At 49.9% G+C, this 68667-nt stretch overlaps 4 protein-coding genes across 11 annotated transcripts in view; 1 reads left to right on the top strand and 3 right to left on the bottom strand.

Annotated features, from left to right (window-relative positions):
* SPAG4 (sperm associated antigen 4) overlaps window positions 1-2902 on the bottom strand; it is a 6368-nt gene extending 3466 nt beyond the window's left edge. The window contains exons 1-8 of one of the 2 annotated variants that reach the window (XM_027977134.3): window positions 2425-2902; window positions 1806-1889; window positions 1414-1480; window positions 1168-1229; window positions 903-946; window positions 557-582; window positions 320-428; window positions 19-94 (exon numbers count right to left, since the gene is read on the bottom strand). In XM_027977134.3, the coding sequence (XP_027832935.1) occupies window positions 19-94; window positions 320-428; window positions 557-582; window positions 903-946; window positions 1168-1229; window positions 1414-1480; window positions 1806-1889; window positions 2425-2734 (778 nt within the window). In that variant the 5' untranslated portion in view covers window positions 2735-2902. Of the gene's footprint in view, window positions 1-18; window positions 95-319; window positions 429-556; window positions 583-902; window positions 947-1167; window positions 1230-1413; window positions 1481-1805; window positions 1911-2424 lie in introns of both variants that reach the window. The other variant, XM_027977135.2, reaches the window with a different exon arrangement.
* Window positions 2903-8449: 5547 nt separating this feature from the next.
* Window positions 8450-48961, top strand: LOC101120595 (fer-1-like protein 4). Of its 7 annotated transcripts, XM_027977131.2 has the most exons (45): window positions 8450-8543; window positions 8818-8873; window positions 9240-9328; window positions 9425-9524; window positions 11115-11206; window positions 11375-11416; window positions 11680-11838; window positions 12782-12842; window positions 12959-13090; window positions 13379-13441; window positions 13520-13604; window positions 13864-14023; window positions 14144-14327; window positions 14413-14599; window positions 15453-15814; window positions 16196-16304; window positions 16491-16665; window positions 16761-16881; window positions 17266-17366; window positions 22916-23003; window positions 23077-23193; window positions 25002-25154; window positions 26325-26478; window positions 26581-26705; window positions 26929-27063; window positions 27189-27362; window positions 27802-27918; window positions 28008-28169; window positions 30194-30389; window positions 30535-30590; window positions 30681-30812; window positions 31460-31502; window positions 31966-32066; window positions 32143-32280; window positions 32385-32501; window positions 42006-42133; window positions 42314-42484; window positions 42910-43064; window positions 43630-43790; window positions 44288-44373; window positions 46785-46883; window positions 47125-47366; window positions 48025-48302; window positions 48394-48494; window positions 48608-48961. In XM_027977131.2, the coding sequence occupies exons 1-45, from the start codon at window positions 8465-8467 to the stop codon at window positions 48798-48800; spliced, it is 5979 nt and encodes a 1992-aa protein (XP_027832932.1). In that variant the 5' UTR covers window positions 8450-8464; the 3' UTR covers window positions 48801-48961. The 7 variants fall into 7 exon arrangements, 6 of the variants coding, with proteins under 6 accessions (XP_027832932.1, XP_027832931.1, XP_027832933.1 ...); XM_027977130.2 differs by having other exon boundaries at window positions 30535-30812; XM_027977132.2 differs by lacking the exon at window positions 32385-32501 and having other exon boundaries at window positions 30535-30812.
* LOC101117181 (cytochrome c oxidase copper chaperone) lies at window positions 12301-12655 on the bottom strand. Its single transcript, XM_012189124.4, has one exon. The coding sequence runs from the start codon at window positions 12586-12588 to the stop codon at window positions 12397-12399; it is 192 nt and encodes a 63-aa protein (XP_012044514.1). The 5' UTR covers window positions 12589-12655; the 3' UTR covers window positions 12301-12396.
* A 1619-nt stretch (window positions 48962-50580) lies between the features above and the next one.
* ERGIC3 (ERGIC and golgi 3) lies at window positions 50581-63789 on the bottom strand. Its single transcript, XM_004014525.5, has 13 exons — window positions 63668-63789; window positions 63454-63524; window positions 63253-63340; window positions 62929-63048; window positions 58435-58528; window positions 57413-57578; window positions 57215-57272; window positions 52993-53024; window positions 52116-52212; window positions 51975-52039; window positions 51148-51284; window positions 51016-51071; window positions 50581-50820 (listed from the first exon to the last, which is right to left on the bottom strand). Exons 1-13 carry the CDS (start codon window positions 63753-63755, stop codon window positions 50741-50743), a joined length of 1152 nt encoding a protein of 383 aa, XP_004014574.1. The 5' UTR covers window positions 63756-63789; the 3' UTR covers window positions 50581-50740.
* Window positions 63790-68667: the final 4878 nt, after the last annotated feature.

The raw sequence follows: 68667 nt of genomic DNA, 5'->3' as shown, positions 1-68667 counted from the left end.
TCTCTCCCTGGGTCTTACCGACAGAACTCAGCGCATAGTCGGGTTTCCGCACAAAGTCCTCACTCAGCCTCTGGAATACTAGCTGGGCCACCCTCTGAAAAGAGAGAGGGCGGAGCCTGGAGGGGCGGGGCTTGCGGGCAGGTTTTATACTGGGGCGGAGTCCTCGGGGGCTCTGCTCCGGGCCTTAGGACTCAGGGCGGAGGGAGCATGGCTCCAAGGTGGGCGGGGAGTGCACAGCGGCCGGAGACACGGGGCCAGGCTCCCAGCGGCCAAACTCCTGGACCGGGTTCTGAGAGCAGGCTGCGTCTGCGGGACTCACCTCGCTGTTGGCGGCGCGAACGCTGGACATCTCCTTGTGGAGTTTAACCAGTTCAGCCTGGAGCTGCTGCAGCTGCTGCCCCTGGGAGCGCACGCGCTCGTGGTATTCGCTGCAGGCAGAAGGTTGGCACGCTGCAGTTGGCTCCCTGTCCCCCTGGCCACTTCCCGTAGGATCTCCCCACCCCCAACAGAAGCACCTTTGAGGCCCCCAATTCCCCACCCCAGTGCCCTCTTTCACCTTAGAGTCAGCATCTCCTTAGGTTCCTATTGGAGGGGGGAAGGAGGGACAAAAAACAGCGCTGCTTACTTAGCTCCCACCTCAGTGTGGGAGTGGCCAGATACAAAGGGCCTTCTCTCTGAGGACTGCCTATCCCTTTTTCCTGACCGTCCAAGCATCTCTCCAAGACAGACCCTCAAGCACCTCTGGGCACAATCCCCCAGAAATCTCCTGTTTATAGCCAGCCTTTCCTTAGGGTGATAGCCTCCGGCACTGTCCCTTTCCCCAGTGGCCCAGGGGACTCCCCACAACCTCCAGGTTTATAGCCTGCCAACCACCCAACCCCAGGACAGTCTCCCCGACTCACATGTTCCAAAGGAGGGGCGAGGTACAGGAGTCCCCACCAGAGTGCTGGAGAAAGAAGGAGTGGTCTCAGGGGAAGGGAAGGGAGGAGGTTTCTCAGGCGTAAAAGGGACAGTCGGGGCAAAGTGGAGGGAAGGCTCTGAAGGGGACTGTGAGGAACTGTGAGCTTCTGAAGGGACTGAGTGGGCTGAAGGATATCAGAGAAAGTGTACCAGGTTTGGCTTCAAAGCTTCCAGGGCTGGGGCCCCGGGAACTGGGCCCCCTCTCACCTGCCAGAAAGAGGCTCAGCAGTGATACAGCCGTGAGCAGGAAGCGGATGGAACAGACCTCCCTGAGGAACCGAAGGGGGGCTGAGGCCGGGAGACCCCAGAGAATCCCCAGCCCCCACCCCAGGGTCCTAGACCCAGCTCCTGTGAACACAGGTATGAACCGGCTCAAGCCTCAGCCGGGTCTGGCCCAGCTCCCCACCCCCTCCATAGAGCAGCCCCTGGGGCTCCCCCTTCCCTCCCTCTGACCTGTACACACTGACCAGCACGTCTCCAACCAGGGATAACAACACGCTCAGCACCTGGAAGAGGAGGCCTGAGAAGAAGAAAGGGGCTCAGAGAAGGGACTAGGCTTAGGGAGGGAAAGAGATGGTGGGGGAGGGGCTCACAGAGTGGTGTTGGAGGTTCAGAAAAACCTAGGAAGGGGACTCAGGAAGAGAGGGGTGGGCTAGGAGACTTAGATGGGGACAAGGAGAATGGATTCTCATTCTTAGAGAAGGTGGGTCGGGTTCAGGGAAGGGGCTAGACAATCAGACCTGGGCCGGGGGCTCAGAACTGAAAACGGCCTCAGAGGTGAGAAATGGAGTTCGGAGAGGGGAGCCAGAGGGGTCAGAGGGGATCTGGGCTGGCTTGGACCGTACTCAGGAAGCTCTTGGACACTTGCGGGGAAGGCATCTCCTGCCTCAGATCCAGAATGGGGAGAAGGTCGAGCTGCTCCTCAGAGACTGCGGAAGAGCCAGCTGGTTCTGCGGGAGCCCAAGGGCTCCACTGGGGCCTTGTGCACCGCAGGCCCACTGTTTCCCCAGGACCTGGCTGCAGGTTCCCTTAGCTCAGAAGCAGGGCAGCCTCACAGGTTTTGGTCGCACAGAATCCACAACCCTCGGCTCCTGCAGCACTCTGAGGCCACCTCCCCACCCCCACCCCCACGCCGGGAAGCTCAGTCTAATCGTTGTCCCACCCCCAAACGGTGGTGCCGCCCCCAGCTTTAGGTCTTGATGCTGCCCTGTTTGCCTGGTAGCCGCCGGTGCTAACAACCGAGGCCACGCCTCCTCAGCGGTGCCCAATCACAAGCTTTTCTACGCCCCTTCCCAGGACCATCTACCTCACGGAGACCCTCTTATTTATTGCCTACTCTTTTTTCCCCTCCAGGCCCCGCCCCCTAGGAGGTGCCCAGATAGTTTTATCCCACTTCCGCGCCAAACCCCACCCTCTAAACCCCACCCCTTCCCTCCGCTCACCCGGGATCGACCCCGCCCGCACCCGAGGCCCCGCCCCTCACGGTTGCCGCGCCACAGGCGGTCTGCCCATTGTGGCTCCGAGGCGCCTGCTTCTGCCGAGAGCTTCCAGCCCATGTGGTTCCTCCGGGCACTCCAGCGCTCAAGGCGGGCTCACCGCAGCTCGAGCCCCGGGCTCGTCTGCCCTCGGGCTCCCCGGGCCCCGGCCCAGCTGACCGGTGCCCGCAGCTGTCCCCGGAGGTGACGCTCATAGAGCTGTTGCTGTTGTCGCTGTAGAAGTTGGGCGTGTGCTTGTGCTGGGACGCGGCTGAACCCGGGCGGGGGCTTCGCCGCATCCTGACCCGGGGCTGTGGCCTTCCGATGCCAAAGGCACCGTCGCGGCCTCCAAGGCCCTCGGCCCTCCTTCAGCTGGTGCGCGCCGCCCGGACCCCTCGACCCTGCGTGCAGCCGGCGGGGCCCGTGGCTTGCCGCAACCCTCTCCTCTGTAACTAGGTCTGGCTGCTGACTTCATAGAGGGGACCGCCGTCTCCGAGGAACGCCCTGGCCGGCGTCACAGAGCCAGTCGTGACGTCCCTGGGAGCCTTGGCAGTCTCCCTTATTCTTTCCCAAGTTAAAGCAAGCAGTGACATTACAGCATTTCCCAAAACACCCTGTCTAAAACTACTGCTTACCAGGAAGGAATTTCGGTCCCCCTTCCTGCTTTGTTTTTCCCCTTAGCACTTATGTGTTTTATTTCATTCTTCATTACGTGTCACTCCCAGTAAAGCGATAAGTTTATGAAGGCAGAGATTTTTTTGTGTTCGCTACTGTATCTTTCAGCACCTCGATAGATAGTTTCTAGCTCGCATGTACTGTCGTTCAGTCGATGAGGTCGCTCAGTCGTGTCTGACTCTTTGTGACCCCATGGAATGTAGCATGTGGTAGGTGCTCATGTATCTATGAAGGAATAGATGTTTAGAAGGGGCAAGGGATCACCCCCATGTGGCACTTCTCAATACAGCCTTTTTAGTCTCTTTTGCTCTAAAAACCCTTCAGGCTCCTCCTCCTCTCATCCTAGTCATCAGGCTAACTCTGACCTCAGGGATCTGTGATCTCTTCTGGACCCGTATTCACCAGGGGTCTTTGGGGAATTCAGTACCCCTCAGTCACCATATCTTTTTGTTCTTTTATACAATTGATGCCTTCAAACTGTGGTGCTAAAGACTCCTGAAAGTCCCTAGGAAAGCAAGGAGATCAAACCAGTCAATCTTAAGGGAAATCAACCTAAATACTTGTTGGAAAAACTGATGCTGAAGCTGAAGCTCCAGTATTTTGGTCATCGGATTCGAACAGCCATCTCATTGGTAAAGTCCCTGATGCTGGGAAAGATTGAGGGCAGAAGGAGAAGAGGGGGTCAGAGGATGAGATGGCTGGATGGCATCACTGATGCAATGGACAAGAACTTGGCAAACTTCGGGAGATGGTGAGGGACATGGAGGTCTGGCGTGCTGCAGTCCATGGGGTTGCAGAGAGTCGGACACGAGTGAGTGACTAAGACGGACACTCAGACCATCTGAGTCACCTAGAACAGAAAGGAATCACACTTAGTCAAGAGACCAGATGTTCCCAAATTCCTGCTGTGCAACAGAATAGTACCAAAGTGGCTTCTGGAAATTCAGGTCCCAGCCACACCTTAAGATATTACGTTAGCATTTCTAGAGTGGGAGCAAGAATGTGCATTTTTAACAACCACGTGTGATTCTGATTAAAGACCACACTTTGAAAAGCAGTGCAGTTCATCCCGTGCATATTACACAGTGGACAACCAGGCCCAGAGAGGAGAAAGGATTTTCCGGAAACCACACAATAAGTGACAGCAGTTGGAATTCCAAAACCTTGCCCTGGAGTTTAGTATTCTTTCCACCACATCCTACTTTTGTTGGAATGTTAGGACGTGGATGTAGGAGTTCTTAAAGGTTCAAGGCCCAGGGAACCTGCCAGGGTGTGTTTCAACCCAAAGAGGAGTCACCTGTGTTACCTTCCAGAGGCATCAATAACTCACTTGAGGGAGGCCCAGTGGTTAAGAATTGCCTTCCAATGCAGGGGAGATGGGTTCAATCTCTGGTCATGGAACTAAGATCCCACATGCCTTGGGGCAACTAAACCTACACTCTGCAACTATAGAGCCCGCTCATCCCAACTAGAGAGAAGCCCACATACTGCAGTGAAAGATCTGGTGTGCTGCAACTAAGACTCCATCCAGCCAAAAAATAATAATAAAATAAATTTTTAAAAAGAACAAAAACAAAGCAAAAATACCTTGCTTGACTAGATCCCACAGAGCTCAAGGGAGGGAAGGAAGAGAAGGCCAAAGCAGTGACACCTAATAATTCTGGTCCCCTCTCCACCCTTCTTTGGGTCCCAGTGTCTCCATCTGTCAAATGGGAAGATGAAGCCCTCTCTTAAAGTCTGGGAGCTTTGAGGTGTAACCTTGTTCAGGAATAGACTCACCCGTGCCTCTTGTCTGGTATTGTATAGGCCCAAAAACTCATTTGAGCATGTTACACCTGGGGAATAGGAAGAATGAGGCTCTCCAACCTCAGTAGAGTTCACTTCAGTCACTCAGTCGTGTCCGACTCTTTACGACCCCATGAATCGCAGCACGCCAGGCCTCCCTGTCCATCACCAACTCCCGGAGTTCACTCAGACTCACGTCCGTCGAGTCGGTGATGCCATCCAGCCATCTCATCCTCTGTCATCCCCTTTTCCTCCTGCCCTCAATCCCTCCCAGCATCAGAGTCTTTTCCAATGAGTCAACTCTTCACATGAGGTGGCCAAAGTACTGGAGTTTCAGCTTTAGCATCATTCCTTCCAAAGAAATCCCAGGGCTGATTTCCTTTAGGATGGACTGGTTGGATCTCCTTGCAGTCCAAGGGACTCTCAAGAGTCTTCTCCAACACCACATTCAAAAGCATCAATTCTTCAGCACTCAGCTTTCTCACATCCATACATGACCACTGGAAAAACCATAGCCTTGACTAGACGGACCTTTGTTGGCAAAGAAATGTCTCTGCTTTTGAATATGCCATCTAGGTTGGTCATAACTTTCCTTCCAAGGAGTAAGCGTCTTTTAATTTCATGGCTGCAATCACCATCTGCAGTGATTTTGGAGCCCAGAAAAATAAAGTCTGCCACTGTTTCCACTGTTTCCCATCTTTTTCCCATGAAGTGATGGGACCAGAGGCCATGATCTTCGTTTTCTGAATGTTGGGCTTTAAGCCAACTTTTTCACTCTCTTCTTTCACTTTCATCAAGAGGCTTTTAGTTCCTCTTCACTCTCTGCCATAAGGGTGGTGTCATCTGCATATCTGAGGTTATTGATATTTCTCCCGGCAATCTTAATTCCAGCTTGTGCTTGCTCCCACCCAGCGTTTCTCATGATGTACTCTGCATATAAGTTAAATAAGCAGGGTGACAATATACAGCCTTGATGTACTCCTTTTCCTATTTGGAACCAGTCTGTTGGTCCATGTCCAGTTCTAACTCTTGCTTCCTGATCTGCATACAGATTTCTCAAGAGGCAGGTCAGGTGGTCTGGTATTCCCATCTCTTTCAGAATTTTCCACAGTTGATTGTGATCCACACAGTCAAAGGCTTTGGTATAGTCAATAAAGTAGAAATAGATGTTTTTCTGGAACTCTCTTGCTTTTCCATGATCCAGTGGATGTTGGCAATTTGATCTCTGGTTCCTCTGCCCTTTCTAAACCCAGCTTGAACATCTGGAAGTTCACGGTTCACGTATTGCTGAAGCCTGGCTTGCAGAATTTGGAGCATTACTTTACTAGAGTGTGAGATGAGTGCAACTGTGTGGTAGTGTGAGCATTCTTTGGCATTGCCTTTCTTTGGGACTGGAATGAAAACTGACCTTTTCCAGTCCTGTGGTCACTGCTGAGTTTTCCAAATTTGCTGGCATATGGCATGCAGCACTTTCACAGGAGCATCTTTCAGGATTTGAAACAGCTCAACTGGAATTCCATCACCACCACTAGCTTTGTTTGTAGTGATGCTTTCTAAGGCCCACTTGACTTCACATTCCAGGATGTCTGGCTCTAGGTGAGTGATCACACCATCATGATTATCTTGGTCATGAAGATCTTTTTTGTACAGTTTTTCTGTGTATTCTTCCCACCTCTTCTTATCTTCTGCTTCTGTTGGGTCTATACCATTTCTGTCCTTTATCGAGCCCATCTTTACATGAAATGTTCCCTTGATATCTCTAATGTTCTTGAAGAGATCTCTAGTCTTTCCCATTCTGTTGTTTTCCTCAGTACAGTTATCCCTTGCTTTTTACAAAAGACCTATTTTAGTACTGGTTTTTGCTGACCAAAAGAAACCCGAAGATTTTAACTCTCACAAAAAAGGCAAAAAGCAAAACCAGCATTCCCAGTGAGCTGTTACAAAGGCAGCTTGCACCCAGAGCTGCAAGACTGGCACCGCCAAGCTCCTTCCCCAAGAACTACAAACTCAGCATATCAGCATAAAGCCTCCATAGCCTTAAACTGTGAACATCTGTGCTTCATTCAGATTTATTTTGAACATCCAATAGCAAGATATATCCTAGGGCAACTGCTTTTTCATTTTCTGCCCCTTTGCCTTAGGACAGCAGGGGAAATCTGTGCTGAGATGGAGCAGCCGAAGCACAGGAAGTGACCATGTCTGGTTCAAGGAACCAGCAAGACCCGGCTCCTCTGACTGCCTCCTCTTATCTGCTGCTGCCGCCTGATACATTCCTTGTACTCTGGCCAAACTGAACAAATCGTAGGTCCTGGAACATGCCCTGCATTTCTTCCCACTTCCTGGATGCCCTTCTCTGCTGAACTCCTGTCCTCAAAGCCCAATTTAAGCAGTCGCTCCTCAAGGAAGCCCCTCTGGCCTCCCTCCCCTGAGCAGTGTAGCCCTGACCCTCTCCTGCTCCGGTGGGGATCTAGGCTTTGTTTGGTGTTGGAGTCCGCGAAGCGATTTGGAAGAAATGCTTGAATCACCTCTGTGGTGGCACCTCCTCCCCGCCTCCGCTGAGGGTGACGCAGCATGCGTTCTATATCCAGGCAGTGTCACTGATGGCCCTGAGATGCACTCAACACAGACTTACCGTCACTCATGGGTTCAGACTGTGAGACACAGTCATTCCTTCCTTCATTCAAAGTACTTCACATCTGTTTCAGGATGAATAACCTAAGCTAGGAGGACTATGTCCAGAAAAATGCACACATGCTCAAAATTTTAGACAATTTCAAGGGTTTGCACACTCCCTGGAGACCATCTATGGTCCCACCAGTAAACCCAAAGATTTTGGTTAAGAAATGTTCTGGGACTTCCCCGGCGGTCCAGTGGCTAATCTGCCTTGCAATGCAGGGGACATGTGCTCTATCCCTGGTTGGGGAAGATCCCACATGCTGTGGAGCAACTAAGCCCAGGTGCCACAACTACTTTGCTGCCTGCAGCAGCAAAGACCCGCGACAGCCGAAAAATAAAAATAAATAGCCAGATAAATCTTTAAAAAAAGAAGAAACGTTTTGAATACCTGCTATATGCAAGCTAGGGACACACGTTCACTCATTAATTCAAAAAATATGTTGAGTCCCTACATGCTAATGTTGGGGGCTAGGGGATTCACTTTTCTTTTCTTTTTTTAATGTTGTTTTAATTTGCTTGACTGAGAGGTAAACAGGGAACAACATGAGGCCCCATGTCCTTGAGTCCTCAGGCTAGCAGAGGCCAGACTGGGTCCAGCCCTCTCCCCTTGCCTCCATCCCCACCTGGTCGCATCTGCCCCCGCCAATAAGGATGCAGGACAGAGGCTGAAGCTGGGGCAGGCAAAGAGGACTAAACTGACCACAGGGACCTGACTTACCCCTATCTTTCTGTCCTTTCACTGCCTCCCTACCCATGACCCCCAGGCCTGCTGATTTTGTGTTTGACTAAAGGGCAGGGATTGCTGAACCTGCTAAGTGAGTTCAGTGAGTCAGAGGCGATTCAGGTGGGCAGGAGGGCAGGCGGGCAGAGGCAGAGCCAGTGGCCCTGGGACAATGGCTCTGACTGTGTGTGTGCGGCGACTAACAGGGCTGCCAGGCACCCATGACCGGCAAGTGAGGCTCAGCTTTCGAGGTGAGGTCTGCAGGGATTCTCTGAGAACTTTTAGATATCGGGAGCTCTGGCCCCTCCTCTCTGCAGGTCCCCCGCTTCATCTCTGGGCATCTCTACAGTTTGTCTCCTTTGTCCTTGAGCCCAATGTCTCCATCTCTCTGCCTCCCTCCGTCCGTATCTTCTATGGCTCTTTGAGGGTGAGTCCAGGGAGGGTGAGGCCAAGACTGGATGGAGAGATGATCTGTGTGTGTGTAGGGGGAGGAGATGATAAATGACTAGATTCAATTCTGAGTAGGTTTTACCCAGAAAACGAGGAGAATTCACTGTGGGCGAGAAGCAGATATAGGTGAGGTGAGTGGGGTTGGGTTCTGGATGGGGAGAAGCTGATCTGTACCCCATCTGAGTCCATCCTGGGGCTGGGAGGCTTATTCCTGAATTTGGGGAGATGGTACAGTCTCAGGAGGTGGGGTTGTCTAATGCTCGAGAGGTTAGTCTCAGTACGGGACAAGTCAGGATCAAGACTGGGGAGATTAGTTCTTGATTGATAGTTAGCCCCAGATCAGCCCTAATTGGGGAGGACTGGCTCCTGGTTTAGGAGATCAGCCGTGGAGTTAGCTCTCAATTTGTTGGCTCCTATTTCAGGTTTGGGAATAGGCTATAGATTGGGGGTCAGTGTCAGCCCAGCATTGGGTGTCACAAGGTTCTTCCTATTCCCAGCTCTTCCGTTGGCCACACTATGGAGCTCCTCTGGCTGGGGAGTGTCTGTCTGTTCAGGTGGTCAACTGCAGCCGTGTGTTCAGCCCCAGGTGAGTAGGCCTGGGGAACCAAAGATGCAAAGGGTGTAGAGAGGGCCTTGGGGCCATTCTCCTGGGTCATTTTTTCGTTTCATGCCGCACCCCCAGGTCTCTGGGGACACTTGTGATCTCCCTGCAGCATCTACAGACTGCCGGGCATTTGGTGCTGCGGGAGGCCTTAGTGGACAAGAATCTGCGTGTGTCTCCAGTGAGTTCCACCAGCCCCCTAGCCTGCCACCCTCAAGCCTGAGGGTCTCTCTAGAAGTGGGTTCCATTTCTCAGAGGGGAAAACTCAGACCCAGATAGGAGTAGTAACATGGCCCCCGAGTCAGGGTGTCTTGGATAACAGCTCCCAGGGCCAAGAATCAGGTTTAGCTCTGAGGGCCAGGGATATGGCAAGGGGAGAAGATAAGAAGTTCTGGCCCCATGACCCTGCACCAGGTGCAATTCTTGTGGGAGACAAAGATGAGCCTGGATGGATTTTCCTGGTGTTTCATGGGGAGTCAGCATAGCCTCATAGAAGTAAACTTGGGTTCAAATCTCAAGTCCTCCACTTCCCACCTGAGACCTTGGCCAAATTATTCAGCTTCTCTAGGCCATTTCCTCACTTACCTTATATGGAATCCTACAAAATGTCGAGCTTTTCACTCAGCCTGCCATCATTTGTTATGCCCTGATTACAAGCAAGTGCAGTTCTAAGCAATGAGGATTGAGTGGTGAGCAAAACCAGATAAGGACTTGCCCTCTTAGAACTCCATATCTACAGAGAGAGACAAACATTAAACAAATATTCAGCAACTTCTCTGGTAGTCCCATGGCTAAGATTCCATGCTCCCAATGCAGGGGGCTGGAGTTTGATCCCTGGTCAGGGAACAAGATCCCACAAGCTATAACGAAAAGTTCAGATGCTGCAACTAAAGATCCTGTGAGCTGCAATGAAGACCTGGCACAGTTAAAAAAAAAAAAAGTTAAAAAAGAATATTCACAAAAATGAATGCAAAAATGCCTGTGAAGGATGTTACAAAATAGCAGGTAGGGGGATGGAAGAATGTATAACGGAGAGATGTGACCTATATAGGGTTCAGAAAAGGTTCCCTGAGGAAGTAGTGTTTGAGCTTAGAATTGAAAGATATGATAGGAGTTAAATAAGTGGGAGGAGAGACTGTTCTAGGTGGAAGAACCAGCATATTCAAAAGCCCAGCACCCTGAGATAGCATACCTGGGGTGCAGGGCAAAGCAGATCCCCTAACAGATGCAGCTGGAAAGTTTGGCAAGGCCCAGATCATGCAGAGCTGTGAAGGCACATTAGTGTATTTCCAAGAGCAACGAGATTATTTTGGAGTTGTGTTGGGCCCCTTCAAGAGGTTACTTGCACTTAGTAAGTTCTTAATAGCTTAAGAGTAGTCACTATCATTTGGGGCTTCCCTCGTGACTCAGATGCTAAAGAATCTGCCTGCAGTGTGGGAGACCTGGGCTTTGCCCCTGGGTCAAGAAGACCCTGGGAGAAGAGAATGGCTACTCACTCCAATATTCTTGCCTGGGAAATCCCATGGACAGAGGAGCATGGCAAGCTACAGTCCATGCGTCCATGGGGTCACAAAGAGTCAGACACAACTGAGTGACTAACACTTTCACACTTTCAGCCACTACTATTAATGATCAGAGAGGAACCAAAGTCACCACAGATGGGGCCAGGAGGGTCTCTGTTTATAGATGAAGAAAAAGGCACTGTCTTTGGGGTTTTCCTAGCCTCAGGGTAGCCTCAGTAGCCTGAGGCCCACTGCAGATCTGGTTTTAGGTCCAGGTGGAACTTGACCTGAAGTACCAGCCTCCAGAGGTTGCAACTGGAGTCTGGGCACAAGAGGACTTTGGAGCACCCATTCGGGACAGGTAAACCTCCCACCCACCTAAGCAAGACCCAGGCAGGCCTCGGTAAAGGAGAATGGTAACCAGTTCCCCTGTGGATCTGCTGGATGTGATGACTCATGGACCCATGCTGCCCAGTTTGTAACTCTGTAGTCAGACCTGGCCCTCTCCTGTCATTTCTCTTTCTCCCAGCTCAGAGCTGATCATCCCCAATGTGGGCTTCCAGGAGCTGGAGTAAGTATGTGGGAATGAGCTGGGTTACAGGGTCAGTCTTGGGATTGGGACCCAGTAATATGAGGTCAGTTCCTGGGTCTGGGATCAGTACTGGACCAATTCCAGGGTGAGAAGTCAGTCCTAGAATAAGGGGTCAATTCTGGAATTAGAGGGCTCTCCGGTTCAGAGTCAGGGATGGGTCCTAGAGTCAGGGACGTCAGAGATGGGTGTCCAGAGACGGGTGAGAGGTCCCAGACATGTTCCTGGAGGGCCTTTCCTGTCAGGCCTGGGGAGGCCCGGCTGGAGCGGCGGGCAGTGGCACTGGGCCGCAGGCTAGCTCAAGGAGCAGGTCAGCAGGACGATGAGGACGATGAGCTGGCGCTGGAGCTGGATGATGAGCCTGATGTGGAGCTTTCTGGCGTCGTGTTCAGCCCACTCAAAAGGTAACTTGTAGCCCTGCACACCTGCTCCCATAGCCTACCAGTGTGTCTGTCAACCTCACCTGCTCATACCTGCAGGCCTATGCTTGTCCACCCTCACAAACACAGGGTTCCAAGGGTATGGGTGGGGAGTGGATATCCTGGGGTCAAGGGTCATTCACTCTTCTGCATAGACACTGCCACATTCACACAGTTACACTGACTCATACATGGCTTCTGGAACCAATGAAGGTGATGCCAGCTTGATGAGGGCAAGGAATTTAACCTCTTTTTTTCTCTGCAGCGTTCCAGTGCCTAGAACAGAGTTGGTGCATATAGCAGGCGCTCCATCAGTCTTTGCTGAATGAACGAATGGTTTTAGGGCTCCAGAAATGAGTCGAATTCTGAGTGTAGAGTTGAGATGGAGGCCAGACAATACTGGAAGGACTTATTATTATTATTTTTTTTAACCAGGGATTTTTTAAAAATAAATTATAAATAATTTTTTATTTTGGAACTCCCAAAGTTACTGAATCTTCTTCATTCTTCAGGAACTATTCACTCCCAGAGCAGACCACCATTTCATATCTTAAATCCCAGGGCTCTCATGCACTCCTTGTGGGCTTCAATTAGGTGTCCACATTGCTCTTCTCCTTTCTCAATTATGCACGCATCGCGTGCCTTCTTGGTCTCCGGGCAGGCGCAGCAGGGCTTCAGCGGCTTCTTCTCCTGCGACTCAGATGGGGCAGGGCTTGCGGCCGCCAGACCTGGCATTTTTCGTGCCCCAAAACAGCAACTAGCACAGACAGCCTAAACTCTCCAGACTTGGCAAAGCCGATTTACGCGCTGGAAGGACTTAGAAACCAAAAGTTTAGGGGGAGAAATCTCAGCACCAGCACCAAGCCAGAGTGTGTGTACAGAGGGGGAGGAAATGAAGTGAGAGCTGACCGTAATCCCCTCTCTGCAGCCGAGCTCGGGGCCTGGCCCGCGGGGATCCTTTCCAGGTGTCCAGGTCCCAGGACTTCCAGGTACCGCTCTCCCACCAGGCCCAAACCCTTGGGGAGTACCATCAGCTCTCCACACACGTTCTTCCCTCAAACCATGGCAGGTTGGCTTCCTTTCCTCCTCCTTCCTTACCCTTCAGGTCGGGGTCACGGTGCTGGAGGCCCAGAAGCTGGTGGGAGTCAACATTAACCCTTACGTGGCCGTGCGCGTTGGAGAGCAACGCCGAGTGACCGCCACGCAGCGCGGCACCAATTGCCCCTTCTACAATGAGGTGGGCGCAACCAGGGAAGGAGGAGCCTGAGAGAATGGGCGGGACCCAGGAGAAGACCTGTGCGTGGAGGGGGCTTGGCCTGGGGCGGGGCGGAATGAGCCTATTGGCTGGCCTGGGGCCAAGCGCTGGGTGCTGGAAACGGTGCAAAAGGGGTATGGTCACCGAATTGGGGTAGAGTGGGGAAGGGAGGAAAGAGGGCGTTCTCTTTACAAGGGCTAGGGGCCAGAGGGTGAGAACCCTCCACATATAACCTGCTGTCAATTCTCTTGCTTCCCCACTTCGACCCAGTACTTCTTGTTTGAATTTCACGAGACCCGGCTTCACCTCCAGAACTTGCTGCTGGAGATTACGGTGAGAGGGTTGGGATGAGAGGTTGCCGTCAGAGAAGGAGAGATGCCGAAGATCCAGACTAACACCACCTTTCCCTAGGCTTTCCATTCGCAGACCCTTCCCTTTATGGCCACTCGGATCGGTACCTTCAGGATGGACCTGGGCATGATCTTCGAACAGCCAGGTACTGAACACTCCCCGCCTGCGTCATTGAGACTCCTCTGCGTGGACAGGGGAAGCAGACCCGCTGGGCACCGAGCCCAGTGTACTAACTTGTAAGACAGCTGTCTCTTTCGACGGCTGACTGGCCCGTTCTCCTGCTCCTCCCTACTGAGCCGGACTTGAACCCCGGCTATTGTCCAGCATTCTAATCCCAGCCTCCACAACCACCCTGAGCATCCCGACGGGCCCCCTGACCCCTGGGCCCACTCCTCTTTCCCCAGATGGCCACTTCTATCAGAAATGGGCCCCACTGCGCGACCCCCGGGACACCCGCGCCGGGACCAAAGGCTTCGTCAAGGTCACTTTGTCCGTGAGGGCTCGCGGGGACCTGCCCCCTCCACTGCCACCCCCGGACCCGGGCCACAGTTCAAACATCGAGAAGTGAGCTGGTGTGGAGAGTGGGGAGGGGGAAGAGTAGGACCGGGCGAGGCTTCCTGGATGCGGAGAAGGCAAGGGGCCGAGCCTAGGGCTTCTGGGTCCCTCAGCGCCCGGCTCCCCTAGGAACCTGTTGCTGCCACGTCGGGTGCCAGCGGAGAGGCCGTGGGCGCGGCTGCGAGTGCGCGTGTACCGCGCGGAGGGGCTTCCGGCGCTGCGCCCCGGGCTGCTGGGCAGCCTGGCCCATGCCCTGCTGGACCAGCGCGTCCCCGTGGACCCGTACGTGAGGGTGTCTTTCCTGGGGCAGCAGGTAAGTCCCTCCTGTCTCCACTCAGCGGAGGCCCAGGCCGGGATCCGCACTGACCGCTCTCCGCCTGTCTTCACCGCGCGCTCAGGGCGAGACGTCGGTACGCAGTGAGACCACCGCGCCCGAATGGAACGAGCAGCTGAGCTTTGTGGAGCTCTTCCCGCCGCTAACGCGCGGCCTTCGTCTGCAGCTACGGGACGACGCGCCGCTCGTCGATGCGGCCCTCGCCACGCACGTGCTGGACCTGACGCAGATCTCGCATTCCGGCCGCGCAGGTAAGTGCATCCTGCCGTGCCTCCTCCCTGTCCCTGTGTACCCAGGGTCCCGCCCCCGACAGCAAACCCCATCCTCCCGACCCAACTCCGCTTAGAAAGTCTGGTCTATGCCAAGTGACTATTTCGCTCCAAGCCGACCCCTCCCTTCACAGTCCCACTTGTCGCCCGCAGACTACAGACCCTACCCTTGGTTTGGTTCTGTTGACAAGAATCCTAATTACAGCTGAATATCCAGTAATCCCTGCAGCCCAGTTCTTCTTACAGATTGACCTGCAGGAAAACAAGCCCTGACCGCATTAACCTTTTCCTCCGGACCCTCACCGGGCCTGCTGTAGCTCCACCCCAATGCTGACTCCACCTCCAGGCCTCTGGCTCCGCCCCCGGGGCGTCTTTCCTGTCGAGCTGCTCCCTGGGCACGTCCCTGGTGGTCCAGTGGTTGGGAATCCCCCTGCCAATGCAGGGGACACGGGTTCAGTCCCTGGTCCAGGAAGACTCCGCGTACCGCGGGGCAACTAAGCCGGTGCACCACAACTACTGAAGCCCACGCCCCAGAGCCTGTGCTCCCAAGAGAAGCCACTCTAATGAGAAGCCCGAGCACCGCAATTACAGAAAGGCTGTAGGCAGCAACAAAGATCCAGTGCAGCCCAAAGCAAACAACTAAATAATAGTTGTTTTTAAAAAATAGTTCTCCCAGGTCTTGGTCCTTAGCTCTCAGGCCCTAGCTGTTCGAAGGCTTTCCTTCCAGAGGTCCAGAGGTTCAATCTGACACCCCTCTTCCTCAGCATAAACTAGTACCTACCTGCTCCACGCTTCCCTCCAAAACACTGTTTTTGTCCCCTTCACCTCCCCACAGCGGGGTTTAACCCCACCTTTGGCCCGGCCTGGATACCTCTCTATGGCTCACCCCCCAGTACGGGTCTCCGGGACGGTCTTCAGAATCTCAATGAAGGCGTTGGCCAAGGCATTTGTTTCCGAGGCCGACTGCTGGTGGCTGTGTCCATGGAAGTGTTGGAAGGGAGAGCTGAACCCTATCCTCCCCAGGCCCCACAGGGGTCCAGGTTGTCTCGGCTCACAGGAAAGAAGAAGAAGAAAGCCAGGCGTGGCCAGATTCCTGCAGGGATACAGCAGCACCCAGATACCAGCTCCAGTGTTGATGCGCCTGAGATTCCTAGTGCCATGGAGGTGGAAGTGGAGGAATTGCTGCCGCTGCCAGAGGTGAGGCTGAAGTTTAGTAAGGGGGCCGGGTACACATTCTCAGCTCTGGAGTGTGTACCCAGATCCCAGGCCTTAAACACCAGGGCAGGTGGGGTGTCTCAACTTGGTGACCTGGGTGAAGACTGCACGGTGTGTACACATGTGCTCCTATGTATATTATAATCATGGAAAGAGGAGGGTGACAACTCAGAGATGAACCAGAGAGGACCAAGTCCCGGGTCCGAAGAACTGGGACAACAAGGGGCAGAGGGAGGCAGGACACCAGCAGCGAATCTTCTAGGCCTTCATTGCATGTCCTTCTGTGGGCATTGTGACCAAGCATAGTCCAGGCTGCAAACTGGGAGGGTGGCGGCTGACTCCATCCTGACCCGCCTTTTCCAGAATGCCCTGGCGCCCTGTGAAGATTTCTTGCTCTTCGCTGTGCTCTTCGAGGCCACCATGATCGACCCGGCCATGGCTGCCCAGCCCATCAGCTTTGAGATCTCCATCGGTGTGAGACCTAACCAAAGCCCTAAGGGCAGTGGGTTTGAGGGTGGTCACTCTTGTTCCAGACTTAGACCACTGGAAGGAACAGTTGACCTTCAGTAAGGGGTGGGCTCTGACTTAACTATTGAGACACAGGTTGAGGGAGGGACCCCTCAGGCTGGTACCCACTGACCCTTGTGGCTCCCGGCAGGTGATGCAGGTCGCAGAAAGGAGCAGTTGAGCCAAGGGTCCAGGGTGGGGGCGGAAGCAGAGGACACAGAAGGGGAGGAACAGCTCCTGCTGGAGTCAGACATGGGAGTCGGGCCAGCGGAGGAGGAGGAGCTGGGAACCCCAGCTCAGCGGCCTGAGCCCATGGATGGCAGTGGGTGAGTGCTCCCGGTGGCTGGAAGGAAGGTGTTGGGGGATTCCCAGTGGCCCAGGACTGCCCCTTGCAGACTCTGCTCCTCTGCATCCTGCCCAGGCCTTACTTCTGCTTGCCCCTACGTCACCGCAAGCCCTGTGTATGTGTGTGGAGCCGCTGGAAGAATCATTTGTGGCGCCTGCAGAGCAGTAACTGTGTGCGGAGAGTGGCCGAGAGGCTGGTGAGAGCAAGGCGGGTGCTCACAGGGCGAGGCCGGGATAGAGGGGCATTCCGGACACCCTGACCTGTGAAGTGGGGGCTAATGAGTAAAGCACCAGGGTTACCCAACACCCCATCAGATGAAAGCTTCCGGGAGAGCTGAGAAGACCAGAAATTGTGGGAGGGCTGGAATTCAGAACTGTTGGACCCAGGAAGAACAAGAGTAGAGCTCCCGGGGGCCTGGACTCATAGCCATGCAGCCAGCGGAGGGCTTGAGAAACCGAACCCAGAATTACTTGAAGTCAAAGAAGGGTGGGGCCAAGAGGAACTGTCGTGAGTGGGCGGGGCCTTGGGATGAGGGTGTGGTCTAAAGGAGGTGGAGTCTGACCCTCTCCCTTTGGCCCAGGACCAGGGGTTGCAGGAGGTTGAGACTCTGCAGCGCCGTCCAGGACTTGGGGCCTGCACACGGCTGAAGCAGGCACTGGAAGAGCTGGTGGCAGGCAGCAGGTGAGCGGAGAGCCTCTCCTTCCTTGCTGCAGACTCTGGGGTAAGGGAAACCCATGATAGCTGTCTGGACCCTGGATGCTACAGTCTGATCGGCACTTTACAGGAGAGTGAGGAGATGATTGTGGAGGGAACTTGATGGAAATTATTGGATGTTAGGCCACTCCCCTTCAAGAAACTCTTTCCCCCTCTCCTCTAATCTCCACACACCTTCCAGTTCCTCAGATGAGGAGCCACTGAAGATTTTGAAAAGAAAAGGGATATACCTTAACCTATCCCTTTAAATGATCAGTAGGGGAGGGATGATATGAGAGGAAGCAGAGGGCCTTGTAATAACTGAGGTGATGGTTGAATTGAATCTAGGATGGACACAGAGTGACTGGATTCAAAGGCAGTATGAGTCTGTGAAAGTGACATCTCAAGACCCACTAATGAATAGTCTTAGGGGACTTGGGAAATGTGCAGAGAAGAGTTATGAATGACTCCTACAATTTTGACTTGAATAACTATGTAGATGGTGCCCTTTACTGAGCTATGGAAAATGAGAGGAGGAGAAGTTCTGGTGGGAGGGGAGGGAATATCAAAAGCTCATTTTATGGAAACAACCTAGATGTCCATCAGCAGATGAATGGATAAGAAAGCTGTGGTACATATACACAATGGAGTATTACTCAGCCATTAAAAAGAATTCATTTGAATCAGTTCTGATGAGATGGATGAAACTGGAGCCGATTATACAGAGTGAAGTCAGCCAGAAAGAAAAACACCAATACAGTATACTAACACATATATATGGAATTTAGGAAGATGGCAATGACGACCCTGTATGCAAGACAGGGAAAGAGACACAGATGTGTATAACGGACTTTTGGACTCAGAGGGAGAGGGAGAGGGTGGGATGATTTGGGAGAATGACATTCTAACATGTATACTATCATGTGAATTGAATCGCCAGTCTATGTCTGCCGCAGGATGCAGCATGCTTGGGGCTGGTGCATGGGGATGACCCAGAAAGTTGTTATGGGGAGGGAGGTGGGAGGGGGGTTCATGTTTGGGAATGCATGTAAGAATTAAAGATTTTAAAATTTAAAAAATAAAAAACTAAAATTTAAAAAAAAAAAATTGGAACAGTAAAAAAAAAAAAAAGCTCATTTTGGGTCTTGTTAACTCTGACTTCTGTTTTGAAAATATTATTTATTTGGCTACTTTAGTTGCATGTGGGATGTTTAGTTGTGGAATGTGAATTCTTTAGCTGTGGCATGTGGGCTCTAGTTCCCTGACCAGGGATCAAACTCTGGTCCCCTGCATTGGGAGTGCCGAGTCTTAGCCACTGGACCACCAAGGAAGTCCCTGAAATAGACTTCTGTTAGACTTCTAAACGAATATATCTGCTAGGCTATTAGCTATGAGTTGAGCTCTAGGGAGAGTTCAAAGCTTAAAATGTAAAATTGGGAGGTGTTAATACAGAGATGGGACTGGATTAGATCATCTAGAGAGCAGAAAAAGGAAAAAAGAAAATTCCAGGGACCTGGCAAGCTCCAACATTTAGAGGGAGGGAGGAAGAGGAGAACTCAGCTAAAGACTTGGTTGGTGGTGGTTACTTTTCTTTCTTTATCTCAATCAACCTTTCAGTTCAGTGAAACACTGAGGTGAACACAGTTGACCCCACCCTCCTTCTTGAAAGACTCTCCTGTTGACTTCCATGTCCCTGGTTTTCCTATCTTGACCTCTGAATGTTACAAATTTCATGTACTGTGCCCCTGGATTTCACTGTAAGGCTCTCTTCTCTGTCTATGTTCTCTATGTCTCCAAAAGAGCAACCATATTTAATCCAGTTTTATATGATGCAATGAAACTATTTCCATTTTCACTTCACTGATTTTTTTTTTTTTTGAAAGTTTTAATTGCTTAGTCGTGTCTGATTCTTTGTGACTCCATAGAACTGTAGCCTGCCAGGCTCCCCTGTCCATGGAATTCTCCAGGCAAGAATACTGGAGTGGGTTACCATTTTCTCCTGCATTGCAGAAGGATTATTTACCATCTGAGCCACAAGGGAAGTCTTAGTTATTTTATTACTAAAGTTATTTTTTGGCAGAGAACTTTCAATGAAAGATTTACTCATATAATATTTCACTCTTTATAGCTTTACCCAGTGTGGTTTTGTGTGTGCTGCTGTTATTTCTACCACATTTAATTTTCCTGAATCCAATTTTGTGGATCTAAATCTTGTCAAGAAGATATTTTTCTCTTGTCAATTTTTAATCAATAGCAATGTTAATAAGTGAAGTTTTAGAAATTATACAGTACAGTTCATTTCAGTTGCTCAGTCATGTTCAAATCTTTGCGACCCCATGAACCGCAGCATGCCAGGCCTCCCTGTCCATCACCAACTCGCAGAGTCCACCCAAACACATGTCCATTGAGTCGGTGATGCCATCCAACCATCTCATCCTCTGTCATCCCCTTCTCCTCCTGCCCTCAATCTTTCTCTGCATCAGGGTCTTTTCAAATGAGTCAGCTCTCCACATCAGGTGGCCAAAGTATTGGAGTTTCAGCTTCAACATCAGTCCTTCCAATGAACACCCAGGACTGATCTCCTTTAGAATAGACTGGTTGGATCTCCTTGCAGTCCAAGGGACTCTCAAGAGTCTTCTCCAACACCACAGTTCAAAAGCATCAATTCTTCAGTGCTCAGCTTTCTTTATAGTTCAACTCTCACATCCATACATGACCACTGGAAAAACCATAGCCTTGACTAGACGGACTTTTGTTGACAAAATAATGTCTTTGCTTTTTAATGTGCTATCTAGGTTGGTCATAACTTTCCTTCTAAGGAGTAAGCCTCTTTTAATTTCATGACTGAAATCACCATCTACAGTGATTTTGGAGCCCCCCAAAAATAAAGTCTGACACTGTTTCCACTGTTTACCCATCTATTTCCCATGAAGTGATGGGACCAGATGCCATGATCTTCGTTTTCTGAATGTTGAGCTTTAAGCCAACTTTTTCACTCTCCTCTTTCACTTTCATCAAGAGGCTTTTGAGTTCCTCTTCACTTTCTGCCATAAGGGTGGTGTCATCTGCATATCTGAGGTTATTGATATTTCTCCTGGCAATCTTGATTCCAGCTTGTGCTTCCTCCAGCACAGCATTTCTCATGATGTACTCTGCATATAAGTTAAATAAGCAGGGTGACAATATACAGCCTTGACGTACTCCTTTTCCTATTTGGAACCAGTCTGTTGTTCCATGTCCAGTTCTAACTGTTGCTTCCTGACCTGCATACAGGTTTCTCAAGAGGCAGGCGCAGTTTTGACCCTTGTCACTCAAATTGTGTCTGTCAGTAGAAGTCTTGAAGTAAAGAGCTTTATAAGTTAAAAAGATAAGCTCTGGGAGCAGTATTAGGTGAAAAATCTTTGGAGTCACTTATTTTATATATATATATATATTTAAATTTCCACAGTTAAAAGTTAAGAAATCATTGAGGAGGGGTCAAAAGGGGGCCCAAATTCCATGGATTAAAATCATTTTACTTAACCCAACAAGTGTTTTTTGAGCATCTATTAGGTGCCAGGCCCTGAGGATACAGTGGTAATCAAAATGAAGTCCCTGCCATGGCTTTCATTCTATTTAGAGAGACAGAAAAAGCAGAGATGAAGATGGAGAAAGTGGGAGGGGTTGTTGAGATGGGATGACCAGGGAAGGTCTGTGAAGAGGTATTTGAGCAAAAGCCTTAACAAAGAAGGGGAGAATGAGCTATGGGAAGGTCTAGGGCCAAACATTCCAGCATAGGGAGCAGCTAATAAGAGGCCTTGAGGTAATAGGTTTGGGGTATTCAAGGAAGAGCAAAAAGGCCAATGTGACTGTAGGGTTGAACTTGAGGGGAGAGTAATATTTGATGAAGACAGGGAACTAAAGAGAAATAGAGCATGTAGGGCCTTTTAGGCCATTTAAAAATATTTTTATGTATTTATTTTGCTTTACCAGGTCTTAGTAGGCCTGTGGGATCTTCTATCCTCATTTTGGCTTATGGGGTCTTTAGTTGTGGCATGGGAATTCTTAGCTGCAGCAGGTGGGATCGAGTTCCCTGACCAGGGACTGAACCCAGGGCCCTCTGCATCGGGAGCTCCAAGTCTTAGTCACTGGACCACCAGGGAAATCTCCCCATTAAGACCATTCTAAGTATTTTGTTCTTAACTCTGAGATGAGAAACTTCTGGGGAGGAGTGAAATGGTCTGAAAAGCATTGAAAAACTCATTTTGGATGCTGTATTGAGAACATTCTGTAGGCCAGAGGGTAAGAGTGGAAGAAATGAGAACAGCTAGGTGGCTATTGCAATAATCTTGGAGAGAGTGATGGTGGCTTAGACCAGGGTGGGCCTGGAAAGGAGGAAAGTAGTCAGATTCTGAATGTATTTTGAAAACAGAGCCTAAGTGATATGCTAAGTGATATGACATGTTCATTGGGTCTCAGAGTCGGACACGACAGTAACTGAACAACAACAATAAAAAGTGCTATGCTGATGGGTTGCTGTGGAGTGTGAGTGAGAGAAAGAGCAGTGAAGGAGACTTGGAAGTTTTGAAGTGAAGCAGGGTTTGCTTTTAGACAGATGGGGTGGGGCAGTCATTAGAACTCATGCACTTGGTTTGGGCATGTTTTCTTGAAACTATCTTTAGTCCATGTTGGAACTGTCAAGTACAGCCCATGTGAGCCTTTAATATGCACTTGAATCCTCCGACTATAAACATGCAGATTTCTGACAGAGAAGGTCAGGGTGGGGCTGAGATTCTGTGTTTCTAACTAAGTCATACCAATCCTGTTGGGCCTGGGCTACACTGAGTAGCCAGGGCAGTAAATAGTTAATTTCTAGTATATTCTAGGGCTCCAGAGCGATGCTGGCCTTGATGAGTTGGGAAATGGTCCAAATATAGAAGCCGTCCTTAACTGAGGAAGGATGCCTGTTATTTTTTACTTTTTTAACAATTAATTTATTTTAATTGGAGGATAATTACAATATTGTGGTGGTTTTTGCCATACATCCACAGGAATCAGTCACGGGTGCACGTGTCCCCCCATCCTGAACCCCCCCCCCCCCTCCCTCCCCACCCCGTCTCTCTAGGCTTCCCCAGGGCTGTTATTTTTCTTTTTTAAAGATTATTTTATTTGGGGGCTGTGGTGGATCGTCATGGCTCTAGTTGCGGTGTGCAGGCTTCTCGTTGTTGTGGCTGCTCTTGCTGCGGAGCATGGCTTCTGGGGGCTTCTGTAGCTGCAGCTTGTGGGCTCTAGAGCATTGGTTCAGTAGTAGTTGTGGCCCATGGGCTTTATAGTTCCACAGCATGTGGGATCTTCCCGGACCAGGGATGGAACCCATGTCCCTAAAATTACAAGGCGGATTCTTAACCACTGGACCACCAGGGAAGCCCCAAGGATGCCTGTTTGGGAACAAGACTGAGAGGAGCTGTGAGGGAGGCTGGTGTGGGAGGCCTGCTCTGCAGAAGGTGGCCCCTAACGGACAGGGTTCCCACCTGCCACGCCTGCCCCTGCTCATGCAGACAGTTTTGCCATGGTGCTGAGTGCAGGACGATGACCCGGCCCAACGCCCTGGATCGATGCCGAGGGAAACTGCTGGTGTATAGCCTGGTACGATCTGGGGAAGGGGATCAGGGGCACCCAGCAGAGACCCACCGCTCATGTTCTCTTCCTGACTTTTCAGAACCTGTTGGCAAAGCAAGGATTGCGGCTCCTGCGGGGCCTGAGGGAGAGAAATGTGCCAGAGAAAGTGGCGCTGGCCAAGAAGCTCCTGGTGAAATTGCGCTTCCTGGCCCAGGAGGTAATGCCTTACGCATCCATTTTCCCACCCTGAATACCCTTTCTCCTAAGCCGACCAGGGGCCTTTATTAGTCCTGTGGATCCATGCCCGGCCATAGGATCCGTTGCTCTGAATAGAGAACCAAGTTCCATTTGGAGCAGCTAAGGGTGTTGTACATTCTTGGACCCAGCAGAGATGCGGGGAACAGTCAGATCTCTTCGGAAGCAGATTTGAGAGTACATTCCTTGGCATGACTTCCCTGGTCTGAAGCTCTGAACACAACACATGGGAAGGGTAAAGGAAGTTCACATTTTTAGAAAGTTTCCTTTGCTAAGTATCTGCATGTGTTACCCTGTGTAATTCAACAACCTTGGGAAGATATACCTCATTTGACAAGTGCAGATACTAAGGCTTAGAGAAGGAAAGTGATGGATCCACCATGTCATGGCTGGTTAAGTGGCGGAGTTAGCCTTCAAAGCCATTTCTGTTCTACTCTGAAGCTCAGTCATTCCAAAGGCACAGACAGTTCTGACTACCAGAACCAAGATGTCCTTAGGATCAAAGAGTGAGGAGCTGGATATTGGTCTCAGGTTTCTTTTCTTTCTTTTTTTTTTTTTTCAAAAAATCGTATTTATGCATTTATTTATGGCTGGGCTGGATCTTCGTTGCTGCATATCAGCTTTCTCTAGTTGCAGTGCATGGGTTTCTCATTGCAGTGGCTTCTCTTGTTGTGGAGCATGGCCTCTAGAGTATGGGCTCAGAAGTTATGGCACATGGGCTTAGTTACTCCTTGGCATGTGGGATCTTCCCAACCTAGGGATCGAACTGACATCTCCTGCATTGGCAGGCGGATGCTTAACCACCGGACCACCAGGGAAGTCCTTGGTCTCAGACCTTGAAGGGCATGTTGGAGTTTGGCAAGTATGAAAGGATAAAGAACATGTGCAAAGGGACAGCTGGAAAGCAGAGTAGTGGAAGGAGAGGTGGGGATCACTGCAGAGAAATCAGGTTGGGAGGAGGGAAAACGAAGGAAATCAAGCTAACACATGCTCCAACATGGTGAACCTTGAAGACTTTATGATAAATGGAAAAAGCCAATCACAAAAGGGCAAATACATATGATTCCACTGATATGAGGTACCTAGAGTAGTCCCTCATAGAGAGATAGTAGGATAGTTATTGTCAGGGCTGGGAGGGGAAAATGGGAAGTTAGTGTTTAATGGCTACAGAGTGTCAGTCCTACTGATGAAGAAAGTTGAAGAAGCTTCTGGAGGTGAGCAACAGTGATAGTTTCACGACAATGTGAATGTCCTACCTAACTGTACACTTAACAGTGGCTGAGATGGGAAATTTTACATTATGTCCGAGTGAAAGTGTGGAAGTGTTAGTTGCTCAGTCATGTCTGACTCTTTGCAACCCCATGGACCGTAGCTTACCAGGCTCCTCTGTCCATGGGATTCTCCAGGCAAGGATACTGGAGTGGGTTGCCATGCCCTCCTCCAGGGGATCTTCCCAACCCAGAGATCAAACCTGGATCTCCTGCACTGCAGGAAGATTCTTTACCACCTGAGTCACCAGGGAAGCCCATGTTTTGTGTATTTTAACATAATTAAAAATAAATAAATAGAGAGACCAGGAAAAAAAAATAGTCCTGTAGGGGTAGGGCATCCAGGGGAGAGGTGTCCAGGACGTAGGTGGCCAGATGGACCTGCAGTTTGGGAAGAGGTCGGGGCTGGAGATGGACATCTGGCCTGTCCATCCAGTGGAAGCTGTGGGAGCAGGTGGTCTCAACTCCAAGTTCACCGCTGTAACCAGTTCTCTGCCTGCAGCCCCAGCCGCCCCTCCCGGATGTGCTGGTCTGGATGTTCAATGGGCGGCGCCGTGTGGCCTGGGCCCGGATTCCTGCCCAGGATGTGCTGTTCTCTGTGGTGGAGGAGGAACGGGGCCGGGACTGTGGGAAGATCCAGAGCCTGCTGCTCACAGTGAGGGGTCCTGGGGGGTGAGGGTGCTGGGGATTGGAGTGGGATAAGGCTCTTAGGGTGGCACAGGCTTTGGGGCAGAGCCACACGGTGCACAGTAGGAGTCCCAAACTCTTTATTTTTTTATTTATAATTGTTGGCCTCACCATGTTGCCTGTGGGATCTTAGTTCCCCAACCAGGGATCAAACTTGTGTCCTTGGCAGTGAAAGTGCAGAGTCCTAACCACTGAACCGCTAGGGAATTCCCTTAAAACTCTATTTTATTTTTTAAACTTTTTTTAATTAAAATTTTTTAGTCAAAAATTTTAATTAAAAGTTTTTATTTTGATTTTTCAACTTCTAGCAAATTAAAATGTTTCAACTAGAAATTTATTATAATTTTTTAAAAGTATGTCACATGTTGTGCCACATGGCAAAAAAAATTTTTAAAAGGATACCAAACTCTTAATTATCTAAAATGCCAAAATGAAATTGTGCCTTTACCCAGGTGAGCTTTGATGTGAGATAAACAGCAGATCTTGTCATCTCTGAGCATGAATTGGCCCTTCTGCTGACTAGGCTCTGACAGATGGGCTGGGTTATGAAAATGGGACTAATTAGTTGCTGATAAGTTCAGCTGATTTGGGGGCAGAATATTTCTAAATGAAGAGTCCTTGGGATAGACACCAGCAGGGGTCCCTGGTGGTGAGTTGTGACCTCTGGGTAAGGGACAGGGAACCTCATGTGCTGGGGATGAGGGGACAGAGGGCTGAGTGTGGGGTAGCGGAGTGCAGAACTCAGAGCGTGGTTTGGGGTCTGGGGTTTGGGGCATAGGAGGTGGCAGTGTTGGGCAGAGGGGATGGGGAGTGGAAGTTAGGGATGATGGAGTCTCAGGTGGAGGGCATGAAGAGGGTCAGGTACAGGGAGTGCTCTTTGTTTTTTTGTTTGGTTTTTATTTTGGCCATGCTGCCAGGCAAGTAGGATCTTAGTTGCCTGACCAGGGATCGAACCCATGTCCCCTGCATTGGAAGTGCAGAGTCTTGGCCCTGGACCACCAGGGAGGTCCCCAGGGAGTGCTCTTTGAATTAGGGATCTGGTGATACAGAGAGCAGAGGCCTGCCTCGGAGAAGCAAGATGATTGGTCTTGCAGGGGTAGTAAGACGTGGGGCCCTAACATGGCTCCTCCCACAACAGGCACCGGGTGCAGCCCCTGGTGAAGTCTGTGCCAAGCTGGAGCTCTTCCTGTGGCTGGGGCTGGGCAAGCAAGCCACGGCCTGCACTGAAGAGCTCCCCGTGGACCTGCTGCCTGAGCCCTCAGCTGGGCTGCCCCACAGCCTGTACCGGGACGGTGAGTGGGGCTGGATGCTCAGCTGGGGATTCGGAGGGGTCTGAGGTCAGGGACTCCAGTGGTCCCTGAGCTCACACTGCCCCTTCTTTCCCTCCACCCCAGACTTCAGCTACTTCCAGCTCCGGGCCCACTTGTACCAGGCCCGAGGGGTGCTGGCAGCAGATGACAGTGGGCTCTCAGACCCCTTTGCTCGAGTCCTCATCTCTACGCAATGCCAGACCACGCGGGTGAGGGCTGGGCTAGGAGGTGGGTGGTGGAGGGGCACTGGGAGACGAGGTGGGTGGGAACTGAATTTCTTCCAAGGCTCCCAGTCTCTCTTCTGCCCTCTATTTTGGGATGTTGGATCAGATCACCCTGATTTAGGGGGTGATGTAGAACTAGGGGGTCTTAGGGGTGACGGGTTCTCCTGATACTACCTGCTGTTACCTCCCTTCCTGCACGGCCCTTAAGGTCCTGGAGCAGACTCTGAGCCCTCTGTGGAATGAGCTCTTGGTGTTTGATCAGCTCATCGTGGACGGGAGGAGGGAGCACCTGCAGGATGAGCCCCCACTAGTGATCGTCAATGTCTTTGACCACAATAAGTTCGTGAGTGTGACCTGGGGCCCACCTGGGTTCCTGCCGCCAAGGATCCTCCTCTCCTCGTCTCGGTGCGCTCTCCCCGGCTTCCTGAGCCTCTTCTACTTTTGTTTTCACTGCTCTGCTCCCCGCAGGGCCCCGATGTGTTCCTGGGCAGGGCGCTGGCCGCCCCGAGGGTGAAGCTGATGGAGGACCCTTACCAACACCCCGAACTGCAGTTCTTCCCCCTGAGGAAGGGGCCCCGGGCAGCGGGGGAGCTCATCGCCACCTTTGAGCTCATTGAACTGGACTACAGTAGCGGGCTTGAGGTCAGAGTGCTGGGGTCTCGTTGGGACACCCTGTGGACCACTCCTGCCATTCCTCTAGGTCCTCTCACTCTGGGAATGTGGGCACGTCCCAGGGTTACTCCTCCAACTTCCTTGCCCCCAGAGAATGCGGGCTGCAGGTCTGTCCTGGGGCCACCTCCCTGGACCTCCTGACTCCAGGGAATACTCGAAGTAGACCTTCCCTTGGTTCACCTTCCAAGGCCTCCAACCCCAGAGGACCCAGGCTATGGGTCGATCGCCTTGCCTCAGATGCCCATCCTCTCCCTGCACATGGCTGTTCCCGAGACAACCCCCTCCTGCCAATCTAGCCTTGCCAGGTTCCTCTGGATTTCTGTCTCACCAGCAGTCCTCCATGTCTTTACCCTGAGTCCAGACTTCCCCTCCTGATTCCTCTCTGAGCTCTGATCTCGTCTCCTTGCAGCCCTCAGTGCCCAGCGATGTGGAGCCCCAGGACCTGACCCTCCTGGCTGAGCCCTTCTCTGGACACCTGTCCTTGCCACCCCACGTGCACCCGGTGCTCAGGGAGTTCCGTGTTGAGGTAGTGAACTCACATCCTCCCGCCCTCCCCTCATCTGGGTGTCCTTCAGTGAGGTACAGGCCCCTGAATCTCCCACTTCCCAACTTCAGGTACTGTTCTGGGGTCTCAGGGGCCTTGGCCGCGTGCATCTGTTCGAGGTGGAGCAGCCCCAGGTTGTGCTGGAGGTGGCAGGTCGGCGAGTGGAGTCTGAGGTCCTGGCCAGTTACCGTGAGAATCCCAATTTCACCGAGCTCGTCAAGCATCTGACGGTGGTGAGGACATGGGCTGGGGCCAAAGGGCTGGGCTGAGAAATGGATGAGATGATGAATTCCTGGCTGTTATGTTAGATTAACCCGGGGGTCACCAGACTTTCTATAAAGGGTGTGTGTACTCAGTTGCTCAGTTGTGTTTCACTCTTTTGTGACCCCACGGACTGTAGTCTGCCAGGCTCCTCTGTCCATGGAATTTTTCAGGCAAGAATACTGAAGTGGTTTGCCATTTCCTCCTCCAGGGGATCTTCCCAACCCAGGGGTTGAATCTACATTTCCTGTCTCCTGCATCGCTGGTGGAGTTTTTACCACTGAGCCACCAGGGAAGCCCCTCTATAAAGGGCAAGCTAGTGAAGATTTTAGGCTTGTGGGCTATACAGTCTCAGTTGCAATTACTCAACTCTGCTTTTATACACAGTCTTAAGACAACAAGGAAATGAATGAGTATGACTGTTCCAAGAAAACTTTACTTACAAAAACGGGCAACAGGCTAGACTTGGTTTACAGGCAATGATTAGCCAATCCCTGGATTAATCCATGAACTGGTGATGCTCTATTGGCTCTATTGATTGAGTGGATTAGCCAAAAGTCATAAGTGGGAGTCTGAAGGAAACTGAGACACCAGGGGTTAGAAAGATAGATACATTCTTTGTTTACTTTGTCATTACCATACTGTAGTGTGGGCTTGGAGTCAAATTCTGGCAGTGTCACTTAAGTGCTTGTCAGATCACTTGTCTGATTTGAGCTTTACTTTGTCTGCTTGTTTGTTTGAAGAAAGGACAGAAGTGTGTTATGAGGAGCCAGTGAAATAAAGGCTCTTTAATATTTATTTATTTTTGAGTGCACTGGGTCTTGGTCACTGCGAGCAGGCTTTTCTCTCGTTGCAGCGAGCAGCGGCTGCTCTCTAGTTGCGGTGACTGGGCTTCTCATTGCAGGGACTTTTCTCATTGTAGAGCACGGGCTCTAGGTTACTTGGGCTTCAGCAGTTTCCACACATAGGCTTAGATGCCCCACAGCATGTAGAATCTTCCCGGATCAGGGATGGAACCCTTGTTGCCTGCGTTAGCAGGTGGATTCTTTACCACTGGGTCACCAGGGATGTCCTTAATGTTATTACTGATACGGTTGGATTTACATTTGCCGCTTGGCTATTTGTTTTCTATATATTTCATTTATTTTTTCTTCCTCCTTTACTGTCTTCTTTTGTATTAAATAGATATTTGTTAGTATACTACTTAAAGCGTCTGCCTCCAATGCGGGAAACCCCGGTTCGAACCCTGGGTTGGGAAGATCCCCTGGAGAAGGAAATGGCAACCCACTCCAGTATTCTTGCCTGGAGAATCCCATGGACAGAGGAGCTTGGTAGGCTACAGTCCACGGGGTCACAAAGAGTCGGACACGACTGAGTGACTTCACTTTCACTTCTTTAATTCCTTAGTTGATATTTACTTAGTAGTTGCTCCAGGGATTACAGTATGCATACTGATTTTTCACCGTCTGTTTCAGATTAATACTGGTTTAGTTTCAGTAAAATAGAAATACTTTGCTCTATTATAACTCCATTTCTCCCTCTTTTGTGCTGTGATTATCACATATATGTAAAATAAAACCAACAATACAGTATTATAACTGTGTTCCCCCTCCCCACTCAGGATTCATTGATAGACACAGAATTTCTGGATTAAAGGGTATATATAATTTTATGGTTCTAAGTCTATATTAGCAAACTGAGTATTTCTCCTTTACATAATAATAACAACAACTTCATGTTTCTGATAGCACTTTGTAGGCTCCAAATTACTTTTGTATCTGTTATGTCATGTGACACAATAGCCTTTCCAATCCAGGGCTGTGTCCCCTTTTTAGCTGGGGAGTGGGTTGGGAAGGCAGTGACTCACCAGAGATGACTCGGTGGGGCTGTGGACTTCGAATGCACATTTAGCTGCCTTGTTTTCTCACCTGTCTCCGCTGCGGCCTTTTCCTCCTCCCAAAGTGTGCAGAGATCCAGGTCCTCTCTCCCCCGCCAGGACTTGCCGGAACAGCCTTACCTGCAGCCCCCTCTCAGCGTCCTGGTGATCGAGCGCCGGGCCTTTGGCCGCACAGTGCTTGTGGGATCCCACGTTGTCCCCCATATGCTGAGATTCACTCTCCAGGGTCAAGAGGATGCCCCCGAGGAGCAAGAAGAGGAGGAGACAGGGGACCTGGTCCCCAGGGAACCTCAAGGTAAGGGGCTCTCCCCCTAGGGGCCACCAGACAGAAGTCTTCATCTAACTCCTGGCTGAGATGGCTCCTGGAGACCCTCCAGTGGGACATGGAGTCTGATTTCTACTTGCCTGTCCTTCTCCTGGTGGCGTTTGTCCCCTCTCAGGACAGAGGTCCCTGGACCCCTTCAGGGCCGACGGGACACCTAGACGGCTCCTAAAGGTGATGGAATGGGGGGGAAGTGTATGGAGAAGGGGTTGGCAGGGCTTGGGGTGGTGCTGGGCTAGGGGCACTGAGTTCTTGCTCCCCCAGGCTCCTCTGAAGAAGCTGCCTCTGGGAGGCCTCCTGACTCAAGGCCCAGGGCTGGAGGAGGACATCCCAGAGCCTGAAGAGCTTGACTGGTGGTCCAAATACTATGCATCACTGCAGGAGCTCCAGGGCCAGGTGGGAGCAGGGGAACGTGCTGGCGGTGGGAGTGGTGGAGCTGGAGGCAGAGGAGGGTGAATGGTAAGAAGAAGGATCTCATCAAACATGGAGCTCTACAGATTTTCAAAACTGTTACAGCCATCTTTGCTCATCTTCACCACAGTTTGAGAAGTTGGGGATTATTAGCTCCATTATCGAGAGCTGTGTTGTCCAACAGAAATATCACGTGAGCCACATATGCAATTTTAACTTTTGTAGCAGCCACATATTTTAAAAGGTGGAAGTAACCGGTTGAAGTTGATTTTTAATAATATGTTTTATTAACCTAGTATATCTATAATAGCGTTTCAAGAAGTAACTATCAAAAACAATTAATAATGAAATAATTTACAGTCTTAATTTATACTAGTCTTTGACATCCAGTGTGTAGTTTACACTTGGAGCACAGCTCAGTTTGGACCAGCCATGTTTCAAGTGCTCAGCAGTTCCACATGTGACTGATGGTTACATAGCAGGACTACATGATAAACTAAGGCTTTGAAAACACAAGTGGGCTTACCCAGCTAGAACTTGAACTAAAGTTTCCCAGCTCCCTATCCTGGGAAAGGGGTAGATGAAGGAGGTGACAGGAAGGGAAGGATCTCTGACCTGCCCATTGATTTCAGGCCAACTTTGATGAGGATGAAATGGATGACCCTGGGGATTCAGGTAAGAGACGGGCTTTCTTGCTTTTCCTCTTTCTGTCTCCCTCCCTTTCCCAACACCATGCTTCTTTCTTTCTCTCTTTTTAAGATTTATGTATTTATCTTTGGCTGTGCTGGGCCTCCGTTGCTGTGTGCAAGGCTTTCTCTCGTTGCAGCTAGTGGGGGCTCCTCTTTCTTGTGGTGCACGGGCTTCTCATCCTGGTGGCTTCTCTTGTTGTGGAGCACGGCCTCTAGGCACATGGACTTCAGTAGCTGCAGTGTGTGGGCTCAGCAGTTGTGACTTGCAGGCTCTAAAGCGCGCAGGCTCAGTGGTTGTGGCACACGGGCTTAGTTGCTTCACGGCATGTGGGATCTTCCCGGACTAGGGATCAGATCTGTGTCCCCTGCATTGGCAGGTAATTTTTAACCACTAGATCACCAGTGAAGCCCCAAACCAGTTTCTAATGGGGCATTTCTGCTATTCCCAGATGGGGTTCACCCCATTTCTGTGGATGGGGAAGCCCACGACCAGAGTGAGCCTGAAGTCAAAGGCTCTGTGTCCCAGAAAAGAACACTTGCCACTCTGAAGGTAACTGGGTGTTGGGAGAGGGAATTTTGCTCGGATTCTGAGACATCAGGCTGTCACTGAGGTCCTTGCCTTTCAGATTTACAACACCTCCCTGGAGGAAGAGTTTAACCACTTTGAAGACTGGCTGAATGTGTTTCCCCTGTACCGTGGTCAGGGGAGTCAGGGTGGAGATGGAGAGGATGAAGGGTCTGGAAAGCTTGTGGGCAAGTTCAAGGTATGTTTGGGGGAGGAATGGGGGACCAGGGAGCACAGATGGGGATGCAGGAGGAAGTCTCTCTTAGCAGTGTTTTTTCTGCTCCCCACTCCCATCCCACCCAGGGCTCCTTCCTCATTTACCCAGAATCAGAGGCAGTGTCCTTCTCTGAGCCCCAGATCTCCCGGGGTATCCCACAGAACCGGCCCATCAAGCTCCTGGTTAGAGTATATGTTGTAAAGGTGAGCATCCATTGACCCTGCATGCCTCTAAGTCGAACAAAGGTAATGTACACAAAACCTACAGACAGGAAGGGATCGGAGTCCAGCTTTTTCATTTTTCAGGTGGGAAATCTTAGGCACAAAGTTAAGAGACTCCCGAAGGTTACATGACTTGCTCATGGCAGAACCTGAATTTACTACTTAGATCTTCTGACTCCTTATTCGTAGTTCTAGTCTCATATTAAAAGAATGGGGAGAGTTTAATTCCAGGAAGAGCACAATCCATAAAGCTTCGTGATGGCCTCCCACCAAAGCCTTTGTACAGGTCTTCCCATTGTTGCACGATTTTTTTCACTTAAAAAAAAAATCAATCATTGAATGAATTAGCTATTTTTGGCTGCCCTGGGTCTTCACTGCTATGCGAGGGCTTTCTCTAGTTGGGGTGAACAGGGGCTACTCTTGGTTGCGGTGCACCGGCTTCTCACTGCAGAGGCTTTTCTTGTTGCAGAGCACGGGCTTCGGTAGTCACAGCACGTGAGCTTAGGTGCTCCGTGGCATGTGGGATCTTCTCAGATCAGGGATTGAACGTGTGTCCCCTGCATTGGCAAGTGGATTCTTAACCACTGGACCATCAGGGTTTTCATATGGCACTCAGCAGGGCCCTGAGGTTTCCTTAAATGCATCTCAGCGAATGAAGGGAATGAGGGCTTTGCTACACATTTACTCCCAGTCCAGAGCAGATGCTGTACTTTTATCTAGTTTAAATATGGGGGTTCTAAGGCATAATTTAAAGAAACATTCTGTGGCCCTCTTCTGCCATAATCAAGCATCCTAGTGCCTACACTAGATAATGTGAATTACTTGGCTCTTTTTCCTTTAATGTTTCATGGGCAGGGACAATACAAAATGTTCTGTATCTAATTATAATGGCTTCTTTCCTGTGAACATTTTTCTTTTTGTTTTTTGATGTCTCTAGCCGTGAATACAAGCTGTAAAGAGGAACAGCTTTGCATCATCCATGAACTGTTTAACTTTGGGCACAAAGCTTTGCTTTTTTAAAAAGCGTTTTTATTTTGTTTTTTTGGGAGGGGCTGAGCTGGGTCTTCGTTGCAGTGTGCAGGCTTCTCTAGTCACGGTGTGAGGGTGACATGTAGGATCTAGTTCCCGGACCAGGGATCAAATCTGGACCTCCTACATTGGGAGTGCAGAGTCTTAGCTACTGGACCACCAGGAAAGTCCCACTATGCTTTGTTTTGCGGCTCAGTATCCTTATCTGTCTACAGGCAGATAAGATATGCTGTCTTCAGAGCAACTGGAAAATCAAATGAGATGATGCATGAGTAACTTGGTCTAGTTTGTTAGACTACTAATAGACTAGACATACTAGTTTGGTAATTATCCTTATTTTATAGGTGTTTTTGTACCTGGAAAAGTCCAGACTCCCTTGGCCCACTCCCCTCTTCCTTCTGCTCCCGCTTCCCGTATCTCAGTCCCAACAGTACATTCATCCTAGACTAGGAAAGAAGGTCCTTTCCCTTCTATTTATTTATTGTTTTTCAAATTTTGGCTGCACTGGGTATTCATGGCAGTGCTTGCTCCACAGCATGTGGGATCTTAGTTCCCTGACCAGGGACTGAACCCTACATTGCAAGGTAGATTGTTAACCACTGCACCCCCAGGGAAGTCCTTCCCTCCCTTCTATTTATATCATAAAACACCTGTTTCTGGAAGTCTCTGGAGACCTTGCAGTCATCTGGACCTTCTGCTTCTAACAGCATTGAAGCATAGATGGTCTGAAATAATTTCCTGATATAATACATCTAGAAATGCTAGATAAGCAGTCTTTTATACAAATCCTAAACTCATAGGAAGGGGAATTCTCAATGGCCAAATGAAGAAACAGCAGGAATCCCTGAACAAGCCCTGAAGTCCGATTCTCTTGAGAGGATTTCTCCATATCTGGACCCCAAGCCTTAGGTTCTAATACCAAACATCCTATGCAAGGTGAGAGACACAGCTAAGAAACTTGCATAAAGCAGGACCCAGGAAGGGCTCTACTGTCAGTAAAAGGCAGTCAAGAGGAAGCCCACCCACTGGAAAAGGAGCCTGTAAGGTAAATGGTCTGTCTTAGCCTCTGTTCCAGCTGGGTGAAACAGAAAAAATACCTTTTGTGAGGATTTATTATTGGAGTTTTGCCCTCACATTGATTTAGGACTTGAATTTTTGTTTAAAAAATGTATTTCTTTATTTGGCTGCATCAGATCTTAATTTCGGCATTCAGGAGCTATGTTGTGTCACGTGGCATCTTCATGTTGTGATACACAGACTTTAGTTGTAGTGTACGGGCTCAGTAGCAGCAGCTCACCAGCTGAGCTGCTCTGCAGCGGGTGCGATCTTGGTTCCCCAATCAAGGATCCAATCCACGTCCCCTACATTGCAAGCTGAATTCTTAACCACAGGACCACCAGGGAAATACCCCAGACTTGAGATTTTATTATCTGCGTAATCCAGAAAACTCAAAGCTGAGAAATCCGCTTAAAGTGGTCCCAAATCAGGCTTCACAGACTCCAAAGATTTAGATAACCAAATTTGGGTTCACAATCCCAAATGACAATCTATATAAGAAGATAATCATCAGGAAAAATTGCTAGAAAGAAATAACACAAAGGAGAATTAGATCTCTAAAGGCTTTGGATGTTTGAGTTTTCAAATATTAAAATACAAAACAGCTGTTTAAAATTATTTCGCAGGCGGAGAACAAAAGGCTATAGAAATTGACTGAGCAGGACTTCCCTGGTGGAATAGTGGCTAAGACTCTGCCCTTCCAACGCAGAGGGCCCGGGTTTGATCTCTGATCAGGAATCTAGATCCCACAGGCTGCAATTAAGACCCAGTGCAGCCTGATGAACTATGGATAGAGGTTCGTGACATTGTACAGGAGACAGGGTCAAGACCAAAGAAATGCAAAAAAGCAAAATGGCTGTCTGAGGAGGCCTTACAAATAGCTGTGAAAAGAAGGGAAGTGAAAAGCAAGGGAGAAAAGGAAAGATATAAGCATCTGAATGCAGAGTTCCAAAGAATAGCAAGAAGAGATAAGAAAGCCTTCCTTAGCAATCAGTCCAAAGAAATAGAGGAAAACAACAGAATGGGAAAGACTAGAGATCTCTTCAAGAAAATTAGAGATACCAAGGAAACATTTCATGCAAAGATGGGCACAATAAAGGACAGAAATGGTAGGGACCTAACAGAAGCAGAAGATATTAAGAAGAGGTGGCAAGAATACACAGAAGAACTGTACAAAAAAGATCTTCATGACCAAGATAATCACGAGGGTGTGATCACTCACCTAGAGCCAGACATCCTGGAATGTGAAGTCAAGTGGGCCTTAGAAAGCATCACTACGAACACAGCTAGTGGAGGTGATGGAATTCCAGTGGAGCTATTTCAAATCTTGAAAGATTAAAACTCTGTGCTTCCAGTGCGGGGGTGGCGGGTGGGAGGTGGTGAGGGTTCGATTGATCCCACAGGCTGCACAGGAACTAAGATCCCACAGGCTGCGCAGTGTGACCAAAGAAACAAAACAAAACAACAACAACAAAACCTGCGCCTTAATTGTCATCTGACAGGCAAATAATTGAAACCATCAGAAATTTCCCTCCCTTTGATTGGCAAGATTAGACAGGGGCGGGGCAGCCGTAGAACTCTACCGCAGTGCTGGTAGAAGGAGGCATTAGTTCTCTTTGCTGCTGCAACCAGTCCGCATACTTACCGTCTGTCTATCATCTTACTGTTCGGAAGAGCAGAAATCCAAAACAGGTTGCACTGGGCTGAAATCAAGGTGTTGGCCCAACTGCTTTCCTTCTACAGGCTCTTGCAAACAATCATTTGCTTGTCTTCTTGACCTTCTACAGGCGGCCTGTGTATCTTGGCTCATGACCTCTTCCTCCATCTTCAAAACCAGCAGTGTAGCACCTTCAAATCTCTCTCCCTGACTCTCTCATCTCCCTCTTTCACTTATAAAAACCTCTGTGATTATATTGGACTCACCTGGATAATCTAGGCTACTTCCTTCATCTTGTGATCTTTTATCACATCTGCAAAGTCTCTTTTACTACGTAAAGTAAGATATTCATAGGTTCAGGGATACTTGGACATGTTGTGGGGCGGTTTATTCTGCCTGTCACAGAATGTAAGTTGTTATAACAACTTTGGAGAACAGTTTGTAGTAAGATGTACAATATGTTGTCCAATGGAAGATTCTCATAGCCAATACCCAGTAATTGTACTTCTAGATACAATCTTAGAAAAATTTTCATATAATGTGTCTAAGAAAACATATATGTTCATTCTAGTAATATTTGTAATAATAAAAATTTTAGAAATAACCTTAAGTGTTCTTAAATAGGAGAGAGAGAGTGTGTGTATCAGTCATATAACAAATACTATAGTTAAACTGAACGAGCTACGGTAACATGTGTCAATAAGGATACATCTCCCAACAGAAATTTGGATGAAGTAAGCAAATTTGATGATTCCCAGTTTGTGGAAGGTGGCACCAATGGGGCGTTTCCCCTTCTTTTTCCTGAAAATCACCCCCAAACAAGAACAATTAACAAAAAATCTGAGTTCCAATTATGCTGAAATCAGAGCCTTAAAAGTGCAAACCACCAGGGCAGCTGAAGAGCCTCCAAGAGCTGTGCAGATAGAGTCATGTGCATGAAGGAAGGGAGAGAGGACATCACTCATCAGAGCTCAAGGTCAGCAGAGTCTGTGTCTCAAGGCGTAAGAGCACACCCTGAGAATTAAAGCTAGCATCACTCACCAAAAGCTAAAAATGCTGGATCAAATTTTAAAGACATCTTAAAATTTAAAAAAAAATCATTGAATCATAGTTTATTTACAGTTGTGTTAATTTCTGATGTAAAGCAAAGTGATTCAGTTATACACATATATATATATTCCTTTTCATGTGTCCATTATGGTTTATCACAGGATATTGGATATAGTTCCCTGTGGTGTACAGTAGGACCTTGTTGTTTATCCATCCTACGTACACTAGTTTGCATCTTCTAGTCCCCAACTCCCAATCCATCCCTTCCCCACTTCCTCCCCCTTGGCAACCACAAGCCTGTTCTCTGTGTCTGTGAGTCTGTTTCTGTTTCACAAATAAGTTCGTTCGTGCCATCTTTTAGATTCCACATATAAGTGATATCATGGTATTTGTCTTTCTCTTTCTGACTTACTTACTTAATATGGCAATCTCTAGCTCTATCCATGTTGCTGCAAATAGCATTATTTCATTTTTTTTATGCTGAATTGTATTCCATTGTGTGTGTGTATATATGATATATATATGTATATCTTCTTTATCCATTCATCTGTCAATGGAAATTTAGGTTGTTTCCACGTCTTGATTATTGTGAATAGTGCTGCTATGAACACACAAGTGAATGTATCTTTTTTGTTGTTGTTACATTTTCTCTGTCTATTTCTTTTTGGCCATGCCAAGAGGCTTGCAGGATCTTAGTTCCTTGACCAAGGATCAAACCTACGCTCCCTGTAGTGGAAGCAAAGAGTCCTAACCACTGGACTGCAGGGAATTCCGTGTATCTTTCTGAAGTGCAGTTTTTTTCTGGGTATATGCCCAGGAGTGGGATTGCTGGATCATATCGCAATTCTATTTTCAGTTTTTTGAGAAACTTCCATACTTCAAAAACATCTTTTAAATGCAGTGCTGAGCTTCCAAGAAAGTAAGAGATTTTAGAGTAGAAAAAAACCCAAAGTAAAAGCAGGAGCTGCTTTAAAATGCACCCACGATTTTGTTATTATCCACGTATGGGGAAGTCGACAGATCAGGTGGCTGCGATTGAAAAGATTGTCTGTTGTTTGTTTCAGTTTTCTAGAGGTGGGGCAGGCTGTGCCTTGCAGGGTTACCTGGGAAAACATGAGGGCCAGTCCGAAGGCAGAAGGAACAAGGGACGTATGACGGCCACAGCCTTTGTTGTGCGTGTTTTTTTGTTTGTTTGTTTGTTTTTGATGGAAAGGTGGGGCAAAGCAGCATAAGCAGGTTTATGACTAGCTAGTTTGAATAATTCCTACGGGCTTTAGGGTACAGGAGTTGTCTCACTGTCTCTAGCTGTCTGAACCTGGCTGTGGGGATGATAAAAGCAGAGAAATATTACTTTCTGGAGTATAAAGGCCAGATAGAGGAGGTGGTTGGGTGTTGTATGGGGTCTGGATTAGTTGGTTTGTATATGAAAAGTACTCTGGCAAATATGTTGCTTGCTAACTCTGGGAATTAGTAGCCCTGGCAGGGGCAGTCTCTCCAGCGTCAGTACAGCCCCAGATACCAGAGCATCAAGAATACAGAAAATCGGACTGGTGGTCCAGTAGTTAAGAATCTGTCTGTCAGTGCAGGGGACACAGGGTTTGATCCCTGATCCAGGAAGATTCCACATAACTTGGGGCAGCTGAGCCCTCCACCACAACTACTGAAGCCTGAGCTCTAGAGCCAGGGAGCCACAAGAGAAGCCACCACAGTGAGAAGCCCACGCACCACAGTAAAGAGCAGCCCCTGCACAGCCGGAAACAAAGAAGAGTGTGGAGAGTAAGGAAGTTTAGCTAATACAGGAGCCAAGAGAAGAGGCGTAGTAAAGCTGGCTTTCACCCCACACTCACGCTGACCAGAGAGACCTCCTCTTCCTCATGACAGGCAGTGAGGACAGGAGATGAAACCCCGGGGCCACCTGGAGCATAAGGATGAACAAAGATAGGAACTTGCACGGCAGAAGGGGACACTGAGGAAGCTTGGCTGCCTTATCCCTGGCATTGGTTAGAGGGGAAAAGTCTCCCTACGCATCCACGACCACAAGCTGCGTTCTCACCTCTGGTGTGATCCCCACACCCTCAGTTAGAAGATGTCATCCCTCTACTTGTTTATTGTTTTGGTTGCTATGGGCCTTCGTTGTTGTGAGAGGTCTTTCTCTAGTTGAGGCGCACAGGCTGCTCGTTGTGGTGGCTTCTCTTGCTGTGGAATGTGGGATCTAGGCGCGAGAGCTTCAGTAGCTGAAGCACTTGGCTGTGGCGTGTGGACTCCAGGGTGAGAGGGCTTGGAGGATTTAATTTAAAGTGGCTGCAGGTTGGTAGTTTGCCTAGGGAACTGGCAGGAGTGAAAACAAACCCTCTTTGGCAGAGAACACACACAACATGAGTCATACCAAATATGAGTCATGATTAAAAAGTACCAAAAGAAAAAGACCATCAGGAGTAAGGATTAGCAAAAACAACAACAGATTCAGACCCCAAGGCCGTTGATATTGGAATGACTAGATAGAGAATATGAAATGTTTAAAGAAATAGAATGAAATTAAAATGAGCAAGGAACAAGAGACCATTACAAATAAACAGCAAGTTTGAAGGACCAGTTAGAATGTTTAGAAATTAAAAATGTAATATTGAAAATTAAAAACTCAATGATGGCACAAAAGATTTGAAGTCATTTCACAAAAGCAAATATATATATATATACACACACACATACAAGGCTAATAAGCACATTCAAAAGTGAAAAAAAAAGCTCAACATGCTTCATCAGCAGGGAAACACAAATTAAACCCCAATGAGCTTCAATTTTACACGCATGAGAATGATGAAAATAAAAAAGATTGACAATACCAAGTGCTGGGAAAGATGAGCAACTGGAACTCTGCTGTGTATAAGTTCTATTTCAGTAATTTATGTATAAGTTATATATTTACTAAATTACATCGTTTTCAAAAATAGAAAAAGTAAGTTTACTACATACAGTTTAAACCATGAAAGATCATGCTATATATTGCTTAGGGATGCATGGATATGTAACAGAAGTATGTCCAGAAGTTGTATTATTTATGAAGCTGGGCACACACATGCTCATTGTATTATTTTTTTATTTAGCTAAAATATTCTTAATTTAACAAAAAAGGACTTCCCTGGTGGTCCAGTGGTTAAGAACCCACCTTGCAATGCAGGGGACACGAGTTGATCCCTGGCCCTGGAAGGGCCCACATGCCGTGGAGCAGCTAAGCCTGGGGCCACAGCTCCTGAGCCTATGTGCTGCAGCCCCTGAAGCCTGCACGCCCTAGAGCCCGTGCTCCACAAGAGGAGCTGCTGCAGCGAGAAGCTCAGCCCCGCATGAAGAGTATCACCCCCTCACAGTGCAGAGAGATTGGTGAGCCCAGCAACCCAGACTCAGCGCAGCCAAAAATAAAAAAATCAAAACAAAAAAAGGGATAAAAAGTAAAATGAAAGTAACATATGCTCATTGTGAAAGAGTGAAACTCAAATGATATGGAAAGTTATGAACTGAATAGTAAGTCCCTTATACAATGCAAACAGTGAGAGACTTTATTTTGGGGCTCCAAAATCACTGCAGATGGTGACTGCAGCCATGAAATTAAAAGACGCTTACTCCTTGGAAGAAAAGCTGTGATCATCCTAGACAGCATATTAAAAAACAGAGACATTCATTTGCCAACAAAAGTCCGTCTAGTCAAAGCTACTGTGGTTTTTCCAGTGGTCGTGTATGAACGTGAGAGTTGGACTATAAAGAAAGCTGAGCACCGAAGAATTGATGCTTTCGAACTGTGGTGCTGGAGAAGACTCTTGAGAGTCCCTTGGACTGCAAGGAGATCAAATCAGTCAGTCCTAAAAGAAATCAGTCCTGAATATTCATTGGAAGGACTGATACTGAAGCTGAAACTTCAATATTTTGGCCACCTGATGTGAAGGACTGACTCACTAGAAAAGACCCTGATGCTGAGAAAGATTAAAGGCAGGAGGAGAAGGGGACAACAGAGGATGAGATGGTTATATGGCATCACTGACTCAATGCACATGAGTTTGAGAAGGCTCCAGGAGTTGGTGATGGACAGGGAGGCCTGGCATGCTTCAGTCCATGGGGTCACAAACAGTCGCACACAACTGAGCGACTGAACTGACTATACATGTTTCCACGTATTTTGTTTCATTATATATATATATTAAGTTCTATTTATTTATTAATGGCTGCACTGGGTCTTCGTTGTTGCACACGGGCTTTCTCTAGTTGTGGCAAGCAGGGGCTCTTCTCTAGTTGCAGTGTGTTGGCTTCTCATTGCAGTGGCTTCTCATGTTGAGGCTTGTGGGCTCCAGAGTGCAAGCTCAGCTGTGGTGCACAGGCTTAGTTGCCCCTCGACACATGGAGTCTTCATGGACCAGGGATTGAATCCATGTCCCCTGCATTGTCAGGTGGATTCTTAACCCCTGGACACCAGGGAAGCCTTCGTTATATTCCTGTTATACCTATTTGTATGACAATAATTACTGTATTTCAATAATTAAGTTAAAAGAAAGTAAGTCAGCTCATCCAACCTCTCAGCTAACATCTTGCAGTAGAAGAATTTTCCGTGGTAACTTCCTGTTTTTACTAAATCGGAGAGTAGGCCCAACAAGGGCAACCTTGGGTTTTGACGTTTTTTTCATTTCCACCCCGTACTGTCTCTCTAGGCTACCAACCTGGCTCCTGCAGACCCCAATGGCAAGGCAGACCCCTACTTGGTGGTGAGCGCTGGCCGGGAGCGGCTGGACACCAAGGAACGATACATCCCCAAGCAGCTAAATCCCATCTTTGGAGAGTGAGGCTGGGCCCTGGGCTTGGGGATGGGGAGTGACTTTGCCACCTGGCCCTGTGACTCTCACTCAGGCAGCTAGTGGTGATGGTGGGGGAATGGACAGCGGTGCTGAGTCCACCCCTTCCCCCGCAGGACCACCCCCAGGGTGTGGGGGTGTTCTCAGCTGTGCTCTCTCCTTGCTAGGGTCCTGGAACTCAGCATTTCTCTCCCTGCTGAGCCTGAGCTGACCGTAGCTGTGTTTGATCATGACCTCGTGGGTTCTGATGACCTCATTGGGGAGACCCACATTGATCTGGAAAACCGATTCTATAGCCACCACAGGGCGAACTGTGGGCTGGCATCCCAGTATGACGTGTGAGTCCCACAGGGCCCTCGGGAGTCATTCTAAGTCTGACCAAAGGCTTTCAAGTTCACATCCCACCTGAAGGTCCAGATCCTTTAATTTCACAGCAGGGGACTCCCCTGCGACCAAAACATTATAGCTTATTGGTCAAGAAATGGGCTTGGGAGTTGGGATCTATAACTAACAAGTCACTTGAGTTCCTTGAGCTTCAGTTTCCTCATCTGCAAAATGGGGGCAATAATGTCAGTATCTCTTTCATAGGAGCATCTGGCATGCATACTTGATTTTCGCCATTACTGTAAGCGAGGACTAACCTGTTCTCCAGTAGAGTTATGAACCTGGATCCTAAGTCCTCAAGGGCCCCCATCCCTGCCCCTGTGCCCAACTATGTTTATCTGCTGGATCCAACTGCAGCACCTTCCATTTCCTCCCACAGGGATGGGTACAATGCCTGGCGTGATGCATTCCAGCCTTCACAGATCCTGGCTGGGCTATGCCAACGCTGTGGCCTCCCCCAACCTGAATATCGAGTCAAGGCTGTCAAGGTGGGCAGCAAACTCTTTCGGATATCACCAGAGACCCTGCCCCCAGGTACCAGTCTCTCTCTGTTGGACAATCCAGAGGGGGCAAGATGGTAGAGCAAGGTATGGGGGAGGCCGCTGATGATCAGCCTAATGTGTCCCCAAAGATCCTGCCTCCCTCTGCAAACAGAGGAGGTGAGTTTGGCTGAGTAAGGACAATAGTGGAGAGAAAGTGGTCTTTGTTGGTGAGTGTGAGATCTCTGGGGAGACTTAGTGAACCCCTCAGAGCCATAGCTAATTGAGGACACAGGGCTACCATGCAATATACAATATGGTGCAGGATTTAGCTTGTGCTTCATACACAATCAGTGGTCTGTTCTCTAAACAAGGTTTGCACGAAGGCCACAGCCCCTCCAATCCCACTGTCCCCCTACTGCTGGCTTTTCACTGGCAAAAGTTGTTACAGCAGCATCCGCCACTTTCTATGCATTGTGGACATGCCCTCCCAGGAAATGTGTTTGTCCAGTACAGCAGGTGCCTCAGCCCAGAGCGTCTATTGAGGGCCAGGGGGTTGGGAGGGAGGGAGCAGAGTTGGGAACTGTGTGGAACCCAAGCTCACGAACCTCTTGTTGTAGGTATCAGGGGCTCCAAGGCGGCAAGGGATGTCTCTGAGGAGGCCCAGGCATTGCTAGTGCTGCAGCGCTGGCAGGAGATGCCAGGGCTTGGGATCCAGCTGGTACCTGAGCATGTAGAAACACGGCCCCTCTACCATCCCCGCAGCCCAGGGCTGCTGCAGGTGAAGGAGGGCTCAGGGCACATCCCCAGAGCCCCAGGACTCCCACCTGGTCCTGAACCTGGGCACGGCCACTTCTGACTCTGGCTCTTGATCTTGGTCCCCACCCTCCCCACTCAAGTCTTGGACTTCCATCCTGGACTCCCTCCCCTCACCCCAGACTCTGGTTCTGAAGGAGTCCCAGCCCTGGCCTACCAAGGCTCACATGTGGCACACCCAACCTGACCTCCACCCCAGATTTCTAGGATCTGGACCTGGGAACACTGGATCTCACTTTTAATCTCAGCCTTCCACTTCCAGGGCCTCATCTCTGAACCCCCAGTCTAACCTCAACCCTGGAATCCCCAGTTCAGACCCTGCCTTCATCCTCATCCCCCAGGATCTACCCTCCTGACCCCAGCTCTCCTTTCCACCTGGGGCAAGGCACAACCTCCGGCCCCAGGGCTGTTAGGGGAGGTGGGACCCGCGGAAGACCCTTCAGCCCAGTCCTGTGCCCCCAGGGGTCTCTTCACATGTGGATTGACATCTTCCCCAGAGATGTGCCTGCCCCACCCCCAGTTGACATCAAGCCTCGACAGCCAATCAGGTAAGAGGAATCCTGGCCCCTCCTCCCATGGGGCGGGCACATCTTGGGCAGCCTGGACAAGGGCCCCTGGTGAAGCAGGCAGAGCTGACCCAGGCTTCAGGTAGGTGAACCATTATTTTTTTTTTCATAAGCCACTGTAAGTTGGGTGACACTTGCAACTGAAAAGAGTCCAAGCACCAGTTAACTACCTTCTGACTTAAGCTGGTCTGAGTGGGGAGTATGTGCACTTCAGATTTCATCAGCAATCTGTCACTTCCTACCTCTGGGCTCTGCTTTCCTTGGTGTCAGTCTCATGGAAGCTTTCGCAGTCTGGGGTCAAAATGACTTTTAACAGCGCAAGCTTCAGTTCAGTTCAGTCGCTCAGTCATGTCCGACTCTTTGCAACCTCATGAATCGCAGCACGCCAGGCCTCCCTGTCCATCACCAACTCCCGGAGTTCACTCAGACCCATGTCCATCAAGTCCGTGATGCCATCCAGCCATCTCATCCTCTGTTGTCCCCTTCTCCTCCTGCCCCCAATCCCTCCCAGCATCAGAGTCTTCCAATGAGTCAACTCTTCGCATGAGGTGGCCAAAGTACTGGAGTTTCAGCTTTAGCATCATTCCTTCCAAAGAAATCCCAGGGCTGATCTCCTTCAGAATGGACTCGTTGGATCTCCTTGCAGTCCAAGGGACTCTCAAGAGTCTTCTCCAATACCACAGTTCAAAACCATCAATTCTTCGGCGCTCAGCCTTCTTCATAGTCCAACTCTCACATCCATACATGACCACAGGAAAAACCATAGACTTGACCAAACGGACCTTTGTTGGCAAACTAATGTCTCTCCTTTTGAATGTACTATCTAGGTTGGTCATAACTTTTCTTCCAAGGAGTAAGTGTCTTTTAATTTCATGGCTGTAATCACCATCTGCAGTGATTTTAGAGCCCAGAAAAATAAAGTCTGACACTGTTTCCACTGTTTCCCCATCTATTTCCCATGAAGTGATGGGACCAGATGCCTTGATCTTCATTTTCTGAATGTTGAGCTTTAAGCCAACTTTTTCACTCTCCTCTTTCACTTTCATCAAGAGGCTTTTGAGTTCCTCTTCACTTTCTGCCATAAGGGTGGTGTCATCTGCATATCTGAGGTTGTTGATATTTCTCCTGGCAATCTTGATTCCAGCTTGTGTTTCTTCCAGCCCAGCGTTTCTCATGATGTACTCTGCATATAAGTTAAATAAGCAGGGTGACAATATACAGCCTTGACATACTCCTTTTCCTATTTGGAACCATTTCCTATTTGGAGTCTGTTGTTCCATGTCCAGTTCTAACTGTTGCTTCCTGACCTACATACAGATTTCTCAAGAGGCAGGTCAGGTGGTCTGGTATTCCCATCTCTTTCAGAATTTTCCACAGTTGATTGTGATCCACACAGTCAAAGGCTTTGGCATAGTCAATAAAGCAGAAATAGATGTTTTTCTGGAACTCTCTTGCTTTTCCATGATCCAGTGGATGTTGGCAATTTGATCTCTGGTTCCTCTGCCTTTTCTAAAACCAGCTTGAACATCAGGAAGTTCACGGTTCACGTATTGCTGAAGTCTGGCTTAGAGAATTTTGAGCATTACTTTACTGGCATGTGAGATGAGTGCAATTGTGATGTAGTTCAGCACAAGCTTACATCTTACCAACCAGACTACTTGAGCAGAAAAATAAACACCCCTTTCCCAGTTAGAGCAAAAGTCTTGGGCTAACTATCATTGGACCAGCTTGGGTCAAATGCTGATTCCTGAACCAATCACTGTGATCAGGGGGCTATAATACATTGATTGGTCAGTCCTGGGTGATGTCCCCTAGGTGACAGACCCACCAGTATGACTCAGTTGACAGTAGTGGGGGTAGGGTCACCAACAGAAAATCAAGGTGCTGTCAACAAATGAGGGGAAATTAACACTGGGCAAAACAACAGATATCTGGAAACCATTTGACAGCCCAGGACAGGGCCACCTGGGGTAGGATCAAGAATGTCACAGCCCCTCCTTTTGTCCCTTAGGGGCTTCATGCTCTCATCCCCACTTAGTGTTTCTCTGCAGACTGGCTCTCTCTGCTTGCACAGCGCTTTAGCTTGTGGTGGCTCCAGATCTACGTCTGATGCTTTGGGACTCACGTTTTCAGGGTCTTGAGTCCAAATTTATGGGAGGGAAAATCTCATTGAACCAGCGTGGGTCAGCAGACCATTCCTGGTGCCAACTGCAGTGGCTGGGGTGGGCAGTGATACCTGGGGATGCCCGTTCAAGGTAGCACAGACATCTGATTACCTGGCTAGGCGCACTCCAGTTGCTGAGTGTCAGTGGCCCTGGCCCCAGTCCTTCCTGTAGCTCCTCCCAAGACACCTCTCAAGAGTCTGAAAACCCTCCCCCCAATACTTCCCTCAGCTATGAGCTCCGAGTCATCATCTGGAACACGGAGGATGTGGTTCTGGATGACGTGAACCCGCTCACTGGAGAGATGTCGAGTGACATCTACGTGAAAAGGTAGGCCTGCAGGCGGAGCTGGGCGCATGGCTGTGTACCGAGGTGGGGCTGCGAACAGGGGCTTGGGTCCTGGGCTGAGCCAGAGCCCTGCCTGTCCTCTGGGGCCTTGATGGCGCTGGGAGCTGGGTGAAGGGACCAACGTGAGGGTGAGTGGAGGGGCATACTGGGTGAGGAGCCGATTCTGGACTTGGCCGCGCGCAGATGCCCACCCTCTTGGCCTGCACCTTTCCCCTGGTCCCAGCTGGGTGAAGGGGCTGGAGCACGACAAGCAGGAGACAGACGTCCACTTCAACTCTCTGACCGGGGAGGGCAACTTCAACTGGCGCTTCGTGTTCCGCTTTGACTACCTGCCCACGGAGCGCGAGGTGAGCGTCCGGCGCCGCCCTGGACCCTTCGCCCTGGAAGAAGCTGAATTCCGGCAGCCGGCTGTGCTGGTCCTGCAGGTCTGGGACTATGACCGCATCTCTGCCAACGACTTCCTTGGTACTACTGAGCTCTCCTCCCACCTCCACCCTAGCTCCCATTTCTGCCCTCATTGCCCTGCCCTTGGCTTCTGGTTTCCCTACTCTAACCAACCCCGAATCCTGGATTTCAGATCCAAGTCACTAACTTTTGCCTTCTGGCCTAATAATTTATTGAGTTTATTCAGCTCTGAGCAGCCTAACCTCCAGTCCTACCCAGTCTCCAATTCAATCCTCTAATTTGACCTGAGCTCAGGTTACTCTGGCCCCACAGCTGTTAGTCCCTGCTGTGCCTGGTCCCATAGGACAACCTGCTGACATTTGGGCTGTGGTGTGTGGTCCATAGCTGTGGCCTGACCACCACATCCTAGCTTCTTAAAAAAATTTGTCTTCGGGAGGTGTCATAGTTGCTGCACCTGGGACTTTTGTTGCAGCATGCGGGATCTAGTTCCTTGACCAGGGATTGGACCTGGGGCCCCTGCATTGGGAGTGCAGCATCTTAACCACTGGACTGCCATTCTAACTGTAGATGCCTTGAGTTCCATCTCCCAGGATTCAGTCAGCCATCAGTCACTTTCTAGCTCTGGGCTCCGCTTTCGTTGGAGTCACGCTCAGGGATGGGAGGTTGGCTCAGACAGACCTCCCGCTCCTGCCTAACCCAGAGCACTCTGGACTTGCAGGATCCCTGGAACTGCAGCTACCAGACATGGTGCGAGGGGCCCGGGGCCCCGAGCTCTGCTCCGTGCGGCTGGCCCGGGGCGGGGCCGCACCCAGGTGTAACTTGTTTCGCTGCCACCGCTTGCGGGGCTGGTGGCCGGTAGTGAAGCTGCAGGAGCCGGAGGACGAGGAGCAGGAGCGACGGGAGGCTCAGACCAGCAAGAGGAGGAAGAAGAAGAGGAAAGGCCGGCGGGAAGACTTAGAGTTCTCAGACTCAGGAGGCAACATCTACATCCTCACGGTGAGCAGGAACGGGGGTGGGAGGGGTAGGGGGATCGGGGGATCGGGCCTGAGCCCACTCAAGAACTTGGCTTCTGTCCCTTCTTTTCCAGGGAAAGGTTGAGGCAGAGTTTGAGCTGCTGACTGTGGAGGAGGCTGAGAAACGGCCAGTGGGGAAGGGGCGCAAGGAGCCTGAGCCCTTGGAGAAGCCTGAGTGAGTGGGGGGCGCAGGAGGCGGGGCCAGATCCGGGGTTGGGGGGCGGGGGTGGTGGTGGTGGAGACCGGCGAGGGTTTCCTCCTCATCCGACACCACCTGCTCCCCCACAGCCGCCCCAAAACCTCCTTCAACTGGTTTGTGAACCCGCTGAAGACCTTCGTCTTCTTCATTTGGCGCCGGTACTGGCGCATCTTGGTGCTGCTGCTGCTGCTGGCGCTGATCACTGTCTTCCTCCTCCTCGTCTTTTACACCATGCCCGGGCAGATCAGCCAGGTCATTTTCCGCCCCCTCCACCGCCCCTAACCAACCATGGACACTCATCCTGTAATGCCAGCTCCGTCTCCTTCCCACCAACAGGAACCATCCTGGGGTTGCCCTGTTTCCTCTGCCCAAACCTTCCAGGGAACCCACTCTTGTCACCTGCACACCCACGGCAGATAATAAATAACGCTTGGGGCAGAGAATGGAGGTGTTCCTGGGTGACCTTGGGTGTTGGGGTTCACTGGACTAATACACAGGATGGGGGGGTGCTGCCCACATGGCCCTACTGCCAGGAGGAACAGGACCCAGGGGAGGGTCCCTGCTGAGGAGGCCTGGCCACTGAGGGGTCAGGCCCCGTGAGCAGCCCCCCTGCCCTGCCAGTGGCTGCTGCTGCTCCATGACAGCTAAACCCTCTGTGTGCTCCATGAACTTATAGCCATGAGAGTAGGCAGGTCACTCAGGACACTTGGTTGCAAGTGACAGAAATCCCAACCCAAGCTGGCTGAAGCAAAAACGGACCGTTCCTGGCTTCCACAGTGGTAATTCCCAGGATGTGGCGGATTTCAGGCACTGTTTGCCACAGGGCTCAGACAATGTCACTGAGACTGGTTCTTTGCCTCTGAGCCTGGCAGTGCTGTTCTCAGGGGAAGCTCTTTTACGAAGATGGTCTGTCCCTGGAAGTATAGGATGGCTGGGGCAACCCCGACTCTCCCCATCCTCACGTCCAGGAGGAAAGATTTCCTAGTCCTGCTGGAGCCTGGCTCGCTCTGTGTCACTGCGGCCAGCAGGGATGGGGCATGCTGACTGGGGCCCTCCCCTGGAGCTTACGGTGGGAGATCAACCCTCCTCAAAAATCACACAGGCTGACGGGGTGGGCAGGGAGGTACCCAGAGGAAACTCAGGATACTGCTAATAGGAGAAATGGTTCCTGGGCGACCAAAAAAACAGGACTCACTGAAGTCAACAACACATCCACAATTTATAGAAAGTGCCATCAATAACACGTCCAAGGTCACAGCTCGCAAGTGGCCAAGTCAGAGCTGGGTCTTATGTCCGCCTGCCTCCAGAAGTTGTGTGGTCATTGCTCTACTTTTGCTTCTCCCCCCACTACTGTCTTACACTGAAACTCCCCGACAAATGATCAGCTGAACTGACCAGCTTTTAAAATCCCTGGTTCCCTGGGCTGTACAATAGTGAGGTCTTACGACTGGTTCCCCACACGTCTGAAGGGCTCTGATGTAAAGCCCTGACGAGGTCCAGAACCGAGGTCTAATGCTAGCCCTGCCAGCACCACTACCTTCCCTCCCTGTTTTTCAGTTCTGTGTCCATGCAGGAAATCGCAAAGGACCTGGCTGGACCCTCCTTGGACACCAGGAGCCAGGAGGGGCTTGGCATGGAACAGGGTCAGTAAGCAGGAGAGGATCAGGTGACTGAGCCCAGGGTGGCAGGGAGGGGCACCAGCTTCAGCCACCACTAGGGGGGCAAGTCCCAGCCTGCACACCAGGCCCATAACCAGTAGGGTCGGAAACTTACAAGCTTGGGAGCTGCGGTGACTCCAGGAAGCTCATCCTGGAAAGTTCCATCTTAGCCCTGGGGCTGAACCCAAAAGGCCCAAAGACCACAGTGGGAGGGCTGACGACAGGGCTGTGGGGTGGACATCAGTCTGGTTTGAATAAAGTCCTATTAAGCCGGGGATGTCCACATGGGGCTCCCAGAGCCACGTGCTCTGATCTGCTAGTCCTGACTGCCTTCAGTAAGTGGCTGCAATGAGGGGTTTTCCCACACCCCAGCGAGACCCAAGAACCACACCGAGACCAGTGAGTATATCACAATCAATAGATTTACCAACAACCTGGAGCTGCAACTGCCTCTTTAAATGGGGGTGGGGTGGGGTGGGGGAGTAGGGTAAAAAGAGGCGGGGAAAATGACCCCAAAGTCAAAGAGAAACAGGAAAAAGAGGGGAGCGGTGGGAAGACAGACAACTATGTTGTCTTCCCTAGATCAATTTTCTTCTGGATGGCTCGAGCTGAGTGGTAGATGAGAGAGTCGATGAGTCCGGCCACTGGGGAGAGAGACCAAGGCTGGCACTGGCCCAGGTGGGCCCTCGGTTTGACCTCCAGGCCTTATCACCTGACTGGGCAGGGGCCCTTGAGGTGCCCCTCCTCCCTCAACCAAAACCCGACTCGGGGGAGGGGGTGTCAAGCTTTCCACTCCCCACCACGCCCTCACCCCAGACAGACACCCCACAGCTTCTGACCTGTGAACATGCCCCCGATGATGGCGCACACGCCCGTCAGGAAGTGTGTGAAGGACCTGGCAGAAGGGCAGGGAAGGTCAGCAGGCACCCTGCTCCCTGCAGGCCCAGGCCCCTCCCTTCCCCGGCCCTCACCTGTGCTTCTCTGTCAACTTCACCATCATGGGCGAGAGCTCGTACAGCACGAAGACGCCGGGAAGCCCCTGATCGCCCATCAGCCCGTTGGCGACCTTCTCATGTCTGGTCACAGAGAACTGATTTGTCCTCAGCACCTGGCACAGGAGGGGAGACTGGACCAGGGCCAGGTCTGTGACCTGGCTCCCAACCCCGCAGTCCTAGCCCCTGGTCCGGCCCCTGGTTTAGCAGTGCCTTGACTGTGTGGAGGGGAAAGCGAGGCCCCGTGCTGGAGTCAAACACTGCAAGGCCCGGGGACCACCTCAATGCCCTCTTGCAGCCTGACCATCCCCGCTTTCCCTCCAGTCACCAGCTCTTTACGGGTTACCAATCCCAGCTCCGTATGGTAGACCCTCTCAGTGGGAGAGAACAGCAACTCTTCAAGGCTGCAGCATGAACCCCGGGCAATGCTAGGCCTGGCATCCTCTCCACTCAGTCCTCATGCATTCTACCCATCTGCAGGGATGCTGCTCCACAGGCCACAGGAGAGAGAGGAGGGAGGGGCATGGAAGGGTCAGCCTGGCTAGCTGCTGGCCCAGGGCAGACCGTGGGGGACAGAGAGGCAGAGCGTGTACACGGGAGGAGTAGATGGCAAGTAGAAAAACTGCTCTGAAATCTGACAGCCTGGGGCCTGAGCTCTAGCTGTGGGGCAAATCACCCAGCCCCCTCTGAGCCTCAGCCTGTCACCCATCATATGGGGTAAGAGCAGGACTTCACTTCCCAGGTTGAAGGAATGCACGGGCTTGGCACCAGAGGGTGCCCTGAGGTCTGGGCCCCCTCGGACTCACCTCTCCGTCTACCTTCATGTACACTGTGGGCACCACCTTCACAAAATACTGAAACATCATGGAGGCTGTGGGGAGAAGAGGGCACTGGGCATGGGTGCGAGCAGGGCTTGGGCCGCTGGGGGCTACCTCCCGGGCTAGTACCTTGGGGTGCTGTGACGTTGGTGTGGTCCAGGGGGTTCACAATGCCCGGGTAGTCCTCCCCAAATGACAGGTGCCGGATGTAGTGGGTCATGTTGATCTGCAAGCAATACCAGCACCTGGGCCTCCGAGCACTCGAGGCTCTGACAGGCCCCACCCTCTCAAAGGCTTTTCACACAGGGGCACCTGGGTCTGGAGGGTGGGTGTGCGGAGATGGGTCTTCCTTTAGAGAACCTGCCTGAGACAGACACCCCCAACCCCCACCTAGGAACTCCTTCCTCAGGGTCTGGGGGCTCACGGGGCTGCAGAGTTTGAGGTTCTGGCTGCACCCACATGTGAGACAATCACAGCACATGCTCTTGGTGGCCTAGGCTGGAGGGGCCCCGGATCTCCCAGCTCCCTCCCCTGTTCTGCTCCTGTCGAGTCAAAGAGCCACTAGAGGGATCTTTTAAAAACTATCCAAATCCATACGACCATTCCATTATGATTCCATTATGACCCTGCTTGAAGTGGGCCAACAGCCTCCCACTGCTCCAGAAAGAGACCAGACTCCCCGGAACGGCACATGGCCTGTCAAGCCTCCAGGCTCATCCTCAACCAACCGCACAGCCCTGTTTTTCCTCAGAAGTGGCCCCACCTTCCTGACCTCACTCCAGGCTCCCTCTGCCTGGATGCTCTTGCCCAGGCCCATCCCCCATCTCCAGCCTATGCAGGTCTCAGTTCAAAAGTCACACCAGTGATCCTCACACTGCACCCCTGTCAGAATGTGGTTTATTTTTCTGTATCTGCTCCCCTATCCCAGGATGTCTCTACAGAGAATGAAGGCAGCGACTAGGCCTCCACCTCCATCCGCCCTCCATGGTTTCCACCCGGTACGTACGTTGTCAAGGCCGAAGCTCTGCAGGTCGTGGACTAGGAGAGAAGGGAGAAGGTGTCAGCAGGGGAGCAGGCTCTCCAGGCCCTTACTTGGGCCTCCCCACTCCTCCTGCTGGACCATGACCTGCCTGGCTTGTCTTCCACCCCTCATTCACTCACCAACCCAGCCCTGCTTGAGGGCAGCCAGAGGGCCTGCTGTGTGCCTGCATGAGAGGTGAGAGTTCATGCCCTCTACAAGGCCCACTTCTTCCCTCTCATGTGCAGGGAGCCCTTCATGGGCACCACTCCAGACCTCTGCCCCGACTAAGGCCTGAGGCCCTGCATCTCAGGAGATAAAGCCCATTGACTCAGGTCTTTCAGGAACTAGAGCCGATGGGCCAGTCACTGAACCCCAAAGCGAGGTGGGACTTAAGAATGTGGCTTAAGTTCTTTCCCAGCCTCCTCTGCTCCCACCCTCAAGCCACCAAAGGGAGCCCAGCAGGCACCCTACACCCCCTGTTCCAGAACAAATTCCTCCTGCCCTCGAACCCTGATCCCTCCTGCTACAATGAACCCCAGCTAATGGATACACCCACCACTTGTTATAGTCACCCAGCTGTCAGGCCAGAGAAGGACCCCCTCCCAGGTCCACCCACACCCACCCCCCTTCTTGGGAGGACAGGCTGCCCCAGAAATGGGGGCTTGGTTTCCCTGGGGGTAGGGCCACTTACTCTCCACAGCGTGTACTGCAGCATGGGGGAGAGGAGGAGAGAGAAGGGAGGAAGAGAAAAAAGATTCAAAGCTTCACAGCGAGAACTACAGAGCTGGACACGTGGTAGGAGGGAGGACCAGATGTTCCTGCCTGAGTAGCGGGGTCTGGACTCAGCTAACAGGCCTCCTCCTGGTCCCCTCCCCTGGCCAGAGAGAGTGCAAGGCGGCTTGGGCAGAACTGTGGTAGCCTGGGAAGAACAAAAGACCTAGAGCCCAGAGGGTCGCTTTCCTAGCTGTGTGACTAGCAGGTCACTTGCTCTCTGTAAGGCTTGGTGCTCTCTGAAGACCAGGTAGGATCTAAGATAAACTTTACCATCTTCCCCTCTCCTCCCCCATATCAACAGGATGTCAGAAACTAGCTTCCAGGCCTTCTGTTCAGCCTCTGGCCTTGGGCGGCTGTAGCTCGAATATCTGTGTTTCGAAACTATGTTTCGAATATCCCTCAAGGGTATGGGGGACCCTTTGTCCTGGGCTCCCTGCTCTGACAACAGCCAGACGGAGAAGCAGAGATGGGCCACCTCTCACTGAGTGCCCGCAGGCTGTGTTCCCACAGAGCCACATTGATTGTCTTCCTACAATCCCAGTGAGACCACCTTCCCTGGCCCCTGCAGATGCACCTGCCTGCCCCAACTTTCAGGCGCATCCCCACAGACCGCTTTGAAGACCAGCAGGGCCATCTTCACTGAGCCCGCTGCTTCTGTCCTTTGTTACCAGGCAGCTCAGGACTGCCGGGTCATCTCTTCCCTGGACTCTCACCACCATGTGGCTCTGTATGACCCCGAGTACAATCCTGACTCCCATCCCTTCTAAGTCCTTCCACACGCCCTGTTACTCATCAGCAAAACCTTGGCATCTCCAACCTCCACGCCTCCCTCCCGCTCACACTCTGGCCACAGCCCGGCTCGCCCTTGCAGCCCCCAAGCAATGACTATTTCTCTCCCACACCTGTCCTCCTTCCTGGCCTTAACAGAGGTCCTCCGTGCTCCTCCATGCCATTTCTAGATCACTTCATTTCCCTTGATTTTCCCTAAAAATCTCAGGTCTACAGTTCATGGCCCTACACCACCTTCCATCCCCATTTGTCTGAATCGCCCGGAGACCCACACAGAACCACCCGTCAGTCCTCTCACAGGGCGCTCGAGAGTTTTGGCCACTTGCTGTCACACTCTCTTAGACGATGGCCCTGTCACGACTCCTATGATTTCCATGTCACCCTGCTGCCAACCTACCTGTACCTATGCAGGTCCGCCTTCCCTCCTGCTGCCAAACTGGGACTTTCTACACCTCTAAGGCACTACATTGTCTTCCTTTTCCTTCTCAAGGACTTCAGTCCAGCCAATGTCCCTCTCAGCTACAGGGCATCACTTCTGTTCTCTCCACTAGGCAATTTCCGACAGCATGTTGACACATGGCTACACCACACATCTTACAAAACTCCCCCTTGACTTCCATTCTCTCCAGCGACGGGCCCCTCTCCCCCTCCCCTTGAGAGCAAGCCCCACAAGGGCTGCCTCTGTTCGCCGCCTGCAACTCCTCTCCCACGCCCTCCTGAACCACTCAGCGGGTGCTTCCTGGCCCAAACTACTCTGTTAGGGTCACAATGACCACTGCCATATTAGACACCCCATGGTCGTTCTACCTGACGTCCAGAAGCACCCGACACAGTTCTGGAAACACATCCGCCCCTTAGCTTTCAGGATATCACTCTCTGGGTCACACTCTCACCTCCCGTGTCTCCGCTGCTGCTTCCTTCTGTCCTCTAATTTCGGGGGCCTGGCGCTTAGAGCCCTGAACTCTCCTCCTCTACATCTACCCTCCCCTCCACCTGAAAGGTGATTCATCCAGTCTCATGGTTTTAAATACACACCTGACTCCAACATGTGTATCTCTAGGCCAGACCTCTCTCCTGAGCTCCAGACTTGGAGTGGCCAATTGCTTACTTGACATCTGGGGTGATATCCCATTGGTCTGAACACATCAAAGGCAGCTTCATGTTCTCACTCCAACCATCTAAACCTGTTCCTCTGAGCCTCCCCTTCTCACTAAATGGTAACTTCATCCTGCAGAGTCATCTTTACTCCTCTCTTCCTCACCTTCACATCTGTTGGCAACCCCTCTCAGCTCTACCTTTGAAATATCCACGGTCACTTCTCACCACCTCTACCCCGACTCCAGCCCAGCCCTCATCATCCAGTGACTCAAATGATCACTGTGACAGCCTCCTAACTGGCCTCTTGCTCCTGTCCTCCCACGCTCTGGCCCCTCACCCATAACCCACCAGTCTCCTCAACAAAGCAGAATGCGGCCTATCAGAGTTAAGTCAAAGTTAAGTCAGATCACGTGAAACTTCTTCAGAGCCCTACAATACGCTCCCATCTCATGCAAAGTAAAAGACCAAGTCCCTGCAATGCCCTCCCAGGCCCTACACGACAGGGCCCTGTTACCTCCCTCACCTTATTTCCTAAGCATGCAGCTCAGCTCACCATGCTCCAGTCACCCTAACTTCTTCCCTGCACCCTGAGTTCACCAAGCACGTTCCTGCCTTAGGGATGTGCATTCGCTATTCTATTTGAAACACCTCCCCACAGTCATCCACATGGCCAGGCCCTGTACTCACTTCAGATCTTCACTCAGAGGTTACCCATCAGTCTTCCCTGACACCCTCCATGGAACAGCACACACACATACCATCTCACCCAAGCCTCTCACTTCAATCATTTTCATCCTGCCTTTTTTGGGTTTGAGTTACTTAAATACATTCTTGATATACCATATCTTTATATGTACTTGTTGACTGTCTCCTTCTTTACTAGAATGTTCTGAGGGCAGGGACTTTGTTTTGATTGCTGCTGTATCCTTAGCACCTAGACTAGCACTTGATTGACAATCACAATAGGTGATTACTAAGTATCTAGAGAATGTATGAATGAAAAAAGGAATGAGAATAAATCTCCATTTATTCATCCTTGTGAACAACACTGTGAGGCACGTACTATTTCAGGCCCATTTTACAGAAGAAGAAACTGAGTAGGGCTCACTATGTCCCAAGTCAACACAGCCTGAGAGCGGCAGAACCTGGGCTCCAAACCGGCTCTGCTTCCATCAACGTCTCGCACATGGGTTACTTGACGCTGGGGGCTGCCACTTAAACAAGTACCTACCACACATCAGGTTCCCCGCTACCATCTTTAACCTGCCCAAACAGCATAGGAGATAAGAACTATCATCACCACTTTAGAAAGGAGGAAACTGAAGCTCGAAAAGTAAAGGAACTTTCTCAAAGTTGCAGACAACCTGGAAGGTCTAAGACTGAAATCTGAAGCCAGACAGTCTGGCTCCTTGGCGTGTGGCCTTAACTGTTTACCAAACCACTGCCCTGAGACGAGGGTCTGCTCTGGGCCAAAGACAAAAGAGCATCAGGCAGGGGAAGGGGCCCTCCAACTGGCCAGGTGTCCCGGCTGATCTGAGTCGCTTACCGTGCACGTGGGACTGCTGGAAGCTCTTCCCGGGGGCAAAGTGGAAGTTTCCGGCCACCTGGGGGGAGATGCCCGCTCATCCTCCAGCTGTTTCCTCCTTTCCCTTTGTCCCCTGAGGGCAAGTGTGCCCTCGAGTCACAGTGGACTGGGGCCAACCCACAGCCCAGCTGGCCTGTCCCGCCTCAGCTCCTCCTGTACCTTGTTGACCTCCAGGAAGCCATACACCTGGCAGCCTTCGTTCTTCTGCTCCTGCATCTTCTGGCTGAAGCCCTCCCGCCGGCACTGCTCAATGGTGTCCGGGTTCTTGAAGGCCCAGCCTCGACGGCGATATGCCTCCCGCACGTCCTCACAGGAGTTACAGCACCTGCAGAGGGGCGGTGCGAGAGGTGTCAGAGAGGCACCCCAAAAGTGCCGGCACCTTGGGGAACAAGGCAGCACTGCCCACTAACAAAGCCTCCCCAGCCTCATCCTTGACCATCCAGTGCCTTCCAGGTATGTTTCCTCTGTGGCAGCAGGGCTGTTGAAACATACACACTCCCATTCTGTTCGAGGTGATGAAAAGTTTTAGACCGGATCATAGTGATGGTCACACAGGACTATGCAGGTAGTTAATAGTACCAGATGGCACATATGAAAACAGTCAAAATGGTAAATTTCATGTCATGTATATTATACCTTAATTAAAAAAAGATTGTAAATACATATTCCCAGGCTCTACCCTAGATCTGCTGAACCAGGGGTCTCTCAGGGGTCAGGGCCTGAGAAACAAAATAGCAGGTGCCATATAAGGAAGGCTTAAGAACCCGGGCCGAGCCTTTCAACCTCAGTGCTGTACATAGAAAATACATTTATTCCCTAGGTAAGTCTTATGAGAAAGGTGTCCTTTTCACCCCCTTCACAAGGGTTATGTAGTCTGGCCCAAGGACACATAGGTGGAACCCAGGCAGCTGGACTCCAGAGACTACCACTGAGCCAGAACAAGGACCACTTTGACCTCGTCCCCAGCTCTGCAGCTCCCAGGAAGGGCCTGGCCACTGAGCCTGACACCTGACCTGGGATCAGTGACCAAGGCACATAGCTCATCCCATCTAAATCCTTGGCCAACACCACCCCTCCCCCCCGCCCCCAGCATCCAACAGAGGCTGGGGATGACTGACAAGAAGCACCTGAAGGGAGCCCTGCTCCCCACCCCCCAGCCTGACCCCCTGACCCTGGCTCACTTGATATCTTCCGTCTCAGCACCATAGCAGCTCTCACAACGATCAGGGTCCAGGGAATCAGGATCAAACACCTTCACTTCGACTTTCCCGAGCTCTAAGCGGGGCAAGAGGCAGGGCCATGAGCCAGGAGCAGGCGCAGTGAAATCGGTACCCCTAACTCTCACATGGACTTCCCTGGTGGCTCAGATGGTAAAGAATCTGCCTGCAGTGAGGGAGACCAGGGTTTGATCCCTGGGTTAGGAAGATCCCCTGGAGGAGGGCATGGCAACCCACTTTAGTATTATTGCCTGGAGAATCCACATGGACGGAGGAGCCTAGAGGGCTATAGTCCATGGGGTGACAAAGAGTTGGACATGGCTAAGTGACTAAGCACAGCATAACCCTCGCATGGGCCCTCTGGCCTGTGGCTTAGGAATAATAAACATTGTAATATCTAATATTTACATAGTGCATACTATGTGTCAGGCACTAAGCATTTCCACACATGTAGTATTTCTTTTAATAAAAGGTAATAGCAATAAAACAATAAAAGTGAATACTAAAGATTAGCTGAGTACAGGTTGCTGTACTTTACACATAGTCTCTTTTCAACCCCACATGACTCTGTGAAGGTGGAGGTTACTGTCCCCACAGTACTGAGAAGGTGCTGAGGCTCAGAGATGAAAAGTGATTTCGCCCAATGCAACACTGTACGTGGCAGATATCAGCTCTGAATCCACAGTATAAGCCCTCAACCCCCTCGCCCTGGTGCTTGCTCTCAGACTGCTCTCTCTGCACCTGGCTCCCTGCCTTTAACTACCTCACTGTAACTGGTGGTTTCAATATTCAGAACCCTGACTTCTAGTCCTCCAGTAATCTTTTTATTTTTGTCAACCATCCTCAACGAGCCATTTCCATACTCAGTTATTACCAGTGGTCACAAACCTTCCAAAATTCAGTTTCATATATCCCAATCTTAAATCTTATCCTCTTTTTCCCACTCACTCTCTCTGGTACCCAGAACCCACCGATTCTTTGATACCACTATCACCCCTTCATACCCGCACTTCCCTCTTTATTTAAATTCTATGGTTCAAAAAAAAAAAATTTCTATGGTTCAAATGGGTAATGAACGGCCTCTTTACTAAATGGTGCTGAAAAAAACCAGATATTCACATGCAAAAGAAGGAAATCACACCCCTATTTTACACCACTCGCAAAAATTAACTCAAAATGGATTAAAGACTCACATGTAAAACTTGATACTGCAAAACTCCTAGGAAGAAAACACAGGGAAACAACTCCTTGATACTGGTCTCGGCAATGACTTTTTGGATGCGACACCAAAAGCACAGGCAACAAAAGCAAAAAGAAATAAGCGCCACTACATCAAAAGAAACAGCTTCTGCACAGCAAAGAAACTACTAACAACATGAAAGGCCAACCTATGGAACAAAGGAAATATTTACAAAAGATATCTCTGATAAGGGGTTAATATCAAAAACATTTGAGAAACTGATATAACTCTACAGCAAAAAACCCAATTTGTCCACTAGGTATCACCTCACATCGGTTAGAATGGCTATTATCAGAAAAAAACAAAAAATAAAATAAGTATTGTCGACAAAGCAGAGAAAAGGGAACCCTTGTGCACTGTTAGTGGGAGTGTAAACTGGTACAGCCATTATGGAAAACAATATGAAAGTCCCTCAAAAAATTAAAAATAGAATTGCCATATGTCCCAGCAATCCCCATTTCTAGGTATATATGCAAAAAAAAAAAAAAAAGAAAGAAAGAAAGAAATCACTATCTTGAAGAGATATCTGTAGTCCCATGTTTACTGTAGCATTATCCACAATAACCAAGACATGAAAACAACATAAGAGTCAATCAACAGATGAATGGACAAAGAAACTGTGACTTGTGTCTGTGTGTGTATGTGTCTATATATACACACACACATATTTCATATGGTATATATATGTAATATTCCAATATATATAAGAATATATTGGCATATTATATATTCTGAACATTTTATGGAGAAACTTGAACAAATGTTTTGGCCAAACCAATATATACTAGGTATATGCACACATGGGTGTGTGTGCTTAGTCACTCAGTCACGTCCAACTCTTTGAGACTCCATGGACTGTGGCCCACCAAGCTCCTCTGTCCACGGAATTCTCTAGGCAAGGATAATGGAGTGGTTGCCATTTCCTCCTCCAGGGGATTTTTCTGACTGAAGGATCAAACCTGTGTCTCTTACGTCTCTTGCATTGGCAGGTGGATTCTTTACCACTGGGCCACCTGGGAAGCTCTGTATGTGTACATATTGGAATATTATTCAGCCATTAAAAAGAAGACTATCCTACCATTTTCAACAACATGGATAAACCTGAGGATATTATATTAAGTGAAATAAGTCAGACAGAGAAAGACAAATACTGTTATGGTCTCATTTACATGTAGAATCTAAAAGTAACAAATTCATAGAAAGACAGTAGACTGTTGGCTGCCAGGGCTTCAGGGGTAGGGAAAATGGGGAAATGCTGGTCAAAAGGCACAGACTTTCACTTATAAGATGAATAAGTTCTGGGGCTCTGACAGCATAGGGACTATAGTTAACGATATTGTAAACTTGAAAGTTGCTAAGAGTAGATCTTAAATGTTCTCACCTCATATACAAAAAAGGTAACTGTGAGGTAATGGCTGTTACTCTACTATGATAATCACCTTACAATATATATGTATGTTAAATCATCATGTTGTATACTTTGAACTTACATGATGCTATATTCCAATTATACAGCCACAATGCTGGAAAAAAAATTCTCTAGTCCACTGCTGTAATTATTCTCTTGCACACAAGCGAAAGTCACTTGTTCCTCTCTCCCTTCATTGTATAAGTCTAGCAAAACCCAACTTCTAGCTGAGTTCAGCCCTCTGCCTACTTTTTCCTGTGCCTCCCTTAAGACTGCCTGGCAATCCTACTTCCTTTCACTAATTCCTTTCACTCTTCCATTCTCTGAGATGACTAATTTATATCTTTTCCTCTCTCCTTAGGCTTCCAAAATCCTTTCCCCTTTCTCCACTCTTAGCTAATGACCTTGCTTTCAATCTCCACTAGAAAGATAGAAGCAACAGGACCTGGCTTAATCTCAACACCAAACCAACCAACCCACATGCACTCTCTTCCAGTCCCCACCCCGCTTCTCTGCTCTCTCTTGCAGCAAAACTCCTGGAAGGGTCATCTATACTTGATGTCTCCATTTCCTTTTCTGCTCTGTGATTAGATTTTCATCCCCAACAGTATCAAAACTATTCTATTCAGTTTCCAGTGACCTCCATGTTGCCAACTGCAATGGTCAGAACAACCCAACCAAGCCGCTCTCAAATTCCTGACCCACAGAAACTGACAAAAACAAATGTTTGTTGAATTAAGTCACTAACTTTTGGGGTTACTTGTTACACAGCAGTGGAGATATATATGTTCCCCCACCTCTCCAGCCATACACAAAAGTCCTCTTCCTTCTCTGGTCATTAAACGATTCACTCGCTCAGACCAAAGCCTTAGATCGACCTTGACTCCATGTCCAATCCTATAGCAAATTCTATTGGTTTTACTGGTGTTCAACATTTGAATGAACAAATGATAAAGCTGACCAACAAAGCAATCTCTAAGGTGTGAAAAAATCAGAGCTTTCAGGAAGGTTTTGTTATGGAGGGAAACTGAGTTAATGGAGGCACTGGGAGGACACAGAGAAAAGAAAGGAAGCTAAAAGTGAACAACACTCTGAACTAGCCATTATACATGTATTACTTCATTTGATCCTGCAATTCCACAGGTGGAAGTGGTAGGTACAACTGTTTTTTTTTTTTTTTTTTTTTGGTACAACTGTTTATCACCATTTTAATAGCCGAAGGCACGGACAGCAAAAGACAAAGCTACATCTGAACTCAGGCAATCTAATTCAAGAACAAAGACTTAAACTTAAGCCATCCTGCATTCCAAGACGGAAGAGCATTATGGGCTGAAGTCAGTCTGTGGGATGGGGAAGCAGACAGCCAGAGAAGCCTGGGTCCACCTAAAGGAGTTCTGCCAAGGCTCATAGGACTCATCCTCCGACTTCTGTTACTAAACCACAAATGGCAGGGATTCGGGACCTCAGAATGACAGCCACGTAGAGTACTCTCCTCAATACACAGAGGCTAAAAAGCCAGGATTTCAGCCCACCCTGACTCTTAGTAGCTGGGGGACCCTTGGAAAGCCACTTGACTTCTCTGAGTCCTAGTTGCTTCATGTGTCACTGAGTCAGTCACAGCCCACCTGCCAGAAGGTAGGGCTTGGGCATGTCCAGCTCTGGGATTTGAGGTCTGGCCTCTTCCCCCCAAGTTACCATGCCGCTCTGCCTCTGAGCTGACGGGAGTCAGTCACAGCCCATTTGCCAGACGGTAGGGCTTGGGCATGTCCAGCTCTGGGATTTGAGATCTGGCCTCTTCCCCCCAAGTTACCATGACGCTCTGCCTCAGAGCTCACGGGAAAGCCGTCCTTATCGAGCCGTTTCTTGAACAGGTTGTGTTCCACATCCAGCTGCTGCTCCCCAGCCACATCCATGGCATCGATGCTCAGATCTGGAAGCAGGAGGTTAGGGTAAAGGGCTGTGTCCTAAGGGCAAGGGTTTTGGAGAGTAAGGGGAGCTTGTTTGGGGGCGGCAGTGGACTAGGGGAAGGAGGCTCTCCTGGAGTCCAGTCCAGAACCTGAGGCTGGAGCTGTGAACCTGGAAGCCATCTGAGAACGCTGGGGCTTGCCATTCCCACCCATGGTGAGGTACTCACAGGCACAAGGCATGTGCGGAAAGAGCACATTGATGTTGATCTTCAGTTTATCCCCCCGTGACTTGTCCACGTAGAGTTCAGGATGCACCTGGGGCAGGACTACCTTAGTAAGATTTCACCTCAAGCCTCTCTTGCCCCATTCCAAAAGCTCCTACCACTGTAATGCCAAGCCCCGCCCACTTACTAGGCCCCGCCCCTTACCTCTGTGGTGAGGTAATACTGCAGCTCCGACAGGAACAATAATAGCATAAGAAGGCCACTGACAATGGTCACTGCAGGGCAGGGAGAGAGGGTCAGAGTGGCCTCTGTCCCTCTCCCTCTGCCCCCGGCAGGCCGGACAGGTTCCAGGCGACCCGGCCAACCTCCAGGACACCCCACTCCCCGCGACACCGACCCCGACCCCGCCACGCCCTACCCGTGGCACCCCCGCAGGTCTTGACCCGGAAGTCCTCCAGAGTCTTGGGATAGGCATCGAACTGCTTCAGCTTCCCCAGCGCCTCCATGGGGACCAGCCGGAAAGGGGAAGCCAGCGGGCCCACCCCGGCAGCCTCCCGCTTCCGGCCCGGAGCTTGGGCCACGCCCCCTCTTTCCGCACGCAGGCGCAGCAATGCCCACGCTTGCTGCGTTCTCACTCAGGCCGCCCCGCCCACCTGTGCTGCCACTTCCTTTGGCGGCTGGAACGGCTCCCGCAAAGGAACGGGCTCCCGCAAAGGAACGGCCTCCGCGGGGTGGTTGAGGGGGTGAAGAAGTAAGGGGTTAGGTTTTCTGTGGAGCAGAGTCCGTGGAAGAGGACTCCACCGGATAGACACAGTAATAGCAGCATTCGCTTGCCTTGTGCCCGGAGGTGCACCTCGAGTTTCACATCAGACTCCTGGAACATCCTAGAACAGTGGTTTTCGCAGTGTCCTCAGTGGGCAGCCTCATTATCATCTGAAATTGGTTAGGAATGCAAACTATTGTGCCCTGACACAAACCTGCTGATCAGAAACTCTAGGAATGGCACCCAGGCGATTTCCTGCAGTTACAGCTTGAGAATCACCTCTGTAAAGTCGGTGTGGCTTTTGTATCCATTTTTCTCAAGGATAAACTATGGCCGTGGAAAAGCTAAGTAACTTGCCGTGTGTGTGTGTGTGTGTGTGTGTGTGTGTGTGCGCGTTAGTTGCTCAGTAGTGTCTGACTCTTTGCTATCCCATAGACTATAGCTCGCCAGGCTCCTCTTCCTCTGTTCTTGGGATTCTCTAGGCAAGAATACTAGAGTGGGTTGCCATTCCCTTCTCCAGGGGATCTTCCAAAGCTAGGGACAGAACTCAGGTCTCCTGCATTGCAGGCAGACTCTACTATCTGAGCCACCAGGGAAACCCAACTTGGCCTAGATGGTAGGAATTAATGGCAGAGCCTGATTCCAACCCATTTCTTCTGGACCTCAAAGTACTCTGGGAGCAAGAGCCTTTTAGGGAACTGTGGAAAGTCCATAGAAGAAAATTACTGACACATTGGGTCAGGGAAGGCTTCCAGGAGAAAGAGAAGGGACACAAGCTGGGTCCCTTGTGGCAGTCCAACTCAGGAGAAGCCGAGTCCCCCTTTCTGTCTGCAGGCTACAGCCTGCCAGGAAGGGAAGAAGGAAAGGGCTAATGCGTATTAATTGAAAACTGACAACATGCCAATTACTGTTATCCATTCTACATCAGCCTGGAGAAGGGAATGGCAACCCACTCCAGTATTCTTGAACGGAGAATCCCATGGACAGAGGAGCCTGATGAGCTACAGTCCATGGGGTTACAAAGAGACATGATTGAGTGACTGAGCATACTCTACATCAGAACAGCTCTGGAAGTCGGTGCTATTTCAAACCCCATTTTGTAGATGAAAAAGCCAAGAGTTGGACTGACATTGCCCGAGGTTGCAGGGGGAGTTAACAGGGCAAAGCTGGGCTTCAAGGCCTGATTTTTCTGACTCTAGAGCCTGGGTCTTTCCCACACATTAGCTACCACCACACCAAGTGCAAGAGAAGTCTATTTTCAGTTAGATGCCCATGAACAGTGTTGGCAGAAATTATCCTCTCCTCTCTGTCATATGTCCACGCCATGCCCATTCATATTTGACTTCCAAGCCTCCTTCCTCAGTGGGGTTCCCCGCTAAAACACACTTCTCCACTCCTTTAACATGTATTACTCAAGCTTTTCTTGTCTCCCCTGTTATGGAATACCATGGTGAGTAACAAAGATGTGGTTCATACTTAACTCTTGAGGAGCTTTCAGTGGGGAGTAGGAAGAGGTAAACAACAACAAAATGTATGTATGTTATATAAACCACTGAACTGTGCTCTGAAAATGGTTACAATGGTAAATTTTTTGTTATGTGTATTTTACCATAATAAAATTTTTTTTGAAAAAATAATAAAGTAATTAACTACTAAATAAAGGAGAATGTGCCTTGCACTGTGAAGGAAAAATCAGGGAACTGTAATAGGGACAGCAAAGTGGAGAGACTTTCTGTTTTAGGAATTCTAGAAGTAGGAAGTCCTTTCCCTTCATAAAGTTATTCTAGGCGACCATGACTCAGAAGTCATAGGAGACCAAGACACTGACCAGTTGGAAACTTTGCTCTTCACAATGTCAGGCTTGCCCTTAATGCTTCCAGTCCTCCCCATCAAGGTGAGGTCCTTTGGCCATGGGAGCACTTGGATCCTGCACAGGAGTGCCTCACTCTGCACACTGGGTTGCAGGAAGAGGGGGTCCCTGGTCACATGTAGATGTAGCCTAAGCCTGACCAGAGAAGGGGAAGGTTTCAGGCCCTTTCATTGGTTCATTCTGCCCAGTCACAGCCTTCTTTCACCCTACATGAGACACTGATAAATGAACTTTTCCTTAAATCATTGAGGAAATAAGTATATTTGAGGGTTTCCCTGGTGGTCCCGTGGTGAAGAATCTGCCCACCGATGCAGAAGACATTGGGCTGGGAAGATCCCACGTGCTGCAGAGTAACTAAGCCCATGCACCACAACTACTGAGCCTGTGCTCTCGAGCCCAGGAACCACAACTAATGAGCCCACGTGCCACAACTACTGAAGCCCATGCACTCTGGAGTTCATGCTCCACAACGGAAGACGCAGCAATGAGAAGTCTGTGCACCACAGCTAGAGAATAGCCCCTCTCACCACAATTAGAGAAAAGCCTGAGCAGCAGCAAAGACCTAGCACAGCAAAAACTAAATATTAATAAAATTATTCTAAAAAGAAATAAGTATATTAGGGACTTTCTTGATGGTCCGATGGCTGAGACTCTGGGCTCCCAATTCACGGGGCCTGGGTTCAATCCCTGGTCAGAGGAAGTTCGACAAAGTGCAACAAAGTTCAAAGATCTCATGTGCTGCAATTAAGACCAGGCACAGCCAAATAAATGAATAGATAAATATATTTTTTAAAGCAATGAAACTGAACAAAACTATCACAACAATCACCTTCAGTTCAGTTCAGTTCAATCGCTCAGTCGTGTCCGACTCTGCGACCCCATGAATCACAACACGCCAGGCCTCCCTGTCCATCACCAACTCCCGGAGTTCACTCAAACTCAATATACCAGCAAATTTGGAAAACTCAGCAGTGGCCACAGGACTGGAAAAGGTCAGTTTTCATTCCCATCCCAAAGAAAGGCAATGCCAAAGAATGCTCAAACTACTGCACGATTGCACTCATCTCACATGCTAGTAAAGTAATGCTCAAAATTCTGCAAGCCAGGCTTCAGCAATACGTGAACCGTGAACTTCCTGATGTTCAAGCTGGTTTTAGAAAAGGCAGAGGAACCAGAGATCAAATTGCCAACATCCGCTGGATCATCAAAAAAGCAAGAGAGTTCCAGAAAAACATCTATTTCTGCTTTATTGACTATGCCACAGCCTTTGACTGTGTGGATCACAATCAACTGTGGAAAATTCTGAAAGAGATGGGAATACAGACCACCTGACCTGCCTCTTGAGAAATCTGTATGCAGGTCAGGAAGCAACATTTAGAACTGGACATGGAACAACAGATTTGTTCCAAATAGGAAAAAGAGTACGTCAAGGCTGTATATCGTCGCCCTGCTTATTTAACTTCTATGCAGAGTATATCATGAGAAATGCTGGACTGGAAGAAACACAAGCTGGAATCAAGATTGCCAGGAAAAATATCAATAACCTCAGATATGCAGATGACAACCAGTGTTACGGCAGAAATTGAAGAGAAATTCAAAAGCCTCTTGATGAAAGTGAAAGAGGAGAGTGAAAGAGTTGGCTTAAAGCTCAACATTCAAAAAATGAAGATCATGGCATCTGGTCCCATCACTTCATGGCAAATAGATGGGGAGACAGTGGAAACAGTGTCAGACTTTATTTTGGGGGGCTCCAAAATCAGATGGGGGCTGAAGATGGTGACTGCAGCCATGAAATTAAAAGATGCTTACTCCTTGGAAGAAAAGTTATGACCCACCTAGATAGCATATTCAAAAGCAGAGATATTACTTTGCTGACTAAGGTCCATCTAGTCAAGGCATTGGTTTTTCCAGTGGTCATGTATGGATGTGAGAGTTGGACTGTGAAGAAGGCTGAGCGCCGAAGAATTGATGCTTTTGAACTATGGTGTTGGAGAAGACTCTTGAGAGTCCCTTGGACTGCCAGGAGATCCAACCAGTCCATTCTGAAGGAGATCAGCCCTGGGATTTCTTTGGAAGGAATGATGTTGAAGCTGAAACTCCAATACTTTGGCCACCTCATGCGAAGAGTTGACTCATTGGAAAAGACTCTGATGCTGGGAGGGATTGGGGGCAGGAGGAGAAGGGGATGACAGAGGATGAGATGGCTGGATGGCATCACCGACTCGACGGACGTGAGTCTGAGTGAACTCCGAGAGTTGGTGATGGACAGGGAGGCCTGGCGTGCTGCGATTCATGGGGTCACAAAGAGTCAGACGCAACTGAGCAACTGAGCTGAACTGAATGGCAAACAATCGAGGAAAATCAACAGTGCAGCAATCCTGAGGTCATGATACTGGTTGGGACAACTAACAGACCAGTAAGCCAGCCAAAAAATTAACAGATCTGGAAAGAAGATAGTTACTGTGGGTCTTAATAAGGTTTCACACATCACTGGTGGTCTGGAAGGCTGCCCACTTGTATAAGCCTATACACATGCTCAGGAGAGACTGGAGAGGGTTCTAGATATCCTGTCATCCTTGGCTGAATGTGAGGTATGGAGCATGCAGAAATTTAAAGGGGATGAATCTGTGAACTGCCTAAATTGTCAGTGTGTTCTCCAAACCACATGGAGATCCATTGGTAAAGGGCAGAAGCTTTATTAGCTCAAGATATTTAAGTATAACTTACAACAAATCAGTGACTGGGCCATTAAACTACATTGAACCAAGGTCACCCCTAACTCTTC

Source organism: Ovis aries, chromosome 13 (genome assembly GCF_016772045.2).
Source record: "Ovis aries strain OAR_USU_Benz2616 breed Rambouillet chromosome 13, ARS-UI_Ramb_v3.0, whole genome shotgun sequence".
Classification (NCBI taxonomy): Eukaryota; Metazoa; Chordata; class Mammalia; order Artiodactyla; family Bovidae; genus Ovis; species Ovis aries.
Note: the sequence above shows the minus strand (reverse complement) of the source record. Positions and strands in the feature narration are given on the sequence as shown.

What these genes read in the sequence shown, in the direction of transcription:
- LOC101120595 (XM_027977130.2), top strand. Translation starts at nt 8,465, where the DNA reads ATGGCTCTGACTGTGTGTGTGCGGCGACTAACAGGGCTGCCAGGCACC. An exon ending in GTGTTCAGCCCACTCAAAAG is followed by an intron (nt 11,839 to 12,781) that starts GTAACTTGTAGC and finishes CCCTCTCTGCAG; the next exon opens with CCGAGCTCGGGGCCTGGCCC. An exon ending in CTCTGCCAACGACTTCCTTG is followed by an intron (nt 47,367 to 48,024) that starts GTACTACTGAGC and finishes CTGGACTTGCAG; the next exon opens with GATCCCTGGAACTGCAGCTA.
- LOC101117181 (XM_012189124.4), bottom strand. Translation starts at nt 12,588, where the DNA reads ATGCCAGGTCTGGCGGCCGCAAGCCCTGCCCCATCTGAGTCGCAGGAG.
- ERGIC3 (XM_004014525.5), bottom strand. Translation starts at nt 63,755, where the DNA reads ATGGAGGCGCTGGGGAAGCTGAAGCAGTTCGATGCCTATCCCAAGACT. An exon ending in CCAGCAGTCCCACGTGCACG is followed by an intron (nt 53,025 to 57,214) that starts GTAAGCGACTCA and finishes CTTCTCTCCTAG; the next exon opens with TCCACGACCTGCAGAGCTTC. An exon ending in AAGTTGACAGAGAAGCACAG is followed by an intron (nt 51,072 to 51,147) that starts GTGAGGGCCGGG and finishes CCCTTCTGCCAG; the next exon opens with GTCCTTCACACACTTCCTGA.